This window comes from Buteo buteo, chromosome 12 (genome assembly GCF_964188355.1).
Source record: "Buteo buteo chromosome 12, bButBut1.hap1.1, whole genome shotgun sequence".
Taxonomy (NCBI): domain Eukaryota; kingdom Metazoa; phylum Chordata; class Aves; order Accipitriformes; family Accipitridae; genus Buteo; species Buteo buteo.
In genome coordinates this window covers 39,437,238-39,498,185 of record NC_134182.1, presented here as the reverse complement: position 1 = coordinate 39,498,185, position 60,948 = coordinate 39,437,238, and the positions used below count along the sequence as shown (strand labels likewise).

At 55.1% G+C, this 60,948-nt stretch overlaps 1 protein-coding gene across 1 annotated transcript; it reads left to right on the top strand.

Annotated features, from left to right (window-relative positions):
- The first annotated feature begins 9,588 nt into the window (after positions 1-9,588).
- Positions 9,589-38,146, top strand: GFRA2 (GDNF family receptor alpha 2). Its single transcript, XM_075042100.1, has 9 exons — positions 9,589-10,002; positions 15,326-15,640; positions 19,285-19,368; positions 23,759-24,107; positions 34,516-34,625; positions 34,710-34,850; positions 34,937-35,112; positions 36,049-36,102; positions 36,320-38,146. Exons 1-9 carry the CDS (start codon positions 9,963-9,965, stop codon positions 36,446-36,448), a joined length of 1,398 nt encoding a protein of 465 aa, XP_074898201.1. The 5' UTR covers positions 9,589-9,962; the 3' UTR covers positions 36,449-38,146.
- Positions 38,147-60,948: the final 22,802 nt, after the last annotated feature.

The window sequence follows — 60,948 nt, the reverse complement described above, 5'->3', positions numbered from 1 at the left end:
GAAACCTGTACTCGGTCTGATTTGCAAACGCCGCGTGCGTCCGTGCCCACGCACACGAGCTCTGGTGTGCAAAGGCATTGCTCTGCTAAAAGGAAAACATTTCTCTGGGGCTTTCTCCAAAAGGGATCCCATGCCCAGCACCTCTGGTGATGCTGGGCCAGGGTGCCCTGCTGGGATGGAGATGGGAATGGGCTCCTCGGGCTCTTCCCCAGGGTGGGAGCCTGCAGCTGGAGCTCCTCTGCACTCAGCCGAGCTCTCCCTTGCTGTGCTGGGTCTCCCCAGGGATTGCACAGGAATTATTCTCCCCAGCAAACACCCCTGAGAGCAACCCGGAGGACCAGGAGAAGCAGCTCCCAGCAGCCGACCAGCAACATGAGGGATTTGTCCCACCAAGGAAGGGGATGGCTGGGACCAGCCATAGCCCCCGGTGCTCCCTGGGGCCAGCACCCATCTCTCCCACCTGTGTTTAGGAAGGGATCACCTTCATTAAATGCTGCTCACCCCTCCAGGATCTGGAAAGCCATAACCCATCCTGTGCTGGCCTGGGCAGCATCCAGCACTAACAGTATTTCAAGGAAAGAGAGCGCTGCGTGGGGCTGGGAGAGCTGCCTTCCCCCCGCACCCCCCCCAGCTCCCACTCGGAGCAGAGGTCCTCATTTCCTTCACCCCGCTGTCCTGGCTTGCAGCTCTGCAAATGTTATTAATGCACATAAAAATATCCGTAATTAAGCTCAGCTTCCAATGCCGAGGAAAATGAAAGCAGTAAATCCCAGGCAGGAGGAGGGCTGGAGCCGTGCTCAGGGTCGCTGCCTTGGGAGCACGGATGCTCACCCCTACCCCTGCCGCAGCCCCCCCAGGGCACGGAGAACCCCTCGGCAATGTCCCGTGGGGCTCCCTGTCACCCGAGAGCCGCCTGCAGACATCTGGAAGGTGTTTGCATGTGACACATCTTGCTCACGAGGAGCAAAAGCTAGCTGCAGAAAAAAAGTGGCTGCAAATGCCTTGGCTGGCATGAAAAAGCCTGGAGTGACAGGTAGTGATCAGCCCGGGAAAGGATGCTCCTGACATCAGTCTGGGAGGAGAGCGATGCTATAAATACGCCTGCTGACACAGCAAGCAGGGCTTGGAGTGGAAGAGAGAGACAATAAAAATGATCAAGGGACTTCGGGATATTGCCAGGGACCCGAGGGGCAAGTCATGACAGCAGAGCAGGGGACGGCTTTGGACATCTCCTGCGATGCTTTCCCAGGGATCTGTCCCCTGTGCATGCTCTGACGTCTAACACCGGGGTTGCGCTTTTTGCCGCAGTCTGTCCCGCAGCCGGGACATCGATCTGAGCTCTCTCGCCTATCCCCCGGCCTGTTTTACAAAGCATGTGGGGTTTCTTCACCATCTTTCCCAGCCCGACAGCCGAGACAGCGTTTGCCATGTGGTGCCAGGCTGCCGGGAAGGTGGGAGGGCTGCCAGACACTGGTGGGGAGCAAGCATCAGTGTCTGCTTGGGATGGGGATCCTCACCTGGCACCCAGGGACCACTCTCCGGAGGATGCAGAAACATCTGGCGCACACCTGCAGCAAAGCCTGTCCTCTCCCAGCCCTCCCAGTCCCCCCGCATCGTCAGCAAAGGACCCTGCATCCCACCCTAATTGCATCCCTGTGGAGCATCCCACAACCTCTGCACCGCTCGGGGCAGACAGAAGGCAAAGCCGCTCCTGAAGAAGGCAGCGGCAGCTCCTCGACAGCCCCATGCCTCCCACCGCCACGGCTTTCCTATTGGAGCAATCTCTCCTTTCCTGCCGCGGGAATCGCAGCAGAGTTGTGCTGCGCCGGCAGTTAGAAATATCCGGTGATGGCAGTGGGCTTGCTGAGATTTCATTGCCCTTTCCACCTGCTGCTTTGATTTTTCCCTCTGTTACCTCTTCCCCCCACCTCGATCAAACCATTTCAGCTCCCCTGCCCTCCCTCGTACCGCAGACAAAGGGAGACATCCCGTGTGCCATGTCTCTGGTTTTCTCCTTGCCATCCCTTCGGTTGCTTTTGTCCCCACCTCTGCTTCTTTCCCAAGATTTAAATTATCCTAACAGTTCATAAAGCCACCCAACTGCTACTTCAAGCTTCCAGTGCCCAGCTGAACCTTGCAGACGTTCACTTTGAGCGGAGGGAGGAGCAGGCAATGCTGCTTTAGAAAAGGGTGTGTTTGGGGACAGAGATTGAAGAATACCCTGTTAAATGACACCAGAATCTGGGATTAGGCCTGCAGAGATGCACTGAGCATTGCTTACACTTCAGCAAAGCCATTCTGTCCCCAGAAATCAGGAGACGGGACAGGGAAGAGCTGACATTCCCAAAATTTCAGATGGCTCACAGCACAGAGCACCCTGACCCAGCCACTCTGCTCCCCTGCCCTCGGCGCTGCCGGGTTGTGGTTCTCAGCAGCTTCACAGGGGTTTTCGGTGGCCAACCCTGAGCTCCAGGCTCCATCTCCAGCCCAGCCGCTGCGTGCTGGACGCTCCTCTGGCAGAAACCAGCAGCGCTCCCCGTGCCTCCTTCCCTTCCCCTTCCTACCTATCTTGCCTTGAAGCCTTGGCATCTTTGGAGGACGATGCATGGAGAGGGTCCCTCCAGGGGGAAAAGGGATGTTGGGGGGATGTGACACCTCCTGGGACCCTGCTTGCAGCACGGGAGGACGGGTTTAGCCGTGCATCGCCGTCGCTGCCCGTGCCAACAGCCTGGTTAGCTCACCCTTCGTGCCCGGGTCGATGCGGGACCATCTGCTCGCCTGCCCCTCGGCCAAGAGGGTGGGCTGCCAGCGTGCCGGCTGCCAGCGCGGTGCCATGCAGAGGAGGGAAGGGGACCTGTGCCACGCATCGAGGCTGAGCCCAGCCCGGCAGCAGCTCCCTGCATCCCCCAAGGATGCATGGGCACATGCTGGAGGGACCCCTGCCCTGCCTGCAGCCAGGACCCCCTCCAGAGCACGTTTCTGCTGCCTGCACTGCGAGCGCGCTGATATATAGGAATTTAATGCTGTTTCCTAACGGGGGCCCCAGTCCTGCTAATCCACTTGAGCAGCGAAGGCATGGGAAGCGTCAGTCAAGGATGCCGTACCCACGCCAGCGCTCCCTGCCCCAGTGCAGACCACAGCAATTACTCATTTAATGTCCAGGGAGTGGATGGAAATCTCATTCCCCTGACCAGGGAGCGCGGGGGCAGGAGGGGGCTGCCCAGCCTGGGCTCCTGAGCTTTTAGTGAAACTCGATTTGCTTCATTGCCTGATTAGGGCTGAGTGCGTGACACTGGAACCAGCCCTCATTACCCTGCTTTTCCCTACGTCATTCCCAGAGCAACTGAAAAGCCCCTTTTCTCCTCTTTGCCTTTGCCTCCATCCCCTGTGCCCTTCGTCTGATGGGAATGGAGAGCTGCTTGCACATGGAGGGGTCTGTCACTCTGTCCCAGGAGGGTCCAGGGCTAAAATCCAGGGTGTCCTTGGGCTGATGTGCCCAGTAAATCCACCCTGTGGGGCTCCAGGGCTGGGAGCCTCAGCTCAGACACTAAGGAGAGAGCAGAGTAAAACAAATATGTTCCTTCACAAAAAATCCCCAACCGCTTCCCTTTCAGCTCGGCGTCTCACTCAGGTGCCGTGGGGTTTTATTTAAATGTCAGCTGTAATTTGGGGCTGTGGAGGATGACGAGTGTGTGAGCATGAAACCTGACAGCTCGGCTCCGCGCATCCCGAACGGAGCTGGCGGGGCTGATCATCCCCCGCCCAAGTGCCACCAGCTGAATTGCCCATCCCCATTTGGGTTGCTGCAAACTCCGAAAAACTCTTCAAGAGGAGCGGAATGGCTGCAGCATCCCCTGAGCAGACCACGGGGCGTGATGATCCAGCATCACTGACGGCACCTTCCAGCTCCCCAACCCTGGGACACCCTCAGGCACCGGTGGGACTTGTCCCCTCTCCCCAGACACGCTGCCATCCCAGCCTCCTCGATGCAGAGGTTGCATTTTAGGGATAACCTGGCTCCGGCTTGGAAATCCCCGGCAGAGCCGAACCTGCACCTTCCCGCTGCCCGTGCACTCGGCATGGGAAGCGTAGGCAGATCCGCTGCCTGCACGGCAGCTCGCGGCATTGATCGGTGCCGTCAGCGTGCCGGATGGGGCCCCGTGCCGGAGCATTCAATTAGCAGGGAGAATCATGTCCTCCCTGAACTATCACTTTCTCTCTGGCAGGACAGAGCTGGGAACGGGATCGATAGGGCTGACGGCTGTCACCAAGGCACTCTCGTTAGTGAGAGCCACAAAACGAGTCGAGGACGTGGTAGAGGAGGAGCTGCTGGCTGAGCGGGCCGGTGATGTTCTCTGGTCTGGCAGGGTCAGGACCTGGCAACCAGCCCTGTGTTTTATTCAGAGGGGTCAAAGTGTGATTGGTATCGGTTGGGCTCCTTTCATTCAATGCCTCTGCAGGTACCACTTCTTTCCCCCATGACCCCTGAGACATCAGGCGATGGCAAAGCAGGCAGGGGAAAGGGCTGGTTTCCCCAGCAGAGGTTAAAGAGGGAGAATCGGTTCGGAAAACAGCAGCGAGGGAAAAAATAGCCTTTGCTTTGCGTGTAGCTGTCGGGGTCCATCAGTGTCGGGGTGTTGTAAGGACTCCCGTAGCCGGTGGCTACGAGCTGGCTGCTGTCAGCAGTCCTGCAAATGTGATCCCCAAGGAGACACCCGGAGGGAGCGAAAGTGTGACTGTCTGTGCCAGGGTGAGCCCCGACGGCATCAGCGGATTCAGCTCCTGGGGATCGGCTCTTTGAGGGCACCCTGAAGTGGAAAACCACGGTCAGGCGCGGCATTTGAAGGAGGATGGAGATGCAGGGCTTCCCCAGCAGCAGCAAGCGTGCAGCCGGCTGCAGATGAGCATTTTGCACAGCGAGGAGCAATGCAGCCTTTCCCCGTGGGTGCCCTGTGCATGGTTTTGCACGAGCAAATTATCTGTGCATGCAGAAAACGTGCCCACAGTGAATCAGCCGTGCTCCCTCCACAGCCAGGGCTCAGGCAGCCCCTTGCATGAGTTTCTTCTCCTCTTATTAAAAAATAATATAAAATAGAGGCCCATCTGCAAGCAGGGGGGGAAACAAATGGGCAAAATCCCGGAGCCTTGGAGCTAAAAGGCACTGAAGAAATGGAGCACACCTGCGGCACCCGGGAAGTTATGTGCCAGCAGTACCTGTGCAGCCACCCTGTCATAACTTAGTACTTCTCGCAGCACGGCTGAGTTATGGGGCACTTCAGTGCAGGTCCTGGCTCCCATCCCTCACAGCCCCTGCAGAAAACCCTCCAGCGAGTGCGACGGGAGCTGCTGAGCATGGGCTGGGGGTGGCGGGCAGCTCTGGGGTGGGCGGTTGGTGCTGCGCTGCAGGGAATTCGGTTTGCTGCATGGCCCGGGAAGGCAAAGCCCTGACCTGGGAAACTGCAGCCCCAAACTGGGCTCCGCAAACTGAGCTGCAGCTCGGGGACATGATGTGCTGGTCCAGCTCTGCCCCTGGCCTGCAGGAGGACTGGGAGCAGAAGCGAGGTTCTGCCTTCCAGCCATTCCTGGGACCCTGCAAGCCCTCGGATGTGCAAAAAAGCCCATGTGGGACCCAGATTGCTGCAGATGCCTGAAATACAGCATCTCTTGGAGAGCAGAGCTGGGGTACCAGCGGAGGGGGAAACAGCATCCCCGTGAGAACCTGGGACATCCAGGCAGGGATGTGTCCTCGTCCCCTCGGCTAGGCATCCCCCTGCCTGACTCCTGCCCTGCCTGTGCACCAGCCGAGGGCAGAAAGTCCACACGAAGCCACAGGCCCTGTGTCACCCTCTCGCTGCCCGGGGAGGTGCTCACGCTCTTCTTATAGCTGTCAGGACTAGGAGAAGACAAGGAGTGTTGGGGAGAGTTCTTGAGGCTGGTCCTGCCCCCCATGGATTACACTGTTAAAGCATAATCCATCACTTTAACAACCTTGACTCCCATTAATGTGATAACGCTTTGCAGAATTAAAGTCTAAAGTCAGGAGGGTAAGCAAATCCAACTCATATTAATGGGACTTAAACGGAAGGAGGGGAGAAATCCTCTGCTCACATTTATCAATTTCTGTGCAGAAACAAAGCCCAGCTGGAGGAGAGCTGTCCCGGCCCCGCAGAGAGGTCTCCTCCCTGCTGCTGCCGAGGGGATGCTTGAGCCGTCAGGAGTGGGATGCCCTGGAAGTGGAAGACAATTTGGGAAGAGGAGCAGCAACCCGTGTCTGCCATCCACCGCCCCTCACTCCAAAGGTGCCCGGCCCCGCCGAAGGCAGCAGAAAGCACCAGAGCAACTGGCAGCAGCGCAGGCAGCCGGCACCAGCCCAGCCGCAGTGTTTCTGTAATCGGCTTTGGCGATTAGCGTTGTCATTTCACAAAGGGTCTGAATTTGCCCAGCGCTATGGCATAATAAAGTTGTTGGTTTTGTTGTGTGGTGGGGTTTTTTTTCTTTTTTTCCCAAGCATAAATATTTGCAGGGTTGTATTGGTGCTCACTCCTCTTCCCTGGCAAGATGGTCCCTTGCAGGTTTCCCTTGGTCCCAAAGACCTCTGCCTCCCATCCTCCTCCCTCCATGCCTCCCTTCTCCCTCCGACCAAGACCAGCAGCTCATCAATGGCCTCACAGCTTCGCCCCAGACAGAGCACTCTTTGTGCTGCCAGTGCTGTGGAAGGCAAAGCCCCGCGTGTGCCCCTGCAAAGCTGCCGGTGGAAGAGCCGCCTCCGCCATCCCACCCATCTCCTCTTCTCCTAAAGGAGAGTCCAACCTCCCCTGCCCCCAAAACACAGGCTGAGGGAGGAGGCTGGTCGGCGTGATGCTTCCCGTGTCGAGCCCCTGATTTAAGGAGCTCCCGGTGACATGGGCTATAAATCCCCCTGGAATAAATTCTAAATGAGAGGCCAGGTAGCTGGCTGCTCCTGATAACGCTGGAGCGGGGATGCGCCAAAATCAATGTCTTCAGTGGGAGCAGTGCTGGGATTAACCCCGCGGGATGCGATGCTCGTGGCCCCTGCCTGGTCCCTCTGTCAGGTGGCCGTTGTGGCTGTGCTAACAAATGTGCTGCTTTAGCTCAGGTAATTAGACGTGGGTGCTCTCCCATTAGATCCCATGGTCCCCAGCACTGGCTGGGTGCTCGCCCTGAGGATGAGCTGTGGCTGGGTGTGTTAATGTGTTCCCAGAGCCCCTCTGCCCTGCCTGGGGACAGGGACAACGCATGCAGAGTCCTGGAGGGTTTGGGATGGAGTTGGCTGGACATCACCCATGGGTGCAGGAGGGGAGACCCGTCCTGTAGGGCTCCTGCACCACCCGGGGCTAAAGCGGGCTGGGAAGCCCAAAGCTGCCTCTGCTAAAAGCAGCAGCAGCCTCTGGGGTGGGGAGGGGGGCCCTGAGGGTCTCTGATGGCCTCTGTGCACATTAAGGAAACAAAAGGCAGAGAAAATGGGGGTTTGAAGCTGTGCCTCTCCCTCCTGGGAGCAGCTGTGGGGACAAAAGTCCTCAGATGTCACCTTCGGTGGGGACTGAGCAATCCTTCCCCTCCGACACTGCCCAGCCTTGAGCCTGGGAAGGCAGGAGAAGGAGACAGCGGTGAGGCCGAAGAGCAGAGAGAAGAGAGGAGAGCAGATCCCTCTTCTGGCCGAGGAAATCCTTTCCCTCTGCTGGGCTCTGAGATGGCATTAAAGCAGGTGTTAAAGCAGGTATTAAAGCAGGTATTTGCCTTCCCGAGGAAGAGGCAGACGAGCCCGGAGAAGGGCTGGAGCTGCTGTTGCTGTTCCTGCTGCTGGGATCCCATCTCCGGCGCAGGCGGGGGATAAGCCCAGGCACAAAGGGGAGAGACGAACGGCGGCTTCTTTGTGTCGGGACTGGCACTTTTGGGTAATCTTACTGCAGGAAGACAAGTGTAACACCCAGTGCAACGAGCCATTCCAAGACCCGACAAAATTAAAGCGGTGCCGGGCAGCTAAGGACACTACTTTTCACTGCTGTCTCCATTTAGGCTCTGTGAAAGCACAGTAACATCCTGCTAAGTCAGAGACTATGTGTTGTGTTTGTTTTTTTTTTTAAAGAGAAGGCAAGCCAGGGAGAGCAAAGAGCAGGAAAAGAATAGGACAGGGAAGGATGTTGTTAAATGGGAAGCCTCACTAACGCCTATTGCTCTGATCTGTTGTTTGTCATCCCCCCCCCTTTCCTTTCTGTCTGAATCTTTACTCAAAGAGCAGCGTGATCCTACGTGCTGTTTGCCAAGGCAATGTGCCAGCCAGCTTCTCGAAGCCCCTTGCTCCAGAGACAAGGCTATGTGAACAAGGGGGGGCTCAGTGCCGTGCCCCCCCCCGACCCCACGGTGCAGAGCACACGCTGCCTACGGGGCTTAGCAAAACGGGGCTGCTCCCCCCGGCTCCCCTCCTGCTCCCGCGGCCCTTTATTGCATCGAGGCGAACAAAGCAGAGCATCCTCGCCCGTGCTGCTCATGACCTTCATGGGTCCCGGGCCAGGACCCCCCATCGTTGGCTCTTGTAGGGTCCTGACCCCAAGTCAGGGACAGAGAGAGGGGTGAGAGGCTGCGAGGAGGAGGAGGAGGAGGAGGAGGAGGAGGCCAGGAGAGCTGCACGATGCCTCTGCAGCGAGGACCCTGCCCGATCTCAAGGGTCAGGGAGCTGTAGGGGGGTCGGGGCAGCGGTGACCCCCTGTTCCCAGCCCTGGGGTGGGGGGGGCAGAGGGGCTGGGTGCTGGGAAGGGCTGAGCAAAAGTGCTGCTGCCTGGGAAGCGGGGCTGTCTGCGGAGCCTTGGACGTGAATGAATAATTCCCCCGGCTGGATGCGTGTGTGTGCACATGTGCGTGTGCAATTCCTCCCACACACCCCGGCAGCGGGGAGCGCGGAGCAGCCGGTAGGTCCCCCTTTTGGGTGGGCTCCCCTGTCTCCCCCCCCCTCTAGCACCTGGTGGCATTTCACCCACCCGGGGACGAGACACCCACTACATCCCTGTGTCCCTGCGACCCGACGGGTCCCCCCTCTCCCATCCCCATGCTTGGAGCAGAGTAGGGGGCCCGGGGGTGCTCCCAGGCGGTCAGGGGGGAAAAGCAGGGGGGGGCGTCTCGCCTTTGGCTCTGCACCAGCGGGGGTCCCCCCGTTGCGCTCAGGTGCATCCACGGAGGAAAGCAAGGCTGGATGGGGAACCGGGGGGGGGGTCTGCACACACACAGACCCCCGTGTGTCCCGTCCCCCCCCAACCCACCCACCCCGGCGGAAGGGCGGTAGAAGGGCGTCCGCGGCTGCGCTGCCCTCCGCGGCTCCCGGGCCCGACGGAGGGGCGGAGAGGCACGGAAAGCGTGGGGGGGGGGGGGGGGGGACGGACACAGAGGCGGGGAGGGGACGGGCAGCACCGCCGGCTCTGCCCCTTCTCCGCCACCGGGGCTCGGCGGAGCGCAGCCGCGCCTCCCTCCCTGCCCACCCCCCCTTTCCCACCCCCCCCACCCCTTACACCCCCCCACCCCCTTTCCCTACCCCCCCCCCCCACCCACCCACCCCCAAACCACCGGCCCCGGCAGCCAAAGCCTCGGCACAAAGCGCCGGGAAGCCGGGCGGAGCGCGGTGCCCGCCGTGAGCCCCCGGAGCCGCGGAAGCCGGGCGGGGATGCGGGAGGAGGAGGAGGAGGAGAACCGCGCTGCCCGGCGCAGCGGCTGAGGAAAACCGGGCTCCGCGCCGGGCGGAGCGGAGAGCATCCCACCCCCCCCCTCCCCTTCCCCATCCCACCCCCGTTTCTCTTTTACAGCCCACCGTCCTCGCCCGGATTGGGAATCTACCCGACCGCCTTGGGAATTAATTTGATTTTTTTTTTTTTTATTCCCTTCTTTTTTTTTTTTTTAATAATTTTTTTTTTTTTTTTTTTTACACACGTGGAGGAACGCGTGGATTTACTAACATGATCTTGGCAAACGCCTTCTGCATCGTCCTCTTCGTAGGTGAGTGGATGCCCGCAGGCTGGGGGGGGGGCAGAGGGGACATGTCCTTCCCCTGGGCGAGGGGCTGCGGGGGCTGGGGAGAGGGCCCGGCGCTCCTCCGCGGTGGGCACTGCCCGGCTCTCGGGCTGCAGCAGGAGAGGGACGAGGCGAGGCGAGGATTTGAACTGAGGGCAACTTTATTTTCCTATCCTCTATCAAACTTCACGCGAGGAGGAGGGGACGCGCACACGCACACACTCACGACACGGGACACAAACCCAAGCGCCCCATCGGGGCAGCCCCCGCCTCTGGCACCGCACGGTCGCGATCGCGATCCAAGGGAACGGGCAGGATCGGCGGCACCAAAACCCTGTTCCTCTTTCATCCCCCTCTCTCCTTGTCAGCCCTACGTGGATTTTGCATTTCGGAGGATATCTAACACCCCCCCACCAGTGTCTCCCAGCGCCCTCCAGCCGCTGCTGCCGTGGCTGCCTGTGTGTCCCCCCCCCCCTCGCCCTCCCCGCCGTTCCTGCTCGGAACTCGGCATGGAGAATCGGTTCGGAAAGTTGAGCTAATTGCATGTGCGTGTGCGTGGGGAATTGCTGTCCCCTCTTGTTGCAATTCGTGCGTGTTGCTTTAGATCATGTGTGAGTTATTTAGGAGCTCTGGCTGTGCCAGGAAGAAAGCTTAGCATTTCTAGGGCAGCCTCCTACAGAGACAGGGAAGGTGCAGCCGAAAAGCTGGGGGGGGGGGCAAGTCAGAGATTGTGGTGGGGCCGGGGTGAAAAGGAAGCACATGAGAAAGGTCCATTTTTTTCGTCCTGCGAGGCTGGGTGCCCGCAGGACCGTGACTCGGTCGTGTGCCGTGTCGCGCTCCAGATGCCGTTACGGCAGCACCCACACCCCGCTGCATCTCCGTGGGTGCCCGAGTGTGTGTGATCCCCGGCACGCTGCAGCAGCGAGCGCCCAGAAAAACTCCGCCGAGCTCGCCTGGGCTGGAGGAGCGTCACCCTGCCTGCGAGGACAGGGAGAAGGGACGGGGAGATGCTGAGGGAGACTTGAAGGTTGGCAGAGCAAACCTCCCTCCAGAGCATCCCGCGGTGCGGGGCTGGGGGTGAAGGCAGAGGGACCACCGCACGCGGGGTGCTCGGCATCCCCGAGGAGGGCTCTGTTCCCTGGATGAAATGGGGGTGACAGGCTTTTCCTCTCCCCTGCTCCCCAGCACAGTCTCCGGCTGGCGAGGGGAAGGGGTGCCGTGCCGGTGGGGGGAAGCTGGTGGCTCAGGTGCCTTTGTGTGTGGGGTGGGACACAGGCCTGAGCGGTGGGGAGGGGCTGAACGCCAATTTGGGGTGTCCTTCCTCGTGACCTGCCAGCAGCAGAGCGTGCTGGGGATTTTCGGGGCAGGGGGGGACGAGCCCTGCCTTCTGAGCCAGAGAGAGAGGAAGGAGGGATGCTCTGGGGGCAAGGTGGGGGGCACAAGTGGGAAGACATCCGGGCAGGGGGGAGGAAGGGCTCCCCAGCGCTGGCTTGGGGGGCCAGCTGGCTGCTGGCTATTTGTACGCATGTCTGACTCGCCGCTGGACATCTCACGAGCGAGATTCAGGAGGACGGGGACCTCCAGGATGCCCCACCTAAGGCATCCGAACAGTGGTCCGTTCACCCTCACAGGGGAGGTTGCATGAAAGCAAGACCCTCTGCCCCCTTTCCCGAGTGCCCCAAAGGTGCCCCAAAGGTTTTGTGTGTGTGTGTGTGTGAGGCTGGACAGGGAGGCTGTCCCCCCCCCAGCCAGAGGAGCTGCAACACTGAGCAGTGATTGCAGGGAAGCCGTACCCCCAGACTGAGCGTTGGGGATGGGGTGACCAGGGGAGCCCATCCTGCTGTTTTCCAAAGCACCCCCGCCATGGCGTGGCCTCGCCGTGAGGAGCCCTGGAGAGTGGAAGCCCAGCTCTTCACGTCTAGGCTCTTCTTTCTGATGAGCCAAAAAAGCCCTTTGGTTGGGAGAAAGCGATCACTGCCACAGCAGCCAGGCTGGGAGGCTGCATGTTCTTAAGCAATTTTTTTTTTTTTTTTTTAGTCGAGTTGTGAGGATAAATATTTACCTCTAAGCTGCCTGTGTCCAAAGGTCTCTGGCAGGACCAGTAAAAGGAAACATGTATTACAGCTAGAAAAGAGGCAGCGCAGACTGATGCTGCTGGGGGAAGCTGCGGGAGCGAGAGGAAAGCGGGCCATCGTGTTGTTTGCTGGCTGACTGTCGGAGGCTTGTGCATCTGCTTGCAAATCCTTGCTGTGCTCTGACACCCCAGAGACTGATGAGGATTAGGTTTCAATTCTCTGCAGATGTTTTATTGATACGAGTTCAGCGAGTGTGTATCTGTGAGGCAATTTCTTTCGGGTAGAAAAAAAAAACCCTCAGCCTGCCCCTCCATCCAAACTCCCCACCTTGCGCCTCTGCGGGGGTCTGCGGAGCTTTACCTGGCTTGGCAGTGCCGTGAGCTGGAAGGAGAGGAGGGTCCCAGGAAAAAACGTCGACCTAGCAGCCAGGGCTGAGCGTGCTGCTTGATTTGGGGGGACCGAGCTGTCCTGTGTGGGCTCTCAACTGCAGGGAAGGGCTGCTTCTGCCTTTCTTCCTCTGGTGGTATGGCTTTGTGCCGTGTTCTGGGGTCTGCTGGTGCTCCCGGCTTGGATGCGGTGCGGGATACTGCAGGCACCCTCCCGGGGCTGCCGAGGGGGCACGCAGCACCCTGTTCTCTGCAAGGCCATGGAAGCAAGGTGGCAAAAGCCGGGAGGCCAGGGCCAGCTCACCGTCACGCATCCCTGCCGACTTCCCGGCGGGTGGATTTACTGTTGGCTTTCCCGAGTGCCCGTCTGAGCACGGGGGTGCGCTGCCGAGGGTGCTGGGCCCCCTCGCTAGGATGCTCCATGTGGTCCAGCGCCTTTTGCATCAGGGCAAGGCTGTCTCCCTTCCCTGCCTGCCTGCCAGCACCTCCAGTCCCTGCCTGGGAGGCCCATGGAGCCAGCGAGGAGACAGGAGTGTGGCCGGAGGAGAGGTTTTGGATGGCGTTTTGGGAAGAGGCTTCACGGCATTGGCTGGAGAAGATGGAATCGGAGCTGAGACCTGGGCTTGCTCAGGGCAGGGGGCTCGGGGCGAGCACCAGATGGATCTGCAGCTGAGCTGGGCGAGGGCGGCGGAGGAGGAATGGCACACGGTGGAGCTGTGGGATGGCTCTCGATGTCTGGGAGCCGATCGCCCTGGAACTGACGGCTGCAGCAGGAGCAGGTTGTCCCAGCTGCTGCGCTGGGTGCCTTGGGCTGGGGTTTCCCGGCGTGTAAAGGTGCAGAGCTGGCCCCTTTCTACTCAAAGCACCATCCACCTCATGGCGAAGAGCTGGCATTTCTGCCCTGAGGAGCATTTGGGGATGCCCGTTTCTCCGCCAGCAGTCCAGGCTGTGTGTCAGGAGTGTGCCTTCACCGCTCATGGATCCTGCCTGCCTCCCATGTGGAATATAATCCTGAAGGGCCAAGGAAGGCCTTCCCACGGGGCATCTGTCACCCAAAATTGGATCTAACGTGGGCATAAGGGCTCTGCACCTGCTCCTCCTTACCCGGACACATTCCAGACCTCTCTGAACCCAACGGTGTTTGTTCGGGGGCATCGGCTGAAGACCAGGACAGGATCTGTTCCTTGGCCTGACCGCAGGCAGCGGACGTGTTTCCACCCGGGGCTGCTGCCCGTCCTGCTCATTCACCCCTGCCATTGCCCCATCCCTCCTGCAGAGCCGTCCGAGCCCCGAGCATCCCTTCTCCTCTCCCCACGGTCCGAGGAGCGTGTCCCATCCCGTCTCGGCGAGGTGGGCAGAGGCGTGCGTGGCCGCTTGCTGCGGTGGCACGCAGGAGGCAGGGGACGCGAGTCCACCCCAGAGTGGTGGCAGGGGACAAGCCCTGCCTGCCTGCAGCTGCCTTCGTGTCCGGGTGGGTGGGTGGGTGGGTGGGGACACGGGTGGCCCTTGTCACATGCCTGTAGGTGTCACTGTCCCCCTGCCGTACCCAGGCGAGTGGCCACGGGTTGGAAAGGGGCTGGGAGCTGGAGGCTGAGGTTTGCTGTCCCCATGGGGTGCCCCGCATGTGGCAGCGAGGGGAAAGGGGAGGCTGCTCCCCAGGGTGCAGGGCAGCAGTGGGTGAAGGCATTGCACGAAGTGGGGTCTCCCTCTCCATCACCCTCCGGGGCGGCTGAGGATGCCCTCCAGGTCCCGTCGTGCCCATCTTTGCCTGCTCCAGGGCTTTCCCTGCCTGTGGTTGCAAGGTGGCAGATGGGAGGGTCAGGAGTGGCAGGGGGGGTCCTGCCCACCCCGTCCCCATCGCTCGGCTTCTGCGGGCATCGGGGGACCAGCCATGCCAGCACAGCCTGTCCTCCTTCCCCATCCACCCGTGATGGGATGGGCCAGTGGCCTTGCCTGGGGCTGACTTGGCAAGAATCTATTTCAAAAAGCAAAAGAAAATGAGAAAATGGTAGAAATAGCATGAGAGCTGAGGGAGTGCTGTGTGGGAAGGGAAGGGTTTTGCCCAGGCAGGGTCCAAGGAGCAGGCAGTGGCTGTGCACGGGCAGGAGCCAGGCAAGCTGGATGGTTGCCACCCCGAGGGGTGGCTAGCACAGGGGCACGCAGGGTGTTGTCCCCGGTGGGGAAGAGTTTGTACTGATCTGCAGCTGAGCTGCAGCCCTGCCAAGCCCGAGCGCTCAAAAACCCATGAGTCAGATGCCCTGAACATCCCGTGGCGGGCCTGAAAATGATGAGCCGCAAAATAAAAACCAAAAACAGCAACGGGCGCAGAGAATTTGGATGGGCTTTCTGCTTCCCTTAATTCTTGAGAGGTCATGCGTGGAGGTTCGTGTCCCCAAGCACTGGGGCTGGAAACATGCTGTGTTTGTTTATTTGCCTGTTTGGTTTTAATAAGAAACAGAGTCCCGTGGCATCACGTGGCTCCGGGAGCCAAGGCGTTGGGTTAACCCTCCACCTTCCCCGTCCCACGCCTTGGGGTACGTCACCGCTGCCGGGGTGCCCTGTGACATCCCGCTTGCTTTTTCAGGCCACTGTCTGAATTTTGCCATGTTTGACAAGCCCTGGTGGGGTTATGGCTGGGGACACATCCAGGCTCGGATGGAAGGATGTTGTCCCTCTCTGGAGCAGCCCGAAGGTGGCTCTAATGCCGGGGACTAGTCGAGGACCGTGGCTGGGGCATGGGCTGATGTGTGGGGTCAATGGGGGGGGGAAGCAAGGGTTTCACCCCACCTGGTCGCCCTCCCTCACCTCTCTCTGCCCTCATCTCTCCTTCCCCTGCCCCTCGCCCAGATGAGATCCTCCGCTCGCTGGCTGGCCCCCCGTCCCCGCCGGGGCAGGACCCCCATGGCTGGCGAGTGCCGGTGGACTGCGTGCGAGCCAACGAGCTGTGCGCGGCAGAGCCCAGCTGCAGCTCCCGGTACCGCACGCTGCGGCAGTGCCTGGCCGGCCGCGACAGAAACACCATGCTGGCCAACAAGGAATGCCAGGCGGCTCTGGAGGTGTTGCAGGAGAGCCCTCTCTACGACTGCCGCTGCAAGCGAGGGATGAAGAAGGAGCTTCAGTGCCTTCAGATCTACTGGAGTATACACCTCGGGCTGACCGAAGGTACGGGGTAGGGCTCCGTTGGGGTGGCGATGGGGTGGAGGGTGCTGGAAGAAGAGGTGGTCCTGACCCACCTTGAGGTTGGGAAGCTCTGAGGGCATCTCGCTGCTCTAATGAAAATGGGCTGAGCGGTGCCCTGGGCTGCACGGGCACCCCGGGCAGAGGAGACGGTCCCCCCTTTCTCAGAGGATGCTGATGGGGGTCGAGCTGAGAACTGGTCTGCCCAACGTGGGCATGGGGCAAGGGAGAAACAGGCTGGGGGCCGTGTTTGCAGCAAAAGCTAATCGCTATCATGGCAGAGCTGTTGTGCCCGGGCACCTGCGAGCCTGGGCAGGGCTCCTCTCCAGCCGGGCTCCCTCCCTCCTGCCTGTCCCAAAGGAGGAGATGTGCCCGTGGGGTGCAGAGGGAAGCCAAGCTGGGGCATGGCTTTGCACCTCAATACCAGCTGTGGGGATCTGCTGGGGTGCAGAGGTTGTTGCTGCCTCCTTGCCCCCCCCCCCCCAGCCCCCCGTTAGCCCTTGCTCCGGTGGGGTTTGTGGGCTGGGGAGCAGCAGGGAGGGCTCGCTTGGGGTCTCACCTTGCGGAGAGGCGATGCACCAGAACCTGCTGTAATTGCAGCCTGGTAAAGGAGTAAATCAGAGGCTGGAGCAGTGCAGGTAATTGAAATTGGATTTTGCTAGCCCGGGGCTGTTTTATTCATTGAAGGCAGGATTATCTACTGCCTGAAGGCAGGGGGAGGTAGCGGGCTTCACCCACCGCCCCTCACCCTTCTGCAGGGGCATCCCCAGGGCTGGGGCTGCTGGTCCAGGGCTGCAAATTTACTGGGCTCAGAGGAAGGAACCGACTGTGAGGGGCTCAGCTGGGGCTGGTGCTGGTTGCTGGTAGGGTTTGCTTTGCTGTCCCGTGGGCTTTCCCCCCTCCTGCCACCCCTGCGCAGCTCCGCCAGCGCTCGCCTGGCGCCGGACTGGAGAGGAGCAGAGCCAGCATCAGTTTAACAGTATAGATCCCTTAAATGGGCTTACGACTGGCTCCGCACGTGGAAGCTCTTAAATCCAGCTGCAGCTTGTGCAAAACCGCCTGTACCAGGGCCCTTGAGTTTCGGCGCAGTCCTCGCAAGGGCACGTGCCCGCCTGGCCGGGGGCACCTTGCGAGCAGATGGACCCTCGGCCACCCGCAACACCAAGTGGGTTGGCAGCTTGGCCCCGCTTCCACCAACGATTCGGGCCTGTAAAAATGCCCGTTCCTCTGCTGTTTCATTACCCCAGCTGAAAGCCACCTCCTTTAGCGGCTTGAGCTAAAAGGGGTTCGTTGGATGGAGCCGGTGGAGGAGCCCCCATCCCTGGCAGTGGGTGCAAGTCTCTGATCTCCCTCCTGAGCTGGGATTGAAGCCAGAGGAGGTGGTGGTGGTACTGGGAGGGCTTTGGTGGCAGCGGCGAGGATGTGGGGAGCTGTACCCGAGCATGCAGCCCCCGCGGGTGAAATTGCCTACAAATCTGGGTCAGTGCAGGGACTAGTGAGCCCGAAAACCAGCCCAGAGCAGGAATTACTGCTTAATTGTTCTCTACCCCTCATTAGCAGCCTTCATTCAGTAATTTCAGAGGGCTTTGCAAACATGAATGAAGGATGCTTTACTGCTTGATGGGTACTCCAGGACCTGTACCTGGAGGAGGAGGAGGAGGAGGTGGGAAGAGAAGTGATTATACCAAGTCTTAAGGAGAGGTGGAAGCTTTGGGGAGATCCAGCAGCTCATAGCTTTAACATGCATAAACCAGTGAGCGTAAAAGCAACGAGGAGCCCAAGGCAGACCCTGATCTTCTGCCTTTTAGCAAAGATGCTGTGCCTGGTGGCCTCCCGCCCAGCCCCTTGGCTGCGGGAGCTAACCTGTCCCTGCCATTAAGGAGGACTGCTTTTACTCCAGCCTCATTCCTGGAGGTTAATTGCATCTCAGTGAGCTCAAGAAAAGTCCACTGCCCTTTTAATGCTCAGTAATTTTCCTAGCAAGCAGCAGGATTCAGCTAGTATTTAATTATTTATTGCATTGGCAAAGCAATATACCAGGAGGTTACAGTGTTTCCTAAATGCACTTTAATAAAGGTGCTATTTGTCATCGGAGCATTAGGAAACCCGGCGAGGCGAAGGGGGATGGCCTGAAGCGGGAGGACTTTGCAGGCTGCCCCGAGCATGTTTCCTTCGCCGTGGTGAGCAGCGGCAGCAGGAGCTGCCCTTGGCCCCGGCGGGGGCTTTGCACCCGTATAGCATCACCCAGCGTCACCCTGAGGGTGGTGGCAAGGCCAGGGGCAGGGTGATGGGCTGAAAACCCACAGTCGCTGGAGACGGCCCAACTTGGCATCCCACCGGGGTCTCCCTGGCCAGCCACCCGGCTCTGCTCTCCCAAATTCTCAAGGAACGGCGCTGAGGAGCTGCTGGGCTTGGAGCAAGCCTTCCTGCATTGCTCCCCGCCTCTTAATGAGCTTGTTTTCCAGCACAGGGTTTCAAGTGGCTCCTTAATTACATGGGATAAATGCTGCCGCCTTGGGCTAATAATAACTCGATAGAGCACGCGTGGGCTGGAGCGGTCCAGGCTGCCGGGATCCGTCCCCGGGGCAGCCCAGGCTCACCCACAGCGAGGGCACCCGGTGTGGGCAGGGATCCTGCCAAAAGGCTGCCAGGCAGAGCAGAGATCGATGCTCCGGGCTGCTGGTCAGCCTCTGACTGGGGCTTTCAAAGTCCAGCCATTGATTTTTGTTTTTATATATAAATATATATATTTTTTTTTTTTTTCCTGTGGCTGCTGGGGTTTGAAGAGAGCTTTTCCTCTCTTGAGAGCCGTGGCCGGCTCTCCTGAAATCAGCCTTTTCTGGAGTTACACGAAGGGCAGGCAGCAAAAGCACGTGGGTTTGCACTGAAATCAAAGATGGGAGAGCGGGGGGTTTGCTCCCAGCCTGGGGACAGATGGACTGTGCTCAGATTCCCTCCGGAAAGTGCGGATTGGGATGGATGAGCCCCTGGAGCGCAGCGTGGGTGGATCAGTGGTGGGGATGCTCTGGTGCTCAAATGAGGAAGCTTTCCAGTCAGATCTGTATCCCCCCCCTGAAATATTTCAGTTTTCCCAAAGTGCATCAGAGGCAGAGCGGAGTGGAAAACAATCTTCACAGTGGTTTTTTAGGCAAATGGTTTTTTTTGCAACAACAATAAAATAATCCAGTGTTGAGAATAGACCCTAAAACTTTCAGCTTGCAGCTGGCCCAGACTCTGCGGACGTAGTCACAAAACATTGACCTTTCAAATCCAAATTCCCTCAACTCTTGAGGTCAGTTTGAACGCAGCCGCTGCCAAACCTGACTTGCACAAGGAGCCGAGCTTGCGGCAGGACCCAGCCGTCAGGCAGCTGCAGGCAGCGGCGCAGACCTGCCCGCCCGGCTGCAAGCTCTCAGCCAGCAAGAATTAAGCTGAGCTGGTCCAAAATGGGCTTTTCCTGTCATTGCAGGGCAGTGATTTAAATGCTTTTTGGCTTTCTCTCCCCAGATTGCAGTTGCCACGCTGCCGGGTGCCCATGCCCGGCCATAGCCTCGGTGGTGGCTGAGGTTATTCGCTGTGATTTTTAATTTGCTTTTTATCCCCCTTTTCTTTCTTCCCTCCCGCTCTAGGAGAAGAATTTTATGAAGCTTCCCCCTACGAGCCGGTCACCTCTCGTCTCTCTGATATATTCAGACTTGCTTCAATTTTCTCAGGTAATAAAAGCCACATGCTTCCGCTGTTTTATCTTCTCTTGCCTGTGAACATAGACCTGCTACTGAGTTCCCTGGCAAGGAAAACCTACAACTCCTTCCCCCATGGTTTGGTCCTTTGCTCCTGCAGCTCCTATGGCCACTCTCCTGCCCGTCTCTTCTCCCCCCACCCCAGATCTGATGCCTTGAGCATCAGTTGGGTGCAACACATGGGCCCCCCCCAGCCAACCGGGATGCTGAAGTCTGATGGAGGGGAGTGATGTAGGAGCTGGTACCCGAGTGCTGCCAGGGTTTGACGCACTTTGGGATAGATTCTCTCTGTTTCAGACCTTCCTGGTGGGATCAGATATTGCTGGGAGCGGGTGAGCCCCGGCCGAGGCGGGGGCTTGCTTTGAGCCCCTGCCCTGCAGTGACGGCAGAGCCACGGGCAGCAGCAGCAGCCTCTTCCTTGGGCTTCCTATTTCCCCCCAGGCTGTGATTTAGGTTTTTACCTTTTGAACTCACCCGCCTCCAATGGTGGGCTTATACAAATAGCTGAGGTGGGCTGGAGAGCCCGTAATCCCCTTGTTTGTCTTGCTGATATGTCACAGCATTAGACAGAGGAGGAGGAGGAGGAGGCACAACCCCGGGCTCCGGGGGGGACCAGACCATCCATCACTCGACCTAAAGCGTTTTGTCTTCTGGAAGATTTGGGACCAGCAGGATGCCCGATATATGGAGAAGCTGAGGGGGGGACCCTGTTTGCTGTCCCTCCCCGGGGCAGCCGGCCTCGAGCCGAGCTATGGGATGCTGCTGGGAGAAGGATGCCGAGCCCCTCGGAGCATCTCTCTGCCTCCACGTCCTCCTTTCGGGAACCCAAATTCCGCCACCATCCTCAGGAACTTTTTCACTATCTATTTCCATGACAACCCTCTGTGCTGCCACCTCCCCCCCCCTTTTCAAATTAGGTCAGCAATGCCTTGGCTTCTGCTTGCTCTTTCTCCTCTTAACCCTTTCCCCCAAAGCCGCCCACCCCCCTGGGGTTTTGGGGGTCCCTATGTCCCCAGACCTCCTGGGGTGCGCACGGGCAGAGGGTGGTGGCACCTCGGGGACCCCGCAGCGATGCCATGTCCCCCTGTCCACAGCCACCCCGGCTCACTTTGGGGACACCTCGGAGGAGGGCCGTGACGCCGCATCCCCTCGCTGCCGTCACCCGTTGGGTTTTAGCTCCCGAAGCGAATTTGCCAGGCTCCCTCTGGGGAGCTTAGCACCAGTTCGGGATGACGATGCCACCCCCTCCCGTCTCCCGTACGCCTTTTTGGATTACATTAGCGTCAAGGAAATATTTTAGCTGCTGGAAAGTATGAAAAGCAAAGTGTCTGGAGTGGGGGATTAAACGCTCATGGGTTGATTTATTCATAAAAGCAAAGCGAGAGGAGAAGGAAGCCTGTCTGGCAATTTTGGGGCTGGGAAAAGGAGGGGGAATTGGCTGCTGTTATGCTCCAGAATGTGCTGTTGCCATCGGGGGTGGCCTCAACGCTTCCACCCCTTCTCCGTCCCTCTCGCGCGGGGCTGGAGTGGTGGGAGCGGCGAGCGGCTGCCCCCTGGGACCCCCAGCCCCGACCTGGAGCCCAAGCGATTGAAGCAAATGAGCTGTTAGTGTTGTTTCTCGATAACAAGGCTGAGGCAGAGCGCTGCTAATTGCCTGTGGGGATAGCGGAAGGATTACCTTATCCTTCTAGAAAGAAGGGGCTGTGTAAGCGAGGAGGGCGGCGATGCACGCTGCTGCGCTCTCATTGCTCGCGCCCTCGACGGGCGAGCATTGCAAGCGAGCACCGCAAGCGAGCACCACGAGCAGGCACCGCAGCCCTCCCCACGCATGGGTTATTTTTTGCTCCTGGCCTTCACCATGGAGCAGAGCATCCCGGGCCGGCGGTGAGGATGCTGGGCAGTGCCAAGGGGTGCCGGAGCCAGCCCTGCGGAAACCACAGCCTGCAGGGAAGAAGGAAGAGGGCTCCGGTTAGGAAACCAGCCCCACGCTCTGTTTCTGCCCATGTAGGCACCAACCCCGGGGCAGCAGCACCCACGAGGTGGGTGGACACAGCCCACGTTGCATGGCATGGTGTGGGCTTGCAGCAGCGCTGTCTTCTCCATCACCCTCCTCCTCCTCCTCCTCTGCCCCGATCCTGCACCGAGAGGCCAGGCAGAGCCTGCTGAGGGGACGGCTGGTGGCACGAGGTCTCCCAGTGCGGTCCCCTCCCCGGCTCCTTGGCCCCTGTTTCCTTCTCGCCTCATGAAATTTTCATGCTTGTACTTTATTAATGAGCTCCCCAGAAACCCTGCACTTTCAAGCATCGGCTCTATTAAAATGCATCCAGGTCCCTACAGGTCTCAGGCAGGGCAGGAGCGATGCTCCGGAGGATTAGACAATAAGCCAGCACTTTGCACAGATCCCACGCTTGTGCCGGAGAGCCGCCGCGCTGGCTGTTAACCGCTCGCAGGGCTTGGAGCCGGGGCGGCCGCCAGCACGCTTGCGTGCGTGCTCGATGCATCCCCCTCAAATTCCAGAGCTGGTCTGGGCAAGGAGAAGAGAGAGCCATGTGTTCCCCATCCTCTGCAAGCGTCTTTTTCCCCTTCTGCTCCTCTGACATCAGTGTCATGAGCTGTGTCCATCCTCAGCCCTCAGCTGGAGGGACCCAGCTGCAAAACGGCAATCCCTGCCCCATCCTGTCCTCGGGGCTTGGCTCTACAGGGAGGGTGTGAAGCCTCAAAGGACTTGTCTTCATGTCCTTTCCCTCCTTTCATGGCTTTATCCCTACCAAAGCTTACGGCCCATTTGCAGGAGGAGCAGGGAGGAGATTTCCCCCCTCAGCGCAGCGCCGGTTCATGCTCTGACCATCCGCCAGCTCAAATGTCTCTCTTAGCTCAGGCGACCTGCTTGCCTCTTGCACTATTTTTCAAGGCAGATCTGCTGATAAATCACATCTCATAAGAAGTATTCACTTTACGCATGTCTGACCGAGCTCCCCCATCCCCAGTAGATCTCCACGGGGGGTGTTTGTCACTGGAATAACACATTTGGAATTTTGAGGGCTCTCTCCGAACAGCTTTACCCTCCCTGGCTCTGAGGTCTCATGGCATTGCAGCCCAGTGGGGGGGTCCTGGCCCTGGGTGAAGGGGGTCGTGGGGACCCCACGGTTGTCACAGCACGGGTCGGGGCTGGTGGCACTGGTGGCAGCTGGTGGCACTGAGCCCCCGGCAGCTGCAAATGTCCCCCAAGGGCAGCGGGACGTGGGTTGGATTTACATGGGATGGCACCGGCGGGGTCCTGCAGCTTCAGCTTTTAATTGGGACCCCTTAACGTAGGCAGTGCCGTGCTGGTGGTTCCGGGCTCGGAGGCTCCCACCGAGTCGGATAAGACTGGGAAAATGAGACAAAGTCGGGTCCCGTGCTGCGAACGACACCCCAAAACGCTGCTCGCCTGCAGGGTGGTCCCATGGGCAGCTGGGGGAGGCAAGGGGGGGGCCATGCTGGCCCAGGCAGCTGCTTGCCATTTGCTGATTAGCAGGGCCCTCCAAATAAGTCTGTTAGGAAACCCTCCTCGATGCTGTCGTTCGTCTTTGCCAGCGGAAGCCGGGAGACAATGGAGGAATCCACAGACTTGGCTGGGCTGCGGAGGGGAGGAAATTAGGGACGAGATGGCTGGTGCAGTCAGGTGGCTTTTAAAATAGCACCTGGGCTGCCGAGGGCGATCCATCATTTTGACAAAAAGGAAAAAAAAAAAAAAAAAAAAAAGAAAATTCAGCATTTGTTCCTGCACGGTGGTTTGGCTTCATCCATCCTCTCCCCATTTATTTGCTGACGGCTGGGATTCCCAGGGCGGATGCGGGATCCGGCCGGTGCCCAGCTCCGGTGGCAGCTTTGTCCTCATCGTCCCTGGCCAGGCAGTGCTCAGCCCTGGGGGGGGTTGGCTGGGGGTGACCCAGTTTTGGGGACCCCCAGGAGAAGATATGGGGACCAGGGGCAGCCCCATGCAGCTCGGCAGATTATTCTGCTTTGGAGCAGGCTGAATAATTAGTAATAATTCTTTGAATAATTGACAAGAAAAAAAAATATTGGAAGTTCATGGCATGAATTATGCACTGAAGACTGACCAGGTCGCCCCCGATGCAATCGGTGCGCATTAACCCTTTCTGTGCTGGAGGAGGACCTCCAAATCATGCAGAGGGGACGGGGATGAAGAGGGGGGAACCGCAGGGGTGCATCCAACCCCCTCCCCACGGCCAGCCGGGCAGGGACAGGCTGTGCCAGAGACACCAGGGGTCACACCAATGCCAGCCCCCCCCCTTCCCCGTAGCATCTCCCCATCCCTCGGTGCTATGCTCACCCCTTCTCCCTTTTGCTCTCCGGGCAGGAATGGACCCCGCCACCAACTCCAAAAGCAACCACTGCCTCGACGCGGCCAAAGCCTGCAACCTGAACGACAACTGCAAGCGCCTGCGCTCGGGCTACATCTCCACCTGCAGCAAGGAGATCTCGGCCACCGAGCACTGCAGCCGGAGAAAATGCCACAAGGCTCTGCGCCAGTTCTTCGACCGCGTCCCCAGCGAGTACACCTACCGCCTACTCTTCTGCTCCTGCAAGGACCAAGCTTGCGCCGAGCGCCGGCGGCAAACCATCGTCCCCTCCTGCTCTTACGAGGACAAGGAGAAGCCCAACTGCCTCGACCTGCGCAACACGTGCCGGACGGATCACCTTTGCCGGTAAGGGCTGCGCCGGGCTCTGCGTGGGCTTCTCCCAGTCCTTCCCGGTGCTGGAGGGGGACCTGGAGACTGTAGCAGAGGTTTTTTGTGGGGCCATGGCTGGGTTTGCAGTGCTTTCTTGTTGCACGACCCTATTCCGAGTCTATTTGTTGCATTTTCCCAATGCCGTGTGGCACTTGCTGGCCGGGTCTCCCCCAGTAAACAGCTGTGTTCTGTGCATCAAATGGGGCGGTTAATGGTTTTTGGCTGCTCATGGAGAGGCTGAGGTGTGGCCTCGAGTTTGGTCCCCCCTTGTTGTGGAGTGAACCCATGCGTTCGTGCGGGGCCGCATGTGGTTTGCAAACATGGGGGCTGCCAACCGAGCCCCCCACCGCACCCTGAGCTCTGATCTGCTCCGAAACCCCCAGTGAAAATCCACAGCTCTGCCCTTCCCCATATTGACCTGGGAGGCTGCAGCGGGGCGATGCCCTCCGGCAGCGCTCAGGTGGGGTAGAGCTGTGGGACAGAACCGGAGCGGTGGGGATGGAGCTGAACGATGGAGCTGAGCCCCTGGGGACCGTGCTGGCTCTGTTCCCAACCTGGAACTGCTCCGTGTCCCCACGCTGTGATGGGGATGGATGTGCAAAAGGCACCACGGCAGCGGGGGCACCTGTGCCTTGCAAGCGGCAAAATCCCTTGGCGTGCTTTCAGCATCCCCGGCGAAACTTCATGGCTGGTGAAATCCGCTGTTTTCCCCGTGGCAGAGCAAAGTCAGGAGATCAGGCTTTTGTTCAGTTATGAAACTCATTATTCATATGGCAAAAAAACTCCTGTCACCCTCTGGGGGCTGGATCAGCCTCATAAAGAATATGTTTCCTACAAGGAGGAGGGTCTTTTTGCCATCAAGGTGATGGAGTTTCCCAGAGCCTGTTGGCGAAATAAATAAATAACGCAGCTTCAGGTCTTCCTCTGGCTGCAAGCGAATGTGTTTGAAATGTGGGAATGTGGCTTTTTATCAAAAAGTAATACAATAAGCCAATGTCTATGAATAAAAGATACCAGGGCTGCGCTGAGTCGCGGCCAAATTAATGGTAGCACCTCTCCGTCAGCAGGCCTGATGCTTGCTCAGACATTAAATGCTGTGGATGCATCTGCTTACAGAGGGGAATAACTTGCATTAGCAGCGCGTTGGGGGGGACCGGAGAGGCCACGGAGCTGTCGAGCATTAATTATAAGCCTGTTCCTGCATGAAATGAAATTCCACCAGAAAGAGGTGAAGCAGCAAAGGGGAAAGTGTGTGGCAGCTGCTTTGGCTGTTTGCTCCAAGTTGGAAATGCATTTTTCTGGCAGCAGCATGGATCCTGCCCGGCTGGGGGTTCTAGCTCTGCAAAGCACCCAAATACGGCATTTATTTACGCATCCAGCTTTGGGCATCGGTTTGCAGAGTTTTGCCTTAACCTCAGCTGTTTTCTCCCCGCGATGGGATGTTGCCGGGCTGTGCGCGGATACACCCCTCGGATCTGGGTTTGCAAGAGAAGGTCCCATCCCATCCGCTCCCCTCCCGCAGTTCTCCCCTGGGGGGGCTCTGGCAGCATTCCCCAAGGCTCAGGCAGGCGGGTTTGCTCCAAACTTCCCGTTAAAAGCGGTTGCATTAACCAGGCTGTGGCACTGGCGTGCAAGAGGGGTTAAGAGCCTGCAGTGGGGAGCCCACACAGGGGGATGCTCGGAGATGCTGCCACGCTCCAGCAGCTCCTTGTGTTTGCAGCTGCAAAAGTGTTTCAAAGCAGTGATCTACCTGGGGTGAGCTGTGCCCAGCACCTGAGCTGAGGGGGGAAAAAAAAAGAATTTTTCTCTGTTGATGTGCCTTGCAAGTGAGAAAGGATCTGGCTTTTTTTCTCCCTGGCTTTTGGGATGGAGAGGGCTCTGGCAGAGCTGTGTGTGCACTGTGCTTTCCCTGGGAGTGGGCACACACGCAGGCTGCATTTTACGGTCCTTGCTGCTGTTTCCCCCCCTCCGTCTCCATCTCCATCAGCACATCTTCCCCAGGGATGAAGGAATGGCCCTGCATGCTGTGCCTGATGCACGCAAAGGCATCACGTCTCCTGGCCCGTGGGGAAAGGACGTGGAGGAGAGCTGGTCAAGGAAAAGCATCATTAGCAAGAGCCTTGCGTGAGAGCCTGCTGCTCTCTCTGCTTGACGTTACCTGCCTGACTACGCAGCGGCTGTGAGTCTGTCCACCCCGGTGCTGCCCAAAAGGTGATCAGGGAGTTGCAGCTCCCATTGCCGTGGGTCCAGTTTCCCAGTTTAGAGCTGGGCATGGACTTAACCTGCCAGCTGAACCCCTTCTCCCACAGCCTCATCTCCTCCTCCATGCGTGTTCCTGGCGTTTCCCAGCTGCTCTGGGCTGAGAGCACCTAGTGAGCCTGGAAAGCCCAAGCATAGGAGCTGAATGAAATCCAGGCTGTCTAGCCACCCCGTGGGTAATGCAAGCTCCTCCGGCAGCTGCTGTCTGTGCTTTGTTGGAGGGTTTTGACCGATGCAGAGGTTCTACATGCTTAGGGTGGATTTGGCTTGGAGCAAGGGAATCTCATTCAGCAGTGATGCAGAGGGTCTCGCTGCAGGCTCTGTGCTTGGAGCCGCTGTGCAGACAGGGCTGCACCCGATGCCGAGCGTTGACAGACTCCAGTGCATCACTCCAGGACCCCTGGAGATGCTGCTGGTCCAGCTTCAGGGGAGCAGCTTGTGCTTCTCTTCTGCAAAAGCCTGGCAAGGTTTGCATCCCTGTGCGGGCAGGATGGGGTCGGTTGTTCGGCGTCCCCTTTGCTGAGCGGCTCTCGGCTTGTTTTGCAGGTGCAGGGTGGTCTGCAGGGCTGCCTGGTGCTGGGGGGGGCCTCTCATCTCTCTCCTGCCTCTCCAAAGCCCTCTGCGTTTATAAATAACAAAGCATTGGCAGGCATCCTCTGCCAAGATCATCACCAGGTGCCGGGAGCGTGTATAAATAGAGCGTGCAGGCTTTGTCCTCCTTCCCACGGCATCTGCACCCACCAGCTTCCACCCAGGAGCAACCAGGCATGAAACCCCTCCGTGTCCCGTCGTCCCAAGCCCCTGCCCAAAGCCGGGGTCTGCCATGGGATTTCCCCTCGATACCTGTTTTTATCAGGCCGGCATCGCAGGCCGATGCTTGTCCTCCTTATCTGCACATGGGACTGGCAAGGGCATTGAACTCAGAAGCAGATCGGCAAGCTGCTCTGAAACCCAGCGGTGACAGGAGATGAGATAATGCTCCCGCACGGGCTGTGAGTGTAATTAAGCCTCCTGGCTGAACGCCTAATGAAGAGCAAAGCCCTCTCCACCGGGATCGGACATTGCAGGGAGATTTCTGCTGCCATCTCGCCGCGGGCGGTGCTGAGCTGGGTGCAGGGGGCTGCCCCTCGTAGGGGCTGCTGTCCTGCAGGACACAACCCACCCCTGAGATCGCATTGCTTCCTTCCCCCAAAAAGCAGAGGAGTTGGAGGACAGGGAAAATTAATGGTCCAGCATGGAAAACAGTAATTCTGGAGGTTTTCATGGCTTTCCGCTGCTGCTTTCCAGCTGCTCAGGGCTGGTGGTTAAATGGTTGTTGACCACCAGCCCTTGTCCCATCAGTGGTCACAAAGCTGGAGAGATAAAAGCCACCAGCTCTTCCATCACGACTGAGAACGGGTCTGCAGGTGGCTGTTTTCAGAATGCTTTGGACCGGGGTATTTTAACCAGCTGGCAGCATCCTGGCATGGAGCAGGGTCTGGATCACCTGGGGGTCCCCGTGGTTAGGAGGAGGGTGCTGTGCAGCCCCTCCATTCTGCACTGCCCTTCTGAGGGCACAAAGGAGCCAGGATGTGGCCCCCGAGTTCCCGTGCATCCCTGCGTGGGCTCAGGTCAGGGCGAGCGTTCGACCTGTGCCCTTCCTTTCCCAAGAACGGGGTTCAGGATCTGGGTTATTCTGGGCTGAAATCCTGGGCTTTGCCCTAGATGAAGCAATTCAAATGGCCTTGACCTGTGAGGCTGCTAAAAATCCCCGGTGAGATGCCCCAGCCCCAAGCACCTTCGCCCAGCTCCTGGCTGCGAGAGCAGGAGCAATCAGGCTCAGATCGCTGCAATTTGGGAAGCTTTTCATGTCAGGAAGCTTTTCCCAGCACAACGGAGGAGCCCGACAAACTCCCTGAGCTTTGTGTCTGATTGCAATGGACAGGTTTTAGCTCCCAGAATATAAAAACCTTTTGCAAAACACTAACCTCAGCTAAGGGGAAAGGGAAGGAAAGGGGAGAAAAGAGCTGATTTCAGCAGCTGCAGTTTGCTGTATTTTTCATCTTGCATCAGCAAGTCAGGAACACAAATAATCTGGTCTTATATGCTTCAGTGATGCTGGTGCTGAAGAATTTCCCAGCCTCCACCGACTGTAGCTCCTCAGCATCCAAAAGCAGGGTGATGTTTCCTTTGCCTGAGTTTTCTCCCCATTTTCAGTGTATTTGTGGCTGGGAGGGGGACGGATCCTGCCCAGCTCCTCACAGGACCCCCGTGTCTGCATGCACTGGTGAGGTGCATTTCTGCATGGCAGAAACCATCTCTCTTTGGCTGGGGTTGGGATCCTAATTCAGGAGCGATCCCCCGGGGAGGGGAAGCTTTGCTTCATCGCCCGAGGACCCATGAGGGAGGCTTGGCTCGGGGTGTGTGCGAGGGAAGGAATGGATCCAGGCTGGCTTGGTATTGATTAAACACCAAACATGGGAACAAAACGCTTTTTTTCTAAACCCACGTCCTCGTCTTCACGCCCTTTGTTTAGCGCAGACAAAATGCCATCTATAATGGATGTTTCCTTGATAAACAGCGGAGCGGCAGCTCAACTTTCTCATTACACCATGTAATGAGAGCAGCTCAGAAGTACGGCTCGGCTGTCCACATAGCTGTCTGGGAAGAAGAAGGAGGAGGGAAAAATGCTCCTGCATTTCACAGCGGCCCTGGGAGCTGGCAGAGAGGAGCAATGCTCGTGTCTGGAGGGGCACAGGGCACGGCTGATGGCTCCCCAGGGTGGGTGGCTGCACCAGGGCTGGACAACCGGGGCAGCAATAACCTGCCGGGGGAAGCCTCCAAATCCAACCTTAAATTAGGAAATCTGCAAGGGTTGGTGGCTTTGGCTCCCTGGTATGGGGGGGACAGAGGGAGGGGGCTGGTGGGGCAGCATCCCCTGGGTACCCGTCCCCTGGCACCCTGTGGGCACCCATGTGCAAAGGCAGCTGGAAGAGATCTCTCAGCTCGGGGCCACCTTGCTCAAGGCTAACCACACTCTTAACACAATAATAAGTCAATTCGCACTGAATAATTAAATAGAGAGCCTTCATAAGTATTGACTTAATGTGACAGCAAGTCTATACTGACTCAGGGTTTGCTTATGTAAACACAATCTCCTGTTCGGCTTAGTTAGCAGTTCAATGAAATAGAACAGTCCTTCAATTAAAATCAAATGATGCGTGCGTTTAATTCTTCCCTTCTTTTACCGGGTAATGATAGGGTTTGAGCATAGGCAAGAGGATAAAAAAAAAAAGTCTTTCAGCTGCTCTTATCTGTGATGAATCAAAATGTGATGTCCTAAAAATACATATGGATAACTAAACTTCTTAATTAACGGCTCCGAACTTAGCAGTTGGTCTGTTGTCTGTTTGTCCTCATTTTTTTCTCTTGTCGCTGCCTTAGCTCTGCTTACTCTAATTTGGGGATTTCTCCTTTGCTTCTCTCTGGTTCATTCTGGTTTTGCCTCTTTCCTGCTGCCCGCATCTCCCAGGGCAAGGGGTAGCTTTGGGATGGGGGACCAGTTCTCATCCTACAGAGAGATGCTATGCTACCGCAGAGAAGTGGTTGTCACTAAAAGCAGGAATAAAACCCTCCTGGCTCATACCAGAACAGGTCACTCCAGTCTCCAGAAGTGGCAGATAACTTTTCCTGGATAAAACAAATAATTCCATTGATCTTTTTTTCCTCCCTGTGAACCATTTACTAGCTTTGGTAGAGGGTCATCCAGAAAAGTGGAGTTTTGCTCCAGCTTCCCTCATTTCTTTAGCTGATCCCTGTCCCCAGGGCTCTTTGAATTACCTGGCCACTGTTCTTGGTGTTTGAGGCTAATTTTTTTTATCTCAGCATCTCCTGGCTTCGAAAGCATTCATCTCCAGCAGGACGAGCAGGTGGAGCGAGTGTTGGGAGGAGGATGCCCAGCGGGCCCGCGGGTTTTTCATGTCTTGCTGAGTTTTTGCATGTTGTCGCAGCTTCTTGAACATCCACTGCTCTGCAGGGGGGGGAGAGGCGCGTTTCCAAGCCGCCTCTCAATGCTCGTGTCTATTAAAGCCATTTTTCCTTGGTCCCTGTAAATTGCCTGTGAAAAACACGTCTTGAGTAATCTCCGCATCTCGGACATTTTCTGCATGAAATATTCAAGAGCCTGATACTGTTCGCTTTGATGGGTGGTGAGTTATTACCAGCGCCGGGCTTGGACTTCTCATACGCATGCGGTGATGGGAACAATTAGCACCCAATTAGGCTACCTTGCATCTGCTCTGGGGATTTTTCTGCTTAAAAAATTGCAATGCACCAACAAGCGGAAAAAAAACAATCAAAAATCCTCTGCTGTGTAGGTAACTTTTAATGTCAGAGCGAGGGTGTCTTGCTGGCGCTGGCAAGCTGCTTCTGAATTCCTGCACGATAAGAAGGCTAGGAGATGAGTTAGCAGCCAGGAGCTGATGGGATGGTCCCTGCAGCAATGCACAAAGTCCCCTATATGGGGGATATATGCACCAGGGATATACGTGTGGGTGCACTGCAGGGACCCAGGTCCTTGGGAGGTGTCTGGAGGTGGGCAGGGAGGAAGAGAAGTATTAAAGCCCCTGGAACACTGGACCTGCCCCCCCTTGGCATGGTCCTGCTCTTTTCCCCCAGAAATCGAATGTATTTTCGAGATGCATCAAAGAGAAACAGCTTGTAACCCCCTAACTTTGAAATCCAGCACTTGGAGCAGGTTTGGGATATGATATATGTGTGTATATACATAATTAATTTTTGTTAATCCCTTTTTCACTCCTTATTTTTTCGACTTGGAGGCCTTTCAGGAAAATAACACGCTGGCCGAGGCTGGGCTCTGCAGCTCCCCGTGCCACCATCCTCCTTCCCCGTCCCTGACCCAGCTGCCAGCCCAGCTCTTCCCAGCCCAGGTCTGGCCTTTGCAGGCAGAGACTGCCCAGACCCACCTGCTGCCTCGAGCTGCCAGCCAGCAATTTGGCACCAATTCCTCCTGTTTCTGCTAAGATGGACTTGGCTCCCTCTCCTTTTTTTTGCCCGGGCACTTAAAAGCAGAAATCTGAGAAGCTATGGGCCAGCTCCAGTAAGGTTTATTCCTGGCAGTTAAAGTCTCATCCAGTGACTGCAAACTCATTGTATACAGCGGAAAGAGTGACATCTGGCTTGGATATTCTGGAAAGGTTACCAGCTGGCTTGTCATGTATTATGAAAAGAATAACATTTGCCTTCGAGGATGCTACAAGCCAGGAGCAGGGCCCCGGGGAGCAGCGTGACAAATTTCCGTGGCGCTCGGTGATGAACTTGCCACAGTTCTTTAAGAGAATTGACGTGCCTTCGCCTCTAATTTGGGGAGAGGGGAAATGCTGTCGGAAACTTTATTTATCTCCCGCGGAGGAGTGGAGGAGGGAGTCCAAATACCTCCCTGCCATGGGGATTGTGTGAAAGGAGCAGAGTTGGAGCTTTTCTGCTCTGCAACACCCTGGGCTCTTCCTTCTGCTCCCACTTTGCAAGTGGGGAGCAAAACCCCTTGACCCAAGCCTGGTTTTGGCTACAGGGAGGGCTGAGCACTGCAGATATTCCCTGGCAAAGCTTTTCTGCCCGTGCTGGGCTTCATGCACAGCTCCAGCAAGGGAGACTGTGTGCTGAAAGCTGAGCAACAGGCCCAGGAATGGGTGCAGGATGGGAGCCCCTGGCCCCCCTCTCTGCACCGCTGTCGTAGGGAGTTTTTCTTTCCCCGTGTGCTAAATCGCTAGGGAGGAAAATAAATGTGGGTCTGGTGAAAATAATGTGCTCCTGGGATGGGTGAGGTTTGTTTCCAGGAAGGAGAGGGAGAAAGTTGGCTCCTTGTCTCACACATGCCCCAGGAGAGCTGCAGAATCCCCTTTTTTCCTGAAATCAGTGCTTTAGCCCAAGCCCATCCTCCTTCCCCATGTCGTGGAGCGGCCGCCCCGCACACCTCCCGGTTGCATCTCTCCCTGAGGCGATGCCAGTTGCGTTATTGCTATTTATTAGCATCCGACGTGTAGAAGAGCACAGCCCTGCCCAGGAGTCCTGTCTTCTCGTCAGGAGTGCTTGAATAACCCAGATGAAGAGGCTGACCTTGCCCTGGAAATTTGCAGCCTGTTGGGAGGCTGTAAGTGGGTCAGGCAGCTGGTGTAAGTGGGAAAATAATCCAGTTCATGCTGCCGGCAGCCCCTCGGCAGGCGAAAACTGAGTGCGACCTGCACGCCCAGCCGCAGGAAGAGCAAAAAGAAGGTACAAAGTGCACGGGTGGCTCTCGCCAAACCCTTGGCTCGGCCGGGGAGCTCGCTGCGGGGTGATGCTGGGGTCCCCAAAGGACCAGGTTGTCCCCAGAAGATGCTCAGCTGCCCCACAGAAGATGATTGCGCCGGTGGTTGGGAAATGCCGTGACCTGGAAAAAGCCCCAGTCATGGATGGCTGGAAACAGCAAAAGTCTCCAGGAAACCACTGCATTCCCACATGGAGTATCCAGTGCTCTGGTCCAGCCCTGAGCAGCTGTGCTTTATTTCCTCTTACGTCCTTTCCCCAGTACGTAGCCCATGAAACTGCAGTGGTCTGGCTGCGGGCTCGGCAGCAACATCTCTGCTCCTCCCCGGCGCTGGCTGCGTTTTGGTGGTTACCTGCCCCCCGGTCCCTTGGCACACTTGAGATCTGATGGGATGAAAAGTGCTGGGTGGATGTAAGGTATGGCTGCAGATCCCTTCTACTTCATTCAATCACTGCTTCATTTGTTCCTCCATTTAATTTGATTAAAAACCTCCTGAAAACAAATCATTCCTATTTAAAAAAAAATAACACAATTTCTACCCTTTATTTTCATCAGTTCTTATGGCTTTAGGCAGGTACTGTTGGATGATTCAATCACTGGTTGGACAAAGATGACATTTAATTAAGAAGGAAGGAAAAGGAAGCTGAAGAAAATAATGTATGCCCTCTTCTTTCTATATGAAGTGCAGAAAAAAAGAGCTGAGGAGATTTTCTGTTGTGAAATGCAAGGTCTCATCTACAGTGTCAGCAACTTGGCTGCTTCACAGCGATTCCTCCCTGTGATTGAGATCCAGTGTGGGCCACAATTCAGCCTCGAGTCTATTCATTTAATGACTGAGTCAATTTGGAAAACTGCAGCCCATCCGTCTGTCCACCTGGTCCATCTGCCCATCCTCTCCCACATCCTTCCCATTTCTTTAACCTTCCACCTCGGTGATTCGATTCATCCCAAGAAAAATCCCCGGAGCATTGCATGGAAAGCGTGAGCTGGTGTCAGCAGAGCCAGATTACCGATACACGTGGAAATAACTGTGCTTCCATCGCTCCTTGTGCTTTTTCTGTGCGTTATGCTGAGCAATGAGAGAAGATGAGAAGGGGTAACCAAGCCAGTAATCGGGTTAGGAGTGGAAATCGGCTCCTCTGCTCCTCTTGTCCCTTCTTTATTCCTCCTGGTCCTGCTGGTTCTCCCCATCTCTGTTCTTTCTGCCTTCGCCCTGCCCGCAGAGCCGAGTCTGGCAGGAGGGCAGGCAGGGCACGAGCAACTCAACCCCGGGGTCTCTGCGAGGCTTCCTCTTGTTTTTTCCCTTCTCAGCTGCAAAAGAAGAAAGCAAAATGTAAACCCCAACCTCAGGCATTTTAATTGCACTCTAAGCTTTAACATTTCAGGGGGAAGATAAAAACAAGCAGTGAAATTTTACAGTCGTGTAATGATGCCGGGAGCAGCGCGGCCAAATGAGGTTGTGAAGTTTACGGTGTGCTCTGCCAGTCGGGCAGCGCTTGGAAAGAGCTGGGGAGGTGGGGACCAGTAACGGATGGAGGAATGAGGGTCCCACGCTCGGGGGCTCGTCCCCAGTGGGGTACCCACCCGCAGGCAGGCACCCCTCCCTTGCCTGTGACCCTCCGGCAGGCTGGGGCGACTGGAGGCGAGACAAGAAGTTGCACGTCCTGAGTCTAGATCTCATTTAGATCTCCTCTCTCTATCCCATTTATCCTCTTCTCTCACCTCTATTTTTTAAAAAATGTCGCTTCTTGCTCCTGAGTCGCTCCGTGCCAGGAGCGGCGGTGAAATCCCATCCCTCTCCCTCTTGCTTTTTGCACCCAGGTCCCGGCTGGCCGATTTCCACACCAACTGCCAAGCCTCCTTCCAGTCCCTGACCAGTTGCCCTGGGGACAACTACCAGGCGTGCCTGGGCTCCTACGCAGGGCTCATCGGTGAGTGCCGGCGGGTCGGGCTGGGGAAGGGTCTTTCCTACCGCAGCCCCCTCATCCCTCTTCCTTCTCCTCGCTTGAGAGCAGGCTTCGACATGACGCCCAACTACGTCGACGCCAGCACCACCAGCATCACCATCTCGCCCTGGTGCTCCTGCAAAGGCAGCGGCAACATGGAGGAGGAGTGCGAGAAGTTCCTCCGAGACTTCACGGAAAACCCCTGTCTCCGTAAGGCGCTTCCCTGTCCCCCTCCTCACCCTGCCCCATCGCCACCGGGGTGCAGCCCCCCCCTTAAACATCCTCTGCCCCCCCAGGAAACGCCATCCAAGCCTTCGGCAACGGCACCGACGTGAACCTCTCCCCCAAGAACCCCTCGCCCCCCGTCACCCTGCCACCGAAAACGGAGAAGAGCCCTGCCTTGCCAGATGACATCAATGACAGCAACACCATGTACGACACGAGCATCATCACCACCTGCACCTCTGTCCAGGTAGGACCTAAGCCCCGTCGCTGCTGCAAACTGGGGGCACTGGTCTGGACCCTCGGTGGGTTCATCAGCCTGGAGAGAGGCTGCAGCCCATGGGCAGCAAAAAGTCCTGCTGGGAACATCCAGAACGGTCTGGATGCAGTGTTGGTACCCGGGTGCCTGGCAGGATCTGGCCGTCCCTGGTAATTGGGGTCTGGGCACTGCCTGGGGGGGTTCTGCCATGGGGAAGGGAGGGATCTGTGCCCTGCCCATCTTCTTCCCTCACTTGGGGCATCATTCCCTGCCTGGCACGGTGCTGTGCCCGAGGCAACGTGAGCTGACGTGGCTGCCCCGAGCCCAACTTCTCCTGCCCCCAGCTCATTCGGGGTGAAAACAGCTTGAATTCCGTGTGGGTTTGGGAAACCTGAAAAATACCTATTGTCTTGCATTGCGCTGGGCTTGCGGCTTCATGCTTTGCTCCTCGGGTGGCAAGGTGCTGCCGGGAGAGGAGTGGGATGGGGACTGTGGCCGGTGGGTGTCACAGGGGTGTAAGCAGGGTCCTCGGCAGGATTATTTGCAGCAGGGAACACGGAGGGAGCAAACCTGGGGCTGGGGTGAATCCGCATGAGTGCTTGCAGCCTTCTGTTGCTTGTGCTCTCTCCTGCTTCAGACAGGAGCCCAGCAAAGACCCCGAGCTGCCCCAGGGAGAAGGGACGAGCCCCTTTTCTTTCTTCTTGCTTTTCATAAAGCTCTTCAGGCTTCAACACCAGCCGTGCGCTCTGAGCCATGATTTCCAATGCCCCATGCACAGGGCTGCAGGCATCGCCCCGCACCCTTGCAGGGCGGCTCTGCAGCTCCCAGGGGAATTTTGGGACCCCAAAACCTTGGGGTGCGACCCCAGGCAGGAGCAGCTCCGGGTGCACATACCTGCCCTAACCCTTTCTCCTTTCTCCTCTCCAGGAGCACGGATCGAAGCTAAACAAGTCCAAAGAGCAGAGCCTGTGCTACTCAGAGGTACGTTTGGGGCAGGGGGGAGCAGAAGGATGGGGGTCCCCAGGGCCTGGGAGATCTTTCCCACTGCAAATGGGTCAGGAAAGACGTGCCAGGCAAGCGCCGTGCCGGGGACCGCTGGCTTGGCTGACCGGAGGGCAAAAATAGGTGTTTTTCCAAGATGGGATGCTTTTCCCCCAAAAAGGCTCTGACGAAACCCTGCTCTCCCCCTCGCCCGCAGACCCAGCTGACCACGGACATCATGCCAGACCAGAAGACGTTCGTGGACCAGAAGGCAGGCGGCAGCCGACACCGGGCGGGCCGGATCCTGCCCCTTGTGCCCATCCTCCTGCTGATGCTGGCGTTATAGAGGGGCGAGGAAGGCAGCGGCCGGCGGGACGGGGACGCTTGCAGAAAGCGCGCACGAAGCGCGCCCCGGCAGCGCCCGCCGGCACGCTCGCTCTCGCCTCGGTTCCTGCCGCGGCGATGGGGAAGGGAAGGATCGCTTCGTGCTGGAGACTGAAACGCTCACAAATGCCGGGGATGCCGAGCCCCGGCGCGCTGGGCGGCAGGAGGACCCTCACCACGCTGGGAAACTTTGGTGGTTTTCTTCCTATTTTCATTTTTTCCTTTTTTTTTTTTTTTTTTTTTGGTATTTTACGGTGCGTTGGGTTTCTTTTCTAAAGCAGGAGCTCACAGCTCATGGTGAAACCCCGCTGTGAGCCCTGCAACAGGCGATCCAGAGAGGTGAGCGGCGCTGGGGAGGGAAAATAAGCATCGAGCAGAGCTTTGGCGAAGGTTATTTGCAGGACCCATCAGCCCGAGTGCACTGGGGTGGTCGCGGGGACAGCAAGGTTTCCGCATCAGAGCAGCCTGGAGGATGGACAGGCCATCGGGAGGCTCTTCTGCATCCTCCGAGGGGACTCGCTCGAGCTTTTGACATTGTTATTGGGGTTTTTGTTTTTTTTTTTCTTTCCCGTGGTCGGCGAGAGTTTTAAAATGGAAGAGGAAAGAAACTACTGTTCAAACGTTGTGAGGTTGTCCTGATGTTTTCAATCTGTCACTTCGAGGGGGAGTTTTTTCTTTTTTTTTTTTTTTTAAAAATCTTTGTCCCGTCGAATTTGGGTTGGGATGGGATCCGACCCATCGGTGGTTGGAAACCTCTGTATGTTCCTCTCTGTTTTCTTTCTTTTATATATACATATATAGTGTATGTATATACCGTCCACCTATACCTACATATATGTATGTATATACACAACCATATACATCTACAGTGTGGCTTTTTTAATTTCCTTTTTTCCTTTATTTTTAAAAAAAAATGCTCAAATGGCAACAACAACTTAAAAATGTATTATTGTAAAGTTTATTTTTTTTAATAATGTCTATAATGGAAAAAAAAAAATAAACCAAGAACAACCAACCAAGGAACGAAGCAGCACCGAAAGCCGAGCTCCGCCGAGCATCCACCTGTGCCGGGGTTTGTGTCCGGCCAAGCATCCCGACCCCGGGGGGGAACGGGGGCCCTTCAGCTGCAGAAACGCAGGGATTTGGGTCAGTCTAAATATCTTGCAATGCTGCGAACAATTCCCTGACTGTTTTGCTCCAGGAGACAAGCAAACAAGCAAACATTTCAAAGGAGCTGACACCTTCCCGTGTGGCAGGGTTTGTTTTTGAAAATACCATCCCCTTTCCTTAATGTCTTTTTTTTTTTTTTTTTTCCCCAAGCAACCTGACAGTGCTTAAAACCGAAATGAAACACGGAGATTTGGGTCACACAAAACATCAAGTTTCTTAAATTTTTTATTTTTTTTTTCCCACTTTACTGCTCGTGCCAGGGAGCAGAAACATCAACCCCCATCCAGCTCTGCCTGTGGAAAACAGGACGTCAGGGGCATCCTGGGGACCTGGGGATGCCAAAATCTGAGCTGAAGGACCAGCTGGGCTGTTTGCAGGGAGTTGGGCACTGGTAGATAGGGGAGGGAGGGATGAATATTCCCTTTTGCAGCATGGAAAAAGAAAACACGTTTGATGTGGAAGTTGGCGCGGGGAAAATAAACATGTCACGTCTCTCGCAGGAGTCGCGTTGCAAACCCAGGCTGCTCTTTACCATATTCTCTCCTCTAACAGCCAGGAAAATGACAGCTCTGAACTAGAGAACCAGATGTGCTGAGCAGTTTGGCACCAAAAAAAAGCACCTGGGCCTGGAGGGTGGCGTTCAAGGGGCTCTCCAGCCAACTTTGGGGTCCCTCATGTGTGGGGTGAGCCGAAATCCCGGCTGCCCTGACCTGGGTGCTCCCAGCCATCCTTCTGCTTCAGCCATGGCTTCGAAGATTTGGCAAAGGCACATGGACCCCCTGAGCACCAGCACCGTGTTTCTTCAGGAAAGGGGCTGTGAAATACAGTGCAAATCGCTCTTATTGGTGGTGGTTTGGTTTCCTTCTTCCCTGAGAAGGCTAGAAACACTCAAGGCATTTCTGAAAGGAATATGAACTCCTTTGCTGGGAAAGGTCGGGGAAAAATGTCTCCATCCAGTACCTGATGCCCACCGGGTACCTGCACCCCATCCGCAGGAGATGTCCAGCCCGCTCCCTGGAGCTCCTCACGTCTTCCAGCTAAGGAGACATCAACAGAAAGCAAAAAGCTTTGAATGAGCCTGAGTTAAGAGTTGCCCCTTCGCTCTCGCGGGTGTTTTGGCAGTGCCATGCCCTCCCCGAGCACCCATGGCCATGCTGGCGGGGCGAGGATCAGGGCAGTGCCCAGAGCTGCCGGCTGCAGGAGGGATGGGAGCACCCCGGATCCCAGCTGTACCTTCCCCCCCTGGCTGGATCCTAGGCACAGAGATTGCGCTGGAGCTGCTGAATATTCATATGTTCGGGATGAAGGCATTAGCCGTGCTGATAAGCAAGCTGCCTTCATCCAGGTGCCTCGTACCTCGAGCTGCTGAAAGCAAAGCTCTTTAAGGTAGAAGTGCTGATCCTGGGGCTGGGGACGCCGAGTCTGAGATGCAAAATCCTGGCAAGTTATCCTCCCAAAGCCTTGCTAAGTCTTTCTCTCCAAACACAAAGCTTTTCCTGGAAGGAGGGCAAGGGGACGAGACGCTATCTCCTTGTGAAGGAGTGGAAGGAGGCTGTGGGAAATTGTTCTGGAGGATGCGGCAGAGCTAATGCAGCGTGCTAAATCGCTGCCTTTCCTGCTGGCAGAAGCTACGTGATGTATACGAGGATTTCATTTGCATGTGTTGTGTTGGGAAAAGTCCTTTTCGAGGAGCAGCACAAATGGAGCCTTGAGGGTCTGGGGGTCTCCAACCCCTCCCAGCGGAAGCCAAGGCTCGTCTCGTCTGGATTTGGAGAGACCCCCGTATGCCAGAGGGATATTTGGAGACCTTGTGCAGACTGTCCTGGGGCTGCATTGCAAACAGCAGCATGGACAGCCCTGCTCCAAACCGCTGCAACCCTCATCCATGCAAATTGTTGCAGTAGGGATGGGTCCCGTGTGCCGGACAGGGGCGTGCGGGCAGGAGAGATGCTCTGGTGGTTTTTGGCTAGTTGCAGCTTCAGCGTGACCAGAGGAACAGAAACCAGCCTGCAAAATCCATCTGTGGGCACAGCCCTGAGAAACAATATGGAATTGGTGGCTTCCAGATGTCCCAGCTGAGTGTGGGGTCCAGCGGCTCCAGGACTTGCACCTACCCGAGGGCTGTGAAGTGCATGGGACCAGGCCTGCCTGCAAACAGGGGATTTTCCTTCTCTTTTAACTCTGCTAACCCAGATACTCAAGCAAGATGTTCCAAGAAGCTGTCTGCTACGGCTTCCCAAATCCTGGGGAATACCCTAAGCCACGCATCTGATGAGCAGCCGGTGTGCACTAACCCCTTCCCTACCCCTCACCCATGCCCGTCCTTTCTCCACGGCTCTCCCTTCGCTCTGACCCGCTTACAGAAGGCAAAAGAAAAGGCATTAAGGGCAGCTCATTTCTCTAAGAGCAAGTTTTCTGGCGCGCTGGTTTGGGATTTGGTCACCCGTGGTACAACCCATTGAATTTTGGCCTGTCTCTCATGACAAGGGCAGCTGCAGCGACACAGAAAGACTCTTCCAACATCATTAAAAATAGATGGGATGGCACCTTTGCCCTCTATAATTAATTTGATGTTCTCCTTTAGGCTTTAATAAGCACTCAGGCCACCGTGGTCGGGCAGGTGTTGCCTTCCTCCTCCCTCTTCATAATCCTCTGTTAAATAAGTTATCACCTTGGGGCACTCCTGACCTCCAGGTTTCCCACTAGCAGATACTTTTGCCTCATTAACTTTCCCGAGCTGCTTCACTTCACAAGAAATACTTTTTTCCCCCCCATTGTGTTGCGTTTAATTCTAAAGGCATAAAAATAACTTCTTGCCAACCACGTGGCGATGAGTGGAGCTGCAGGTCATGGATGGGGATGTGCATGGAGCTGGGACACGTGAGTTTAGAAACCTCTTGATCCTCAAGCCCAGAAGTTCACTTGATGCTGTTCCAGCAGGGAGAGAAAAAGAGAGAAGGATGTAGGAAATGGGTCCCTTTTGTTAAATAGGAACAATTCCAGTGAGGCAGCAAACTTCTCCTCAAAACACCCATCACCATTATCTGGGATAACGTCACCAGAGGAGGAAGCTGGTGGGAGGCTTGGCGAGGTCTCTAACAAGGAGAGGAAAGCAGAACTGATTTATTTTCTTGTCTTTAATACTGTAAGTGAAGCTCTGGAGACTCTCACAGGTCCTGGGGCCTTGGATGATGCTGTGAGATTTAAAGGATTTAGGGGAGCGGGATGCCACACAGCAGGAAAACCAGGACTCTCCGCTTCAATCCAGGCGAGCGGCTGGAGAGGTGCTTTGGGGGGTGGCACAGGGGGGCTCTGCCCCACGAGCCAAGTCCTAGCGCTGCCGGGGCCAGGGACACCGGGGAGGCAAAAGGGAGTTTGGACTTGCCCAGGCCAGCTGCAGCCACCGTCCCCGAGGAGAGGAGGGGCTCAGGGGGTGACCAAGAAATCCCCAAAACTCACGGGGCTGACTTGAAAACATGGAGTGGTCCTGCTTTACGTATACACATGAACATGTGATTTTTCTTATCAGCACGAGTGAGCTCTATCAGGTCCCCTATGCAAAAAAAAAAGGAAGTTTATTGCAGTGACATCCCCCGATCTCGCCAGGCAATTAAGGAGGTGGCTAACGAGCCCAGGGCTGCAGCGGTGGCGTGGGGTTTTGCCCCAGGTGGTCTCAGCTGCAGCATTTGCTCGTGGGGAACCAGGCTATAGGGTCGGCCGCCTTTCTCTCAATTGCCGCCCGAATGGCCTCGTTCCAGCAACAATTAGCAACCTCTGAGGGACTCCTGTGTCCTGCGTTACACTTTCCTAATATAATTACCGCAGTAAATGAACAATGAATTAAATCAAGGAGAAATGTAGGGGGAGGTACCAGTTGTGTGTTGCTGCTAAGGGTCACGGTTCTGTCTCCCTGGAGGTAGGCAATCTTCCCGGCTCGCTCAAAGCTTTTCCTCTCTTTTGAATCTTCTTTGGGAAAGGGATGTTGGCAGGGATGGTGAGGAAACTCCCAGCTCCAGCGTGAAAAGGTGCAGGTAGGCACCCAGGTAGGTCCCTGCAGCATCGCCCTGCTGTCATGCAGGTGCAGCACGAGCTCCTCTGGAGACCACAGAGCTGCTCGAGGGATGCAGCAACCTCTGTGCACAGAGATGATTTCCAAACACGCGTTATGATCAGAAACAAAATCCCCAGCAAGACCCCAGCACAGCGACAGCCGCCCAGGCTGCCTGCTGCAGGGCAGAGAGCAGGAGCAGAGCTGGTGGCTCCGAGCCAGCGGTGGATGGAGGGACGTGTCATGCTTCTGCTGTGAGACCTTATGGAAGTGGAACGTGATTGTTATTTTAAAGCAGATTTCACTCCCTCACAGCCACGTGCTCCCACAGCAAGGCACCATCCCAACCCCTTTGACATGCTGGTACCCAGACAGCCCCGCTGGAGCCAAAAAGAGGGGAGTGCTCCCTTCCCTTGGGCTGCTGGCTGCAGCTTTGCAAGAGCAAAGGAGCTTTGGAAGAGCAATGTGGTCCCCTTTCCCCTTCAAAGCTTGCTAGCATCCTTGCTTGCGTTTGCTTTCCTGCTTTGAACAGACGCACTCTGTATTTACTGAGGGTCTCCGTGCCTGGCACGGAGCGTGGGACGTGGCAAGGCTCTGCCATGGGGATTCTCCTCTGCTTTTGCTGTCAAGGGGTGGGTGAAGCTGGAGAAAGAGGACTTTAACGTACGTTCTGCTCTGGATGGAGTTGCGTGCTTGTTCTGCTTCACTCGCTGCTTCAGGGCAGCAGCAGCTTGGTGATGGGCTGCCCTGTGCTGGTGGGCTTGGGGCTGGGAGGTGAGGGTCATGCCCATGCTTGGGCATCTCCTGCATAGGGATGGGGCTGAAAGGGTCCTTTCGTCAGTGCTGGAAAAAAATCTCCTCTGTGGAAACTGGCCACGGGGAGGGAAGGCGTCGAGGAGGCTGCTTGTGTCCTGCCTCGGGGAAAATGCTTGGAAACTCTGGAATGAGGGCAGCGGCCACTTCTGCTTGCTGGAAGCGCAGACCAGTTACCATGTGCATAGAGGCGGCCAGCAAGCAAACCACTGCTTCGGCTTGTGCAAATTTAAGCGCTGGTCCGCATCAGGCTGGCAAGAGCTCTGGGATTCCTTTTTCCTGGCACGGGGAAGCTCCCGGTCGGAGCAGAGGTCCCGGTGCTGGCCCCTTGCGTGGACTCGCTCCGTTTGCTGGCAGGCAGTGCCCAAACCAAGCCCAGGTTTGGGGCGATCTCATCCCTCTGTCCGGGCGCGGGAGTTGTCCAAGCCAGGCTTGAAAACAGCCCGGCTGGGCTCCCTCTGCTTTCCTGGTGTTCCTGTTCCCTCTCCACTCGGGTAGTTAATAACTCACCTCCAACTCATGCTCCTCCAACCAAAAACTAACCCCTGGTACTTTCTCCAACATATTCCAAGTATATTAATTACAGGAAAGAAAAATGCCTGTGCTTTCAGTTACTGCGTAGTAGTGAAAAATGACTGAGTGTAAAACATGTCTGCTAGATAATTAACTTCATAGATAATTTCTTCTTCATTTTGACTCAATTACTTCCTTGATATGAGAAAGTGCTGAAAACACTATTTTTTTTTTTGATGTTGCATAAAACAATAATTGAAGAAAACCGCTAAAGCTTTCCCAGAGAGAGCCTCCCCTTCCTTAGATAAAGGAGCCAGGGAACAAATTGTATTTAATTCTTGCTCTAGAGTTACAGGGTACAGCTTGGCACTTACACTCCTGTGCATTGCATCTTGGTAGGGGGTGGAAAAATAGTGCTCTCTGTTTCTTAGTGAACCTGGCAGAGCCAGGGTGCAAACGTCATGGCTATTGCCCGCAGGCAGCGCTGCCCTGGCAAAGCAGGGTTTGCTCTGAATAGCAGCACAAGAAACGCTGTACTGTGAAATGCGGTGTTTGGGCTGGCTTGTTGGCAACTTCAGGGGAGCAGGGTGAGCTTAAATGAAGAGTTTGCATCTGTGAGCATCGGTGTGGGAAGGCTGGTCCTGCATTTCACCCAGGGCCGGCACCCAGCACCCGATGCATCGCCCTTTGCAACATCTCCTCCAACTCTCCCGCCCAGCTCTCCCCCGAGAGCAGTGTCAAAGTTGCCACAAATCGTCTAATTATAAAGGATTAATCCATTAGGATTTCCTCCTCTGTTTACTGGATGGAAGTCTCCATTTCGCAGCTGTGCCTCGCATCCGACCAGCTAGCAGGCAATTTAAATATAGAAAGCAATTTAACCTAGTTGGAGACCGAAGCATCTTACTTAATGTTGTGCATGAATTTCCAAGTTCTTTGCTCCTGGCCATCAAAGGAGCAGCCAATTGCTCTGTGCCCCTGGACACGTGGGGACAGGGCAGGGGCAGAGGGGACGGGAAGCTTGTGTCTGCTAATGGTTTCACCTTCAGCATCCTGGCTTGCTGTTTTTTTTTTTTTTTTCTTTTCCTCCCTCGGGCACTCACCTATGCTCTGTCGCTCGCTGCCATAAATCGAGCTCAGCGCTGACACGAGGTCTGTTCGAGGTGGCTTTCTGCAGACAGGCTTTTTAAGCAGTGAAAAACTCCCTCTGCTCCTTGCAGGAAATGCCAACCGGTGGGAGCGTTAAGAAAAAAAATAGAAGTAAAAGTGTTTTCAGAGACATTTTTAAAAATAGCTTCCATTTGTACCAAAAATACGAATGTACAAATCTAAGGTACCATCAAACTGGGGGGGGTGTGGGGAAGCACTTTCTAGAAAATTGGTTTTAGTAACTTTCCATGAAGAGTGGTTTACGTTCACTGGAGTGGTTTACGGGAGGACCAGCAAGGTCTTGGTGGTCTGGGGGTCCCTGCTAGGAGGGCAGCATGTGTCAGCTCCTGGGCAGCTCTGAATCCTGCAAAAGCAGGTAACGGGAGTAAAAATGGGTGCAGGAGGGATGCAAGGCTTTCCAGCCACTTGAGATTTAAGAGGAAACATCTCCGATGCTTCATCTCCTTCTCTCCCAAGATCAGTAACTTTGCAGGACAGACCAAACCTTCCATGGGAGAAAAGGAGATTTAAACCCCAGTAAAACTGCCCTTCTGGTGACTGTTGAAAGAACAAACCCCTTGCCTTCTACGAGGAAAAATTACAACCGCCAAAGCTCTTTTGTTTAACCTTTGGCTTTGGGAGAAAATGCATGGATATGAGAAGAAGCTCCTGGGCTTTACACAGGGTTATATAAAGCAAATTATGAAATGCCCTTGTAATAATTCTCCGACAGCTGTGATATACGGTCTGTTACCCTGGGTGTTAGGTGGGACAACTGGCATGCTCGTTCAGGAAAGGAATTCATTGGGTTTAGCTGGTATATTTTAAAGGGCTGTAAAATTTGGAAAAACTGTTTAAAGCCTCTGCAGTAAGTAGCTGCAAGGTTTTGCTGTTATGGCCAAAGCCAGGGCAAGACACGTGCGGCAGCCTTGCTGCTCAGCGCCCGCCAGGCTCCCTCCTGCCCGGCCACGTCCTCGGGAATTATTCCTCGATGCCTGCTCCAGTGCCGCATCTTTGCATACGTTAATTAGACTCAGTGGGTAAAATAAAACTGAGCACAGGCTCTTCTAATTCCCTGTCTGTATATTCATTATAGAAGCAGCAGCAACTGGGATGTCAAGGAGGATTAAGTAGAGAGCTGGGAAGTCACAGGTGGTTGCAGCACAAATTGCAAACCCTCCTTATGTGCATGGCGAAACGGTTGGACCTTGCCGGAGCAAAAAGTGGCTGCCCCTAAAAGCATCATCTGTGCTCTCCATCACCTCTCTTTGGAGGAGCACGGGTTGCTCCGCTTTCCAGTGTTCCCAAGAAGGCAAAACCCCCAGGCTGGCAGCGAACTGGTTAAGGTGTCTTGGTTGCAGCCTTGTTTTGCTCGGGTGCTGATAAATGGGGCCGGGTGCTCCAGCCCTAGAAATCCCCATTCCCAGACCTCACGGCATAAAGGCAGCATTTTGCAGAGCATCCCCCCCGCTCCAGCTCGTTGTGCGGACGAGGGGGCCGATCCCCCCGAGGGGGTACGGGAGGAACAAGGGCTTCACTGTTTCCTCTGGGTTCTGCAGCCTCGGGGTCCTTTCGGTGACCTTGCATGGTCAGTTTTGGAGAAAATCAAGTGTATGGGGAAGGGGGAGGCACGGGGGGTGGTAAGCTTTGGCATTTCCCACCCAGGTCTGCTGGGGCTCCCAAACCCTCCCAGTGCCTGGATGATGCTGGGAGGACCACGGGGGCAGCGTGCGGGTACCAAGGGAGATGTCAGTGCGTGCAAGTTGCTCACCCTGCCTAACCCAACCGCCGGCTGAGGTTTTTAGGAAGCAAACCCACAGCTCACCCCGGCAGGACGGGTGTCTGGAAGCCATCACACACGCCCAAGGGTGAGCCAGAGCCCAGCTGCATCGCGCTGGCCCCGGCAGCACTGCAAAGCAGCGGGCTTGGCCGGCGGTATTTAATTAGCTGCTGAACATGACGCTTGTTTTAATTCTGTGCATTCGGAGACGTGTGTTGCTGCCCACACACACCAGTTGCCATAACAACTTTAATTTGTTTTGTAGCCTCCGCTCTGATGGATTTGGGGATTTTTGTTTGTTTGTTAATCTCCTTTCCTTCCCTCTGTTCTCCCCCATTCCCTCTTTCATTCCTTCGTTCTAATTGCACTCGCTTCCCCTCTGTTTCCTCGCATTAAAAAGAGGCAGAAAGTCATTGCGTGGGTCCTCGACCCCCGGCAGGGCATCTGCAGCCTCCGAGCTGGCAGGACGCGACAGCCGTGACTTATCCCAAGCAATCCCAGCGCAACAGTAGGAGCGAAGCCACTGCCTTCCCAAATTACTGTCCTGCTACTGAAACACGAAGAGATGCATGGCTTCCCCTTCGCCCACCACGCTGTCCTGCAGACACTGGGTTGAAAACCGTGAATAAACCTCTTGGAAGGCAAGGCTGTGTTGTCAGGACCTCAGAGGGATTGCTTGGATTGTTTTAAAGGGATTTACCATCTGCTGAACTACTTAGAGAAAGAAGTAAATGCAAAGCGCAAGAGGGAAAGCCCTACCTCTGCATGGGCAGATGGGAAGCCTGGAAAGGTCCCTCCTGCTTTTGGCAGGGCTTTGGGGTCCCCCCAGCACCCCAAGGGGGTCTGTGTGCCTTGAGGGGCTGGAAACCAGGGACCGCTGCTGCCAGCCTCTACCTTTGCACTGAAACGCATGGCAGCTCAGTGGGTGGCTCAGCAGCGACCGGGGCAGCTCCGTGAAGATGCTGAGAAGGCTCAGTTGGTGCCACCAGGTCTTTCCCTGGTGGGAGAGAAGTCATAGGATCGGGATATCTGGTCCTTATCCCTTCTTTAAGCCCCCTCCCCTGCTCCTGCCTCTGGGGTCGGACGCTGTCCCGCCTCCCCCAGCATCGCATCCAAATCCTGACGTGACATGAAGCTGCTTCTGCTCAGCCCGGGGACTTGGTTTTGTTTCCGCTGTGCTCTGGGGTTTCTCGGGAGGGACGGAAAGGCTGCGACTTAGTATGCTTGCATCAGAGCAAAACGATGGGAAAAAATGCAATGCTGGCCAAACCGGGACAGAAAGCAGCAGAAAAAGGAAAACCGGAGTTATCTGCAGCTCCTCTAGGTTCAGCAGCAGATGGGCTGGGGTGTGTGTGGAGGCTGGTCGGGCAGCGGGAAGGTGCTGGGAAAGGGGGGACCTGGAGGAAGAAGAGCTCAGCGGCGAGGAAGGTCAGGCTCTCGACCAGCACGACCTGAAGCCAGGGCTGTCGCGCTGAATTCCAGCAGCGGCCAGCCGGGTCCGCGGTCCCTGGTTGCCCTTCCTCGGCCACATGCGGGCTCTTGCCTCGCCGTGCGGGTGGGTGCAGCCTGGGGACCCCCTCCCTGGTCCCTTTGGGGTGACTTTCTGCAAAGGGGCTGAGCTGGGAGTGCAAACCGGGGAGCGTTTGCGATGGCCGGGGTGCAGGGAGGGCATCTTGTGCACAGACATCCACGGCCCGGGAGGTTTCTGTTCCCTGAAGGATTAATTTGCACAGGAATAGGTTTGCAGCGGAACTGACGTTAATAACAGGCTGAGTTAGAGCCCTGCTGCGGAGAGGGATGTTAATGACTCTGTGTAGGGATGGAAGGGGGCTGTTATTGAAAACGATCTCTGGGCTGCTGGATTTTACTGAACCCTGGAATTAGAAAGAGTTTGTGAGGAGGCGAGACCATGCCCAGCCGCTGTGGCACGGGCTGGTGCTGCCTCAGCGCCCCGGAGAGGATCCAGACCTGTGACCCTATGGCGGGATGAACCCGGCGTTTTGATCTCTGGATGCTCCGGCATCACTTGGAAAATCCCAGCAGTGGTCCCAAGCAGGTTGTCGGCTCGTCTCACCAAGCTTTACGTGTGGGATGGGGAAGGGTGACGGTGGGCAGATAGTATTTGGGGGTTTGAAATGTGGGTATGTTGGCTTTGGTCAGCCCTGGGGATGAAGGGGATGCAGCCAACTGGGATGCAACAGCCTGGGATGCAGCAGAGGGGGATGCAGCGGTAATGCTCTTGGTAGTTGTGGTTTTACGGCTTCCCATAAACAGTCCCCTCCATCTCTCTCTCCATTTTTAATTACCTAGAAAATAACCTCCATTCAATTTACAGCTCGTTTGAAGCAATGAGCAAGGGTCCATAAATATTTAATGTGTTTAGAAGTGGCACCAACTGTCCAGAGCGTTTTTTCTTTTCCAGGAGTGGCCTTTGTTTTAGCATATTTATTCCCCCACATCTTTACTATTTTCCGCTTCCTCCACCCGTAAAATCCGGTGGTAAAAGACAGCTAACTGCTGGCAAAGCCTCCAACCCCCAAATCTTTTTAGGAGTGATGGACCAAAACCGGCATTTAGGGCAGCTTCTCCTCTAACTAGGGCAATTAAGAGGAGCAGCTTCCCGAGCATCCCTGAGCCTTCTCGCCCTCCATGCCGATACCTCTTCCCGGGAGAAGCTGGGTTACGATCCGTTCCCCAGCATGAGCTCCCAGCCTGGGTTACAGGAGGTTTTGTTAGAAAAAGGTGATTGCACACCAGGATTTCTGCCTCCTAATAGGGGCTGTGGCTGAGCGTAGGAGGGGGTGGTTAGAGCAGAACTCAGCCTGAAAGTCTGCCCTGCCCTACTTACAAAGTTAAAAAAAAAAAAAATTAATAGTTATTGCAGTTAAGAGGAATAACCTGGAATTTCTGTCAAAGCTGTAATTTCAGCTGCTAAGATCGCAGCAGAAGCTGTGCGTTGCTTTGCCTTGCCTCTCCAAAGGAAAACTTCTCCCATTTTCTGACGTCCTGACAGTTGCCCCGAATTCCAGATATTATGCAAACAAGCAACTTCTACTCCCAGATTTTTTGTGGGCTTACACAGAACATATTTTGGTTGTGTGTATTAATCACTACAACACATATTTTATTGTAACATAATAGATATATTTACTGTACGAGGAGTGACAGCATTTATTAATTATGCACAAGCGGGGCTAGAAAACGGATTTGTTTGCTTTGATGTCTAATGCAGCAGAGGTTTTTTTTCTGCTTGTTAAACTCAATCAAAAGCAATCAAAATACGCTCCCATAAATTATAGCAAATTAATTTCAAACAAAAGGGAAAAATATTAGGTAGCACAAATAGAAAGAAAATGAAAAAAGAATAAGTGAGATAGGAGTCAGGCTAATTTAAATACTGTGTTTGTTTACAGGTTTTTCTTTCCTCTGGACAGATGGATCAGGAATAGAAAAGGTGCAGAAATGAGGTCTTAGGGGCTCGGTGGCACCGAGGGTTTCGGTTCCCCCCTGAGGAGCCCTGTTGGCACAGCCAAAAAATACCAAGGGCCGTGCCAGCTCGACGCAGGCTGGGAGTCGCAGTGTTTTATTGCACCTTGATGCTGGTGCGAGTGGGTGCTTGCCGGATCAGGGCTGCGACACCATCCCCATCCCTGCAGCCGTCGGGAGCCGCAGCATCCTTCCTGGCTGGCTGTATCCACATCCCTGCGAGCATCCCACCTCCAAACCACCCCATGGTCCCTCGTTTGCCCTCTCCGCTTGAGCACAAACCAAGCCGCCTCTCTCTTCTCCTCTCCTTTTTTTTTTTTTTTTTGTCCTGCTGAGTGCTTTGAATGTTTAGTACGTTCTTAATTAAAAGGCGAGCGGCTAATCTATTCCTGTCAATTGGCGGATGGTGCTAAAGGACGTTCCCCTGTGTATGGGCACCTTCTCCCGCGCGTGTGCACTGCCGGCACACGCTGTCAGCACCAGCACACCAGGCTCTATTTACATAATGCTATTGACATTTTGAGGGTGAAATTATGTATGCCGCTTTAATTCACTGTTAAATTAAATTATGAATGTTTGGAACGTAGTAATTTCTTTTGTTCTAGGAACAGATTGTTTTATATATCTGCCTATATTACCAAGTTATTAATTTAATGATTTCATAATAGCAGTTCATTCCTTTGGGTAATATAAAGTGAAAAGTGTGCTCGGTGCACAGCTTAGGCTGACTTGCTTGTCCCTACACAGATTGCAGGGGGTTAGGAATAAAGACGTTGGTTTTGGCAGAGTATTTAGGAGGTTGCAGAGCGGGACGAGGGGCTCGGCGTGTGTCTCCTGCTCCTCGGCCGGTGCTGCCGGGGATGCGGATGCCGGACAGCCTCCGCGGTCTCGGGGTGTCCCCCCCAGGGATGGGACATGAGCGCAGGAGAGCTGCTCAGTAGCCGGAGGGTCACGTCCCTCCTCTGCACCCTTGGGGTTGGGGTTTTCCAAGCACTCAGCTCCCAAACACACGCTCAGAGCCAGGCTCTCTTTTTTCCAGATGCCTGGAAAGCCACATGCCTGGATGGATGCGCTCAGAGCAGCTCCTTGCCTAAGAATTTTGGCTCAGCTGGGTGCTGCTTGCATTAAGGGCACCCTCGAGCTGTGAAGCAGGGCTCGTGGGGATGCCGGTGTTGGATGGGGAGAGGAGGGAGATGCACCCCCATCCCCGTCCCCCTCTGCTCCTTCTGAGCCCCATGGCACCCACGCGATACCGGGATCCCCTCGCTGAATCTGGCTACGTTTCTGCTTTTCTGAAACATTAGTGACTCTCCTCAGTTGCCTCTTTTCATTGCTAAAAATTCTAACCAGCTCTGCGAACGTCAGAGCTGACACCGGGTCCGTCGGAGCATCCCTGCCAGTTCTCTGGGTCTGGCACCAAACCTGGCAATGTTTCAGCGCGGTGCATTTAAGGCCTGAGCTCCCAGAGCCAAGTGACTTCACAGGCTCTTGTATATATATTTATATATATTTATCCTTTTATCCTCTCTGGCACCACCCGCCGTGGTGCGGGGAAAATCTGGGAAAATTTGTCCACCTACATGCTCAGAAATCAAGGAATAACAGCAGAAGCAGTGCCTGCGATTTGTTCTTTAAAAATGGGACTTTGATGAGAGACGTGACGCGGGGCCAGGGATTGAGGAGTGGGCTGCCTGGTGATGCATGTGGATTTTAAAATCTCAGAAAAGATGGAGCAGAGGCACCATTTAAAGCCGATCCTGGCTTGCTGTGGCCCGGGAGCACCGGGGCAAGAGGGAACACAGGAGGGTCAGGCTCCTTCCATCCCCGTTCCCAACTCCGTTTCCCATCTCTAACACTAATTTGCTTTTCCAAACACGCAGGACCTTTCCTGCCCTGTTAATTTCCCAGGGGCCAGTGCCACTCCCTGCCCGGCTGGCTGCCTGGGCACCCATGCACCATATAAATGGAAAAGCAGCAAGTAAATCAATGACCCGGTGATGAAGCGGAGAGAATTGCTGAGCCCTGAACAATCCTTGCCTGGCCCCGCCAAGACTCCCAAGTAATTTCCATTCTAATCCGTGCTGCTTGACTTCTAAGAAGGTAATGGCTCCTACAGCACTTCCTTGTCCTTTAGCTGAACGATTTATAGCTTCTGCTTTAGCTGCCTTGCACTCCTGAAAAGCCTGAGCACGGGGAAGCCTTTGCGTTATTGCACTTTTGCACGATTGCCTTACTGTACCATTGCACGATTGCACTATTGCATTACTGTACGATCGTGTGGTTGCACTAGTGCGTGATTGCCTTCCCCTGGGCACCTGTTCCAGAACAGCAGTTCAGGTCGTTAGCGGGTGCTAATAATGCTAATTAGGGATTAGGCAGGGATTTGGGAGGGTTGGGGACCCCGGTAGATGAGTGGTTCTGCAAAGGTTGAGCTGGCAGCTTGCATCAGCTGGGGTGCAGGCTGGAGCACTGTTAAAGCAGGTCTTGGCTCCTGGATGGGACCTTCTCGAGGTGCCCACCAGCCCTCCTCAACCCAGTCCTCCTCAAACAAGAGCACACTGGGTGTAGTGGACCTGCTCCTTTTCTAAATTTTCTGTCTTTTTTGTTTGGATTTGGTTTTTTAATTTTTTTTTTTCCAATTCTGAATGGTAAACCTATGCTGCAAAAAGGGGAAATCCAGGTTTCAGCTTCCCCACAGCCACCAAGGTCTCACTGTGTGTGTGACGAGCAAACCCATCGGCCCAGCAGACAAAACCAAAACGCTGAGAATCCCGGAGACCAAACCAACCCCACGAGGTGTCACGAGTCACCCAGCAGCATCGCACCACAGACGAGGGAGCGCTGCCAGTGCTGCGACACGTGAGTACGGCGAGAGGAACGCGTTAAACTTTTAGAGGTGGATTTATGTGCAAGATGTAGGCGAGCCCTGGTGACTCTGGATGGTTTGTGTCTCTTTGTCCTGGAGATCACAAAAATTAACCACGCCCTGAGCTGGATGCTCTGGGTCGGCAGGACACGAGCAAACCTGCAGAGCCCAAAGGAGAGGGGGTGAATTATTCACCTCTGCCCTCCACGGTGCAAAACGAAGCTGGTTTTTAGGACTCCTGGGTGAGCATTGGAGGGGCAGTTTGTATTGTGCGTTGTGTTGGAGTTCAAGCCTCAGAAGGGACCATGAAATTATCCGGGAATAATCTGCTTTGGCTGCTTTATGTGTCCTACGCCTTCCTATTTCACCCGGTTACCCTTGCACAGCAAGCAGAGGTGGGTGCTGAGCTGACCCCTGCCCGGAGAGGGACCTGGCCTGGATTTGAAGCCATTAAAAACTGCAGAATTCATCATTTTTGCTGGTGTCTGCTCCAATGGTTAATCAGCCTTGCTGTTAAACCATGTGCCTTATTTTTCCAGTGGGAAGCTGAAGCTAGACACGATCAACTCCCGCCTCTTGTTATGTCTTTCTTCACTAGATTAAAGATACTCTAGTAGCCTGTATTTTCTCCCAGGAAGGTACTTACTCATGGCAATCAAGTAACCTCCTTGTCCTTTTGATAAACTAAGCAGCCTGAGCTCTTTAACCTCTTTCCTCTGCAGAATTTTTGCACCTGCCTGTGCATCTTCCCTGCACCCCTTCGGGTTTCCCTGCTCTGCCGGAGGCTCTCCGTTCCCAGGTGGTTTTGCATAGAAATATCCACCCACAGGGACAGCCCAAGGTGCTGGCGTGATGCTAACCAAGTTGGGGAGCAGCGGGGCTTTGGTGTAGCACCAGCCTGTCCCCAGCATCGCTGGTCCCTCCGGCTCCTTTGATTGCCTTTAACCATATTAGAAGAAACGGTGAAGCAGAAAAGAAGCAATGTCAGTGACTGATAGTGAAATGAATTGATGCCACTTGCAATGTAAAGATGTTTTTTTTTTGTCGGTGTCTTTTCTGCCGCCGCCTTGCATGGTCTGTCTCGTATCATCTCTCCTGGCTCTGTGACATTTTTCTAACCTCCAAGTGTGATATCCAGGGGATGGGGGAAGCTTTTCTACCTCCCTTCTAGCTATGGGGGAGAAAATACTGGTTTCCCCAATCGGGTCGATGCGTTGCAATACGGGCTTGTCAGGATGTACTTCAGCAGTGCTAGTTGCTGCCTGCTCTGAGACTGAGCTCTGGGTGATTGAGGTTAAGGGGAGAAATACTGCAAAATTGCTTAAAACCAGGAGCAACCTGTTAATCGGTGTCTGGCCCCAATTGCACTGGTTGCCTTACAAACACGCAGCAAGGAAGCATCTGAAATCAAAGCTCTCATGTTCTAATTCTCCTTACCGTGGCTCACACCATGCAAAATACCCTGGATACAGAGCTGGATAAATGAGGCAGTTCAAACATTAGAATATTTGCAAAGTGGTGCTCTCCAGCAACAGACACTTGAAATAATCTGTTTAGGCATCGGGTGAATTTGCTCCTACCAAAGGGCCGTCATCGGTGTCAAAGGCACTTAGTGTCAGGCCAGCGGAGTACCTACTTCTCGTTAGCTACCCAACGCCCAACAGTAAACACATTTTGCTGTTTTGCCATCTTAAGAAGAGGAAAAAAAAACCTTTCTGACAGCTTGGTTAACCTTTCCCCCATCCCTTTCTCACTTGTAAGCGCTGAAGTTCTCAGCTAAGGGCAGCTGTGAAGAGCAGAAAGGAAGGAAGAAGGGGAGGGAATATGTGTCGGATATCTATTTTTTCGTGCTGTCTAAAAATACAGAGTGTCTCACACGTTCTGCCTTCTCCCTTGTAATTAAAAGGCTGGCTGCATGCTGCTACAAAGGGTAACCCTAATTAGAAGGTGTCAAAGGAGGGAAATGCTGGGATGAACAGACTTTTTGGGTGATACCACTGCTGTTGCATGGACTCAGGGGAACGAGTTTCCTTCCTCCCACCACCGCTCCGAAGCTCTTTTTCGGGAACTTTAGCAGCAAACCATGAGCCTTTATGTGCCTTTGTCAGGGAGCAGCCCTCCTGCCTGCGCTGACAAGCCAGGATCCTGCTGCTGGCACAGGGACCAGGCGCTTGCGTGTCCCCTCTCTGCCGGGGACTCGGTGCCAATGACGCACTCGCTTCCTTACGCAGCACCAGCGCGGAGGAAAAGACCCAAAACAAAACCGAGGCTCATCGGCTAATTGCGATTTAAAAGCAAATAATTGCATGAGTCAAAGTGATTTACTAAATTAAGTCGTTCTGCGGAGGCTGGGGATTTTTATTTCTTTTTTTTTTTTTTTTCCCCCCCCCCCCCCTGAAAAAACAAAGCTTTAATGATGCTCCTCGCTGGTGGCGTGCAGGGGAGGCTGGCCCTGCGCCGCAGCGATGGGCTGCCTGCACCGGCTCCTGCTGGGACCAACTGCCTTGAAATTTGGGCAACATTCAGCATCTTGCAGCTCCTGCCAGACTGATGACTCGGTTGGGCTGGGGGGCTGCGGGATGCTGTTCAGGGGAGGGAAATAGAAGGGCTCCATCCTTCTGCTGCAGCATCCCTAGTGCCCAGTTTGGCTTCCCTCTATGGGGGGGGGCTTATCCCATGCACCCACCTTCCCCCTTTCCTACAGCCTAAGGGGTCCCAGACCTCCTGCTCAGGGTCCCCAGCGAGGGTGGCCCATGACCCCCCCTTTATCCTGGCTGTCTGCTCCAGCAGGTGGGAGCTCAGACCCTTCTGGAAGTGAATATTTTACCCTTTTGGTTTTTTTCCCCGCTCTCTGACTTCAGTGAGTCATACAGTTCCTTCAGAGAGAGCTTTTGCTTGTGGGAGCTGTAAAATCCCCAGCAAGTAAGAAGTGCAAGCCTTAAAACAAGGCTTTTTTGCCAAATGCTGGGCTGCAAATCTGGACCTGGATTTTTTCAATTAAGCTTTTTTTTTTTTTTTTTTTTTTAAGGCGAATTAATTGATATTTACTTAGTGTGTCAAAATAGCTCCAGTGCGTTGGAGTGCCGCTCACCATGCGGTTGGAACAGGGTGCTGGGGAAGGGAGGCATGAGTCAGTGGTAAGTGAATTAAAAGCAGCAGCTCCTGCTCGAGGCCAATTACATTTTGCTTGAAGAAATGGGAGGGAAGCACGTGGACTGCAGAGAAACAGTTCCCAGGAAACCTGTCCAGGTCTCTTTTTGGAGGAAATTGCCTCATTTTCCCCGTGCAGGAGTGCAATGTTATTGGGGATCTGATTGCATGGCAAAAGTAGCGGCACCCAGTTGGTATATTAGGCAAAATGATGGTGTAAAGGATGATAATCTTTCACGGAGCATGGAGAGAGAGTGGGCCGTTTGCTTTGGGAGATGTTGGCGCTGTGCTTTGGGCCATGGGTCCCACCTCAGGTGGTTGGATAAACATGTCCCATATAAGTAGATGTGTTTTTATCTCTGATAGAGATGGTTTTGTGTGTCAGATGATTGCTCAGTGAAGCGTGGCATCTTAAAAACTTTAATTACACCTATTTATATATATAAATATATATAAAAAATAACACAGAGCTAAGAAAATGTATGGGTGAGGAGTTTGGGTGTGGGAAGGCAGGCAGTTAATTGCTTACAACAACCCATCAGCTGGAGTCTTGCAGGGATGTGGGCTCTCATCTCCTCTGGTGGTCCTGGTAGTGGGGTGCTCAGAGCGGGGGCCTGCCAGAGCTCCCAGTTGGCCCAGCAGCAGGCGGGCACTGGGGTGGCGTTTGGCTCCCCATCCTCATGATGCAGAAATACCAAATACCTCCATCACCATCCTGCAGCCCAGGGTTGTTCTGCAAAATTCCTTTCTTTTTTCTTTTTTTTTTTCTTTCTTTTTTTTCCTTGTCTTGCAAGTGGGGGATGTACTGGGACACCATCCAGGGGCTGTGCCCCCCTGTTTGGCACAGAACGAGCTGTCTGAGTGCCCGGGGGAACCCACGCAGGGCTGGCCGGTGATGTGCAGAGGGATGTCGATCCCAACGACTTTGTCTGGGGACTTCAGCCTCGCTCCATCTCTCCTAGAGACTCACGAGCTTGTCCAGCAATTAACTAGCATCAGCTGCCTTTCACTACGGGTTCCCCCGTGGCTTTTTCTTGGGCTCTCCCCAGCCCACAGCGCATATGATTTGCACAGCGAAAATGCGTGCAGGGTGGGGGAAAATCACTTTTGGACAGAGAGCGACTCTGGGGGGTGTTCTGCAAAGAAGCACGGACCCTTGCAAACGCACCGTGGCTGCAGCAAGCCTGCAAGCAAGCCAGAGCACCTCATCCACAAGCTCTGGGCAGCCCTGGACCCGCGTGGCTGCAGAGAAAGCTGGGACTGTGTTTAATATCAGCTTTACCCGGCCCCAATTGCCCAGCAGTATATGAAAGCCATATTTCTCGAGTTACTGAGGTTATGGCTTTCACAATTAAAGCCCTTTTTTTGGTGCCCTGCTGCCCTCCATCCTCCTCCTTGGCTCCCGTTTATCTCCTCTCATTTGTCATCTTTATTAGTTCTTAATCTCCCATCGGTGCTGCGGAGTTAAGAGTGGGATTAGGGGGAAGTTTAATTGGATGGCACTCCACGGCCCTCCCAACATCAGATTCAATAAAAGTTTATGAAAAGATAAAAATCACACTGGGTTTTATAGCTCTGGACAGAACAAAAGGGACTGGAGAGGAGAACAAGGTAACTTTTTCCACCTCCTCTGTTTTTTTTTTTTATTTTTTTTTAATTCCCTCCCAACCCCGCACAAGCCGTGTTTCAGCTTGATTAAACAAGGAAGGAAGGATTTGTGTGAGCAGCAACGTTATCCCTTTTGCTGCGTGTAAGCAGTAAGTGGCCTGCCGCTGCTCGCCCTCTCCCTGCGATTTCTCCTGACAGGAAGATGAATTGGGCTTCGGCGGGCGAGAAAATAACATTTATTTCACATTGAAAATATGCTGAACTGCTAGAGAAGCTGACCGGGGATGTCAGGACTGGGCAAGAGGGGACAGGAGAGGAAGGGTGTGCACCGATGGGATGGGAAGCCAGAGGCGCTGATTTAGGCAAGAGCTTGTTGCCTGTGGCCGCCCTGGGTTATTCCAGCCTAGCAAGTGCTGAGGTTCTCATTTAGCATCCCTTATGATCTTCGGGGGCAAGAAATATGTTGTCAGCCCAGGCGTTTTGATGGGAAGAAGCAATTAGGTTGTTTTGGGGGGCTCCAGACCATCCAGCTTCATCCCTCCTGTGTTCCCATCCTGGTTGTGCTCATCCCATCCCATGCTGTCGCCTCTCCCCAGCATCCTCCCGGCACACAGAGGGGACCCCGCTGTCCTTATCCACCGCCTTTTCATCCAGAAGATAAGAGAAATGATTAAGGGCTTTCAGAGGAAGCCCAGGGCATGGGGAGAGGATGAATGGGAGCTGATTGAGGCTGCCTAGTTTGGGGCAAGAGGGGGTGTGTGTGTAAATGAGTCCAGCCCCCTTGTCCTCCACCACCGAGCCCCAAATCTTCCTCTGCCGGGTTCTCTCCTTGCACCCAGCCCAAAGCAAACCTGGGTGCTCTCCTCGCACCCAGCCCATAGCAAACAGAGGTGCTCGTGGCAGAGCCTCCGGCTGTGCCACTGCTCCGGAGGAGCGTGCAACAGCCACTGGTGCTGGCTGAGCCTTGCAGGAAAATCACTGCGAATTAAAGTTATGGGAAAATCTGCCCTTTTCTTGTTGGTTTTTCTTCTCTCCCCCCTGATGGAAGCTGTTACTGGTAGAAAAAAACCCCAAGCTAATCTTCATTATAGCTTTTCATTAGCCTTGTAATTGTTTCCATCCCTGTTAAAAATAATTCTGGTTGTTTTTTTCCCTGAAACACCCTGCTCTGCTTGTATTTTTTCTCTTTTGGGTTCTCAGCCCAACTTTTTCTTCTTCTAAAGTAACATATGGGGGAAAAAAAAAAGTGGGGGAAAGTGTTAAGAAAGAAGGCGGAACAAAAGAAGGGCACGAAAATAGAGAAATGGGGGGTGGCTGGCAGAGGTAGGATGAGACAAGAGCTTGCGGCTCTCGCACAGGGGTGCGGAGTGCGACCTCCATCCTGCCGCATGGGATGTGAAGCTCCCAAAACCAGGGAAAACTTCAAAAGGGCTGAGGGTCTGGTCCTCGACCTGTACATGAGTTTTTTGTGCCTGGCCCAGTCTGCCCTGGGAATCCTCTTCCCTGCAAGCCCTGCTGCTCCGTTTGGGAAGCATCGACCAGCAAACTGCAGGCAATTACAGGCAGAGAGAAAAATCCTCTCCCTGAATCAAAGAGGGCATCTATTCGGTGCCAGCTTCTCCAGGGACAGTGGGGGAAATAAAGGCACATTGTCAAGTCCTTTCAGGCCCCAAATTCTGATTTTGTAAGGAGAGTTTTTACAAACCCTAACAGGCTCCTTGTGGCAGCCTGGCTCTTCCACAGACTAAATATCCCACTGGCATGGAAGAGGGGCTGTGTCTGAGCAGGGCTGCAGTGTCTGGCCTGGTAGGAAGATCAATCTTTAATGGAGTTGAGATGTAAAATGTGTATTTATATACAGAATTACTCTGTACCTCAGTTTCTCCCTCTGCTGACCAGGACTGACTGTGCTTCCCCTTTGCCTGCCTCTTCCCCCGCTCCAGAAAAAAATAATTGGATTTTTGAGCACAGTTGGTGAAACCTTGGAGCAAGGTGCCTTGGGCCGGGGACTCTCCGAAATCCCTCCTTGGCCTGGGGGAAGGTGATGGCAGCCCTAAGCCCCCCGTCCCCCCGCTCCCTGCTGCTTTATGTGAGTACCCTGTGAATCTTTTGCACCCCAGAGCTTATTGCAGGCAGTTTCTTAGCTGGAGAGGCTGCTCTAAGGGGAAGGTGGGGCGGGGGGTTGTAAATGAGTCGAGGTCTATCTGCTTTTTGTGCAGCGCTGCCCTCTGCTCCGGCAGCTTAACGGCACCGTAATGGACTATTTCTAGGGAGAATGAAATGGTTTTCCCGTTCAGTGACCCTGACCACTCCTTGTAAGCAGGCTAAGTACTGATTCAAAAGGAAGATCCTGGTTTCCCCTGCCTTGTGGTACTTGATACAAATATCAGTGGAGCAGAGGCATTGTCAGGCTGGATCAAACCAGAAGCCTTGTCTAGCATCATCTCCCAGCCTCGGAAAGTCACCAGGCTCAGCTCTTTTAAAGAAAAATGCAGAAAATCAGAGAGAGCAAAGGCTGGTTGAATGCAGGGATTTTTTTTTTTTTTTTTTTTTTTTTTTTCTGCTATGCACAGAGGAACTGGTTTCTGGCAGGAGGAGAGGGTGCCGGGACGGCTGCTCGCAAAGCAACCCAGTCCCGCTGAAATCAGCAGAGCTGCACTAATGCAAAGCCAGCGTGAGAGAGATGAAAATCAGGTTCTCCATGTATAAAAGTGACCGAACATCATCAAGAGATGAATTAATTGCTGGTGAATCGCTAATGAAGCGTTATGAGTCAGCAGCGCTACTCCGCGCCGGCAGTTTGATCTCCGGGAGATGGGTAGGGAGTTGTTTGAAATGCCTTCGATGGGTTTGTTTTGAAGCCGTTCCAGTCACCATCATCCCACGCTGCTGGAGACGGGGGATGTTTGCAAATGAGGCTCCCCAAGGCACCCCCAGCCCTTTGGTCCCCGCTACCGGGTGCACCACGGGGCTCCGGGTGCACCACGGGGCTCCGAGCCCACGGGATGCTCCGGACGGAGCGTTCCCTCCCGGTGACCCCCGACTGCCCCAAAGAGCTCTCGGCCGTCGCGTGGGGATTCGGGGCACCGCGTGGCATCGTCCCCACGGGCAGTGGGGGATGCAGCACGCTCCCACGTCGCTCCAGGTCCTTCGAGGATTGATGCCAGCTTGATGTGCGTTATAAAACAGGCAATGAAAGCCCAGCCCTGGTCTTGCGTGACCGTGCGTGGTCCTGCGTAGGTTTAGACCCACGCTAAAGGTTACTGCCCCACCAGCTTCCTAAAATTGTCCTGTTAAACCCTCCCCGGCAGCGACATCGTCTCAAAGCGATGCCCTTTCAGCCACGTCTCAGCCTCACCCACAGCTTGGGAGAGAACCGTGGCGGGGGGGGAGCGGAAAATAAAACATTAAGAAAAAAAAACAAGAGGCAGTGAAGGGGTGGGGGGGGTGTCTTTTCATCTGTATAATAACCTGTTTCTGACAAGGAGCCTCTGCTCTCTTCCAGTGGAAAGCTTTTAAGAGCCCTGAGAAGGACAAGCAATTACAGGAAGGTTCGTGTACCTGATGGGGTGTTGTTACGAATCACTCATCGGCATCCCGGGCGTTTTGGAGCGCGGCCATCGCGGCCTGATTGCCGTGCAGGGCGAGAGGCTTTGGTGGGGAGAGGCGGGGGGCTCGCTCCCCTCCGCAGCCCCGGCTGCGGGACCCGTTCTCACCCCGGTGCTAATGGTGCATTAGCTCCTGGAGATGGGGGAGATGGAGGGCTCTGCAATTAGTGAGTGACATTAAAGCTGCTCATCAGGTGTACTCCCGGCGTCGGCTGGAGGGGAAGTTAATGCTCATCAACAAAAAAATCGCTGAGAGCTCTAAAGGGCAAAC

Bases quoted from the DNA above. Each gene is read 5' to 3' on its own strand.
- GFRA2 (XM_075042100.1), top strand. From the start codon at position 9,963: ATGATCTTGGCAAACGCCTTCTGCATCGTCCTCTTCGTAG. The intron at 24,108-34,515 runs GTAAGGGCTGCG...TTTTGCACCCAG, and splicing joins CGGACGGATCACCTTTGCCG to GTCCCGGCTGGCCGATTTCC. The intron at 34,626-34,709 runs GTGAGTGCCGGC...GCTTGAGAGCAG, and splicing joins CTCCTACGCAGGGCTCATCG to GCTTCGACATGACGCCCAAC.